The 72,089-nt window shown below is 34.5% G+C and overlaps 4 protein-coding genes and 2 long non-coding RNA genes across 7 annotated transcripts; 2 read left to right on the plus strand and 4 right to left on the minus strand.

Moving 5' to 3' along the window:
* Positions 1 to 12,478: 12,478 nt before the first annotated feature.
* On the minus strand, positions 12,479 to 12,958 carry LOC110898909 (agamous-like MADS-box protein AGL80). Its single transcript, XM_022145759.1, has one exon. The coding sequence runs from the start codon at positions 12,956 to 12,958 to the stop codon at positions 12,479 to 12,481; it is 480 nt and encodes a 159-aa protein (XP_022001451.1).
* A 4,628-nt stretch (positions 12,959 to 17,586) lies between these two features.
* Positions 17,587 to 18,257, minus strand: LOC110925235 (ethylene-responsive transcription factor ERF025). Its single transcript, XM_022169203.2, has one exon. The coding sequence runs from the start codon at positions 18,227 to 18,229 to the stop codon at positions 17,690 to 17,692; it is 540 nt and encodes a 179-aa protein (XP_022024895.1). The 5' UTR covers positions 18,230 to 18,257; the 3' UTR covers positions 17,587 to 17,689.
* A 7,798-nt stretch (positions 18,258 to 26,055) lies between these two features.
* On the minus strand, positions 26,056 to 26,721 carry LOC110925243 (ethylene-responsive transcription factor ERF026). The gene has a single exon (XM_022169212.2). The coding sequence runs from the start codon at positions 26,695 to 26,697 to the stop codon at positions 26,290 to 26,292; it is 408 nt and encodes a 135-aa protein (XP_022024904.1). The 5' UTR covers positions 26,698 to 26,721; the 3' UTR covers positions 26,056 to 26,289.
* Positions 26,722 to 32,314: 5,593 nt separating this feature from the next.
* LOC110925253 lies at positions 32,315 to 36,227 on the plus strand. 2 transcript variants are annotated; one of them, XR_004879912.1, is made up of 5 exons: positions 32,315 to 32,717; positions 33,969 to 34,200; positions 35,054 to 35,109; positions 35,715 to 36,033; positions 36,098 to 36,227. It is a non-coding gene; the product is annotated as an uncharacterized LOC110925253 (long non-coding RNA). The 2 variants fall into 2 exon arrangements; XR_002584463.2 differs by having other exon boundaries at positions 33,969 to 34,039.
* A 25-nt stretch (positions 36,228 to 36,252) lies between these two features.
* LOC118486794 lies at positions 36,253 to 38,384 on the plus strand. Its single transcript, XR_004879913.1, has 3 exons — positions 36,253 to 36,348; positions 37,693 to 37,736; positions 38,128 to 38,384. It is a non-coding gene; the product is annotated as an uncharacterized LOC118486794 (long non-coding RNA).
* Positions 38,385 to 38,403: 19 nt separating this feature from the next.
* LOC110906306 (ethylene-responsive transcription factor ERF025) lies at positions 38,404 to 39,190 on the minus strand. Its single transcript, XM_022151471.2, has one exon. It carries the CDS (start codon positions 39,150 to 39,152, stop codon positions 38,616 to 38,618), a length of 537 nt encoding a protein of 178 aa, XP_022007163.1. The 5' UTR covers positions 39,153 to 39,190; the 3' UTR covers positions 38,404 to 38,615.
* Between the last annotated feature and the right edge of the window lie 32,899 nt (positions 39,191 to 72,089).

The following is a 72,089-nucleotide window of genomic DNA, read 5'->3' on the forward strand; positions in this document are numbered from 1 at the left end:
CGTCAAGGGTTTTGATTGGCATATTTAGTAGTTGGCAAAATTTCTGGTCTACAAAGGACTTATCCGCGCCAGAATCGAATAGTACTCTTGCAAATATATTATTTACGAGAAAAGTACCTGTAAGCACATTGTCGTCCTTAACCGCTTCCTTTGCATCCAAGCGGAAAATTCTCGCATTCGACTTCTTAGTCTCTTCCGCCTTCTTGGCATACTTCGGGCAATTACTCTTTATATGCCCCTTTTCATTACAATTATAGCAGGTTGCATCCTTTATCTTTTTGCACTCCACTGTCTTATGATCCTTGGACTTGCATAGCCCACAGGATGGAGTCTTTTGTTGCGACTGTGAACCAGACGCAAACCTACACTTCCCGGAGTGAGGTTTCTTGCAGACCTTGCAGTGAGGTCTTCCATCAGCTTGCCCCTCCTTCTTTACCTCCGACCCTCTTTTGCTCTCACCGTTTCCACGGTGCTTTTTCCCAGACTTTCGTGAGGTATCATCCTCACGTTTTCGCTTTTCAGCCTCCTTGCTCCTTTGCGCCCTCAGACGGACAGCATCAAGTGTAAGAGACAAGGAGAGGTCAGTAACTGACCTGAAGGTCGTTGGCCTAGAGGCCTTTACGCTAGCCTTAATCGCCGGCTCTAAGCCCCCAATGAATCGGGCAATCCTTCTAGGTTCTGGTGTCACAAGATATGGCACCAGGCGTGACATAGTGTTAAAGCTTGTCAGATATGCTTGACAATCCAGGTTTGTCATCACTAGTGAGACAAAATCTGCCTCAATCTTCTCAACCTCGTGCTGAGGGCAGTAGTTTTCTTTTATGAGGGTAATAAACTCCCCCCATGACATTCTGTATAAGGCAGACTTACCTGAAGCCTGCACCAGAGCTCTCCACCACGCCAGGGCCTCGCCCTTGAATGACTGGGACACAAACTTAACCATGTCCCTCTCAGCGCACCCGCTGATGTCCACTATCGTGTCCATCTCGTCTAGCCAGGTGATACAGTCAACCGCACCTTTCTCCCCTGTAAATTCACGGGGCTTACATGATACAAAGTATTTGTAGGTGCAACCCTTAGCACTGGACGCATCGGTATATTCTCTATCGCGATGAACGCTGTGCTCAGTAGACGAATGTTTGTCGTCATCTTTCTTGGGTTCAGAGGGTGGTTTGGAGTGTGTCTTTGGTTTAGAGGGTGGTTTTGACACAGTTCTGCCTTGGGACTCAGTATGTTGACGATCAATAGCTGCCTGAACAACATTGTCAATCAGAGCCTTCAGTTGTGCGCCTGTCAAATGCACTGACGCATTGTCGTAGTCATCTTCATTTGTGTGGCTGTTCTCTCCATTGGGATCCGCCATTGTAACTTGAATCTGTTACAGAAGATAACAAAATTTTATTCAGGAGATTATTATATAATTGTCTTTTATTGACAATTTGTCAACCATGGTACAGAGACCATATTCGGTTAACTTATTAATTCATTACATATTAGGATTTGAATATATCCTATTTCAGCTATATAAATAATATTGGCGGCATAAAGCCTAATCATGATGATGTTTTATAATATTAGCCGAGATTCCAGAGAATCAAAGGTATAGAGACTTGAACCGTAGTTCTTTTATCTCTTTCTGACAGAGAGTCATAGACTACCACTGCCTTTGGTCGTTATAAGACAATTATTTCGGCCCATAGGCACTACACCTCTAATGGATGTTTTAGTATGGTTGGCCCGTAGGCACTACATCTCTAATGGATGTTTTAATAATATTGGCCCGTAGGCACTACATCTCAAATGGATGTGTTTAATAAGGTTGGCCCGTAGGCACTACATCACTAACGGATGTTTTAATAATATTGGCCCGTAGGCACTGCATCACTAATGGATGTCTTTATGATACTGGCCCGTAGGCACTACATCACTAATGGATGTTTTAATAATATTGGCCCGTAGGCACTGCATCACTAATGGATGTCTTTATAATACTGGCCCGTAGGCACTGCATCACTAATGGATGTCTTTATAATACTGGCCCGTAGGCACTGCATCACTAATGGATGTCTTTATAATACTGGCCCGTAGGCACTGCATCGCTAACGGATGTTTTAATAGTATTGATCACCTTTATTGGTGATTTAACCCACGATTTATAATCATTTAGTGGGGTTTGAAATCCTTAAAGGATTATTGTATAAGAATGACGTGCGTGATTTTAACGAATCACATCTGCCATGATTGTTAACATGCGTACAGAGGTTAACAGGGAATTTAGAGTCTTTTCAATTAGGTCGTACCATCTTGGCTGGATCTTAAAAGACACCAAGCTAGGTTTCACCTTTTAAGATTCTTTATTTAGGCAGATCAATATAAAAGGAATGGTTTTGATTTATTTTATATATATTAAAACAAAACTCATAACATACATTCCAAAATCTCAAATACAATTACATATTGCCCTAAACGGGTCTTTCAAATAGTACATACCTCCATAGAGGTTTTAAAATAAGTGACAAGTCCATGCAGGACTAATACAAGGTGGGTGTCCATGCAAGGACTAAAAATAAGTCCACGTAGGGACTGAAATACGATAAGTTGTCCACACAGTGACTTATTTTAAAGTAGAAATTACAGTAGTACAGCTATTAAGGGCTAATGGTCACGTTTCTTCTTTTTGCCCTTTAGTAGGTTCGCCAAGCCTTTGAGAAATCCTCGGTGGCTTTTCTTTTCTTCCTCGAACTCTCTCTCCACACGATCTAGTCGATGGAGTATTTCTTCCTGTTCAGGAGGAGAGAAACGTGGTTGTTGCGCTTGATGCGGAACTGGAGGTCTGGGAGGTATTGGATACCCATGAGCTGAGTAGTCCGGTGGTCCCATGTTTCCATGTGCTCCGTCAGGGTAGCGCGCATTATATCTAGCCGACACCACATATGGGTCGCGCTCATAGCCGTAGTTGTATTGTGCTTGTGATGGTTCAAACGGGTTGTAAGCCGTTGGACCTGTGTAAGCTGGTATGGGTTGGTCATACCCAAATGGTGGCGAATTTCGTGCAGCTGGTGCGGAGTTCGCCTCCTGTATAGGACTGGAAGGTCCTTCTTCTTGTAGCGGCGGATAGTGGCTACTACTAGAATGTCGAGGAGTGCTGAAGTGGATACCTCCTCCTCCTCGTGTAGACATACGAGCATTTGTCCTCCTACGCCTCGGCGGATCAGGTATTACTGGTTGTGCCGGTGGCGGAGGTGGTGGCGTAACTGCCTCAAAGCATGAATCCTCAGAGGGATCCTGTGGATGTCTCGGTTGTTGAGATGTCTGTTGAGGTGGTGTGTAGTACCACTCATGTCGATCAAACATCGCTTGGAAACTGTCAGGTCCTTGATAGGGCGTTCCATGGAAGGATGACCCATCAGAAACTTCTATCGGATGCGTGGGCGTACCACGAGCTGGTTCAGTTGGATCCTCATCCTCCTCCATGGGATCTTCAGAAAAGTGGTCTTGTGGACCAAGCGGAACAAATCCTGAAGGTTCCTGTATGTAGTCAGCCGGATTAAACTGACCTATGTAGTATGGAGTAGGGTCGTCGGAATTTCGGTGCGATACCGAACGTTGTAGAGGTATGAAGGAAGGTTGTGGGTTGTTGGGATTATTTTCTGAGTCTGGCCCAAAGGAGTGCCGGTCGGATGGCGTCGAGCTGTGCGAAGTGGAATGCCTCGCGGGTTCGTAAAGATCTCTTCGTCGTTGTGGCTCTTCGCTCCGTGTCATCGAAGGATGTCTTGTACCAGATGGTCCAGCTTCTTTATCGTGATGTGTCACGATTTCTCCTCGGCCTCTTCTTCCCCTTCCTCTTCCTCGGAATATAACAGGTGGCATTTTCCTGCTCCAAAACTTATTAAAAATCAAATCGAAAATAAAGACAAAAAGGAGTAACAATCCGAATTTGTCCTAAGTTATTGTCTAGACTCAAGTATGTGCAATTGTGTTATTGAGATTAAACACATTAGGATAGTGTTTAATTCACTCAATGTTGGCTCTGATACCAACCTGTCACACCCCGGTTTCCACGTGTCTCACCGGTGGGCCCGGTGGGGGATTACCGTGACGATGTTGGCAACAATATAGTCAAACCACACAATTATATAATGCACAGCGGAAGCATAAGATAAATATATAAATTTCAACCTCTGATCGTAATATCAAAATGTATTACAGGGGTTGAATATATCCACAGTGGATCGTAAATAAACATAAAGTATTGTTCCATCAGATACTGCAATCAAGCTTGCGAGACTTATCCCGACGCTAGGGAGCTAATACCAGCCAATTTACGTTTAGGTACCTGCACTTAATCTTTTTGGGGAAAATACGTCAGTTTACACTGGTAAATACATTCAACTGACACATTTGAAAATGTTTATTAAAATTGATTTGAATGCACAAGGCACAAACTCTTTTATAACTTGGGAAAATTCATAATGATCTTGTGAACGTTTTACATGTTCTTTTATGCGTTCAGTAGCCCGGGTCGTGCCGGGTTAAAGATTTATAGACACACCACGTTTGCGTAAAACCGTAGTATAAAAACCAACGGCTACGTCTTTTAATTTTAATGTCGACACTTTATACCGGGTGTACGCCTACACCGGGATGTCGATGGTCGTGGCCATTTCGTAAAATGATGCCAAGGATATCCGGGACAACGGTCATTAAACCCCCCAAAGGCTTATAAGCAACAAAACTGTTTAAATGAGCCGATCATATTTAATCAATTAACCACCTAAGCGATGGAATCATATAATGCTCAATCAAGCGGTATTAATATACCGTAACCCAAGCCTATATAGGGGAAATAAGTTAAAGTATTTACCTTTGCAAGTATAAATCCTTAATTTAGATCAAGTCACCGATAGCTTTTACTGGGGCTCCTAATCTGGAACGAAGGTTTTAATTAACCTCTTAGAATCCTAACGGGTCGTTATATGGCCGTAGCCTAGACCGGTTGGTTCCGATATATAGATATGGTTAATTCGCACGAAAAGGCGAAAACCGAGAATGGAGTATGATTTGGACCCAACAAGTTCAGAGACTTGTTTTATATGGGTTTATAGCTCATACTCTGGATTTTGGGGTTCAAATAATATAATTTGACCCATATCGGCTATTGCACGAAAACTAGTTCCATGAGCCGTACCGTGTGCGCAAATAGGCGAAACGGTTAACCATAAGTATCCTACGCTTATTTCCTAAGTCAATATGCCTTAAAAGTATTTTGGTATCAGTAGGATACCTTCCGTAATGCCCGTAATGAGTTTAAGTTGTTTATACACCCCGTAAGGGTTTTTCGGTCATTTTAAAGACTTTTAAAGAGCTTTTCGGGTTCTACAGGAAATCTGAGTTTCCCGAACAGTTTATAAAGTTTAAAATACTTTATTTATTATTTAAAATCAGTGGCAACTGGAATCGGGTCAAAAGACCTTGTAGAACTCCCGTTTTGGCCAAAAAGGGCATATTCGGTATTTACCGAACCGTAGCCATAACCGCAGGTTATGAGCAAGGTAAAAATTATTAAAAATCTTTAAAATTCCCAAAATATTATTTTACCACAGTGGGTAAAGGTTTTGGTGACGAAAACTTGAGTTAGATGGGCGTTATGCTAATTGCGCCGTTAATTACAAAACTTTCTTAAAAGTGCGCCTTTTAGCATAACTCTCATTCTAGACCTCGGATTGACGTGAAACTTTAAGGACATGCTTATAATTTAATGAGCAAGGTTTTGGTCCGTTCACGTGTCCGAAATACTCGTTTTAATTTTAAAAGGCCGTTACGGTCAACTTTTAGGCGAATGACGGAAATACGTAAAAGACTCGGATAACTCATGAACCGACCACAGAGGCTTATACCAACATGTGACCTGGTCCTAAGAGAGTCCTAAGGTATATTTATACCTCACTAAAACTGGTCAGAACTGAAGTCAAAGCAAAAGTCAAACTTTTGCGACTTTCGGCTCCGAACCGGTTCAATATAGCAAATGATCGATTCAAACGAGCGCAAACAAGTTTATATACTTATTATCATGATTTATGATTATCAAAACAGGTTCCATAACATATACATTACAGATTATGCATAAATCGCCAAAATAGCTTTCTGTTGACTTTTTAACCGCACGTTTGACTCGACTTTTGACATAGTTAGAGTGGTGATCAGGGGGAACCATTTTAGAGGTTTATTACCCACATAAATACCAACTCATAACCACTTTTGATTCGTCATAAGACTGAACCATTACTGATTTATTGTAAAGTCAAACCGTAGTTACGACGGTTTGGTTCTTAGCCATTTACTAAGGAAATGTGGAACCACAAAGGGTTAGATCACTTACAGAGGTTGTGTTCTTGCTTATGGAGCAGAGATGAGGACTTGAGAGCACTTAGAATGATCAAGGATGTGAGTTTGAGTTGTGTGAATTGTTATGAGCTTAAGGCATGCTATTTATAGCCAATGCCAAGCAAACATGATCATTACAACACTTACAATCAGACCAGAGGTGATGGTAGGTGTCCCCTAAGTGTTATGGGTTGAGCATAGGGTGCCCATGCCCCATTTGTTGGTTATTGATCGTTCAAGGCTCCAAAAGTCAAGAAAACATCAACATTCTGCATCTGGGCACTTTACGCGGCCCGCATGGGAGTTCCCATGCACTATAATGCGGGTCGCCTGAGTTTGATAAATCAGATGCGTAATTGAGGTGGCTCGCGGCCCGCCTCAACTTACCCCTAACCTTCACGCGGGTCGCGAGAGGTTATAATTTCAGAAACTTTAAATCTTTTGTTATGATTACAGAATCTGGCCATTAATAACGAAATCTTTCGTAATGATTTACCTGACCTTTCGGATTTGAAGGGGTAACTTTGCGGTTTGGCCCTCGGTTATTTACCGGTAGGGGCCTCGTGTTATTCACCCGCGCTATTAAGTCCCCGGTTTATTTATTAATTATATTGGAAAGCCTTAACTTTCACTGTTGACGCTTTTAACCCTTCTTCTACGAATTCGATCGTAACTTTCTCGTTTCATATCGAAACTTCGCGAAATTCATATATATTATTTTAGTGAGTGTCTAATACCGTTACAAAGTCTTTGGAACGTTAAAGGGTCACTCAGAGGTATTATTAAACATGTTGACACAGTTAACCCCTGTAGTTTGTAATCTCTCACTTTCTTTCGCGTTTTGTTTTTGTACGATCTATAATTTATTCGTTTGAAGGTTTAAGCATTATTTAGGGATACTATACAGTATATTTACCCTTGTTGACATTTTATAACCCTCGAATTTATATACTTTCAAGGTTTATCAAAATTAGTCCTTTATTTATTATAGATGCCACGTGTAAACAAATGACACGTGTTAACACATCATTGGACACAAAAATTCGAGGTGTTACAACTGCCCTTTTGTCTGATTCGACGATAAATATGGCCCGTAGGCATCGCATCACTAATGGATGTTTAATAAGTTTGGCCCGTAGGAACCACATCGCTAATGGATGTTTAATAAGTTTGGCCCGTAGGCACTACATCACTAATGGATGTTTAATAAGTTTGGCCCGGAGGCACTACATCACTAATGGATGTTTAATAATATTGGCCCGTAGGCACTACATCACTAATGGATGTTTTGATAATAATGGCCCGTAGGCATTACATCACTAGTGGATGTTTTAATATGGTTGGCCCGTAGGCACTACATCACTAATGGATGTTTTAATAATATTGGCCCGTAGGCACCACATCACTAATGGATGTTTTAATATGGTTGGTCCGTAGGCACTACATCTCTAATGGATGTTTTAATAATATTGGCCCGTAGGCACTACATCTCTAATGGATGTTTTAATAATATTGGCCCGTAGGCACTACATCTCTAATGGATGTTACATCACAAATGGATGCTTATAAATAATCATCTTCATTGATGATTTAACCCATGATTTATAAATCATTTAGTTGGGTTTTGAAATCCTTAAAGGATTATCGTATAAGAATGACGTGTGTGATTTTTAACGAATCACATCTGCCATGTTTGTTAACATGCGTACAGAGGTTAACAGGGAATCAGAATCTTTTTAATTAGGTCGTACCATCTTGACTGAATCTTAAAAGACACCAAGCTAGGTTTCACCTTTTAACATTCTTTATTTAGGCAGATCAATGTAAAAGGAATGGTTTTGATTGATTTCTTATATATTAAAAACAAAACTCATTAAAAATTTATAATGAAAAATAAAGACAAAAAGGAAGTATAAATCCGAATTTGTCCTAAGTTATAGTCTAGACTCAAGTATGTGCAATTGTGTCATTGAGATTAAACACGTTAGGATAGTGTTTAATTCACTCAACGTTGGCTCTGATACCAACCTGTCACACCCCGATTTCCACGTGTCTCACCGGTGGGCCCGGTGGGGGATTACCGTGACGATGTTGGCAACAATATAGTCAAACCACACAATTATATAATGCACAGCGGAAGCTTAAAGATAAATAAATATATTTCAACCTCTGATTGTAATATCAAATGTATTACAGAAGTCGAATGTATCCACAGCGGATCAAAATAAATATAAAGTATTGTTCCATCAGATACTGCAATCAAGCTTGCGAGACTTATCACGACGCTAGGGAGCTAATACCAGCCAATTTACGTTTAGGTACCTGCACTTAATCTTTTTGGGGAAAATACGTCAGTTTACACTGGTAAATACATTCAACTGACACATTTGAAAATGTTTATTAAAATTGATTTGAATGCACAAGGCACAAACTCTTTTATAACTTGGGAAAATTATAATAAAATCTTGTGAACGTTTTACATGTTCTTTTATGCGTTCAGTAGCCCGGGTCGTGCCGGGTTAAAGATTTATAGACACACCACGTTTGCGTAAAACCGTAGTATAAAAACCAACGGCTACGTCTTTTAATTTAATGTCGACACTTTATACCGGGTGTACGCCTACACCGGGATGTCGATGGTCGTGGCCATTTCGTAAAATGATGCCAAGGATATCCGGGACAACGGTCATTAAACCCCCCAAAGGCTTATAAGCAACAAAACTGTTTAAATGAGCCGATCATATTATTTAATTAACCACCTAAGCGATGGAAGAATATAATGCTCAATCAAGCGGTATTAATATACCGTAACCCAAGCCCATATAGGGGAAATAAGTTAAAGTATTTACCTTTGCAAGTATATTTCCTTAATTGGATTAAATCACCGATAGCTTTTACTGGGGCTCCTAATCTGGAACGAAGGTTTTAATTAACCTCTTAGAATCCTAACGAGTCGTTATAATGGCCGTAGCCTAGACCGGTTGGTTCCGATATATATATAGATATGGTTTAATCGCGCGGAAAGGCGAAAACCGAGAATGGAGTGTGATTCTGACCCAACAAGTTCAGAGACTTGTTTTATATGGGTTAATGATTCACACTCTGGATTTTGGGGTTCAAATAATATAATTTGACCCGTATCGGCTAATTTATGAAAACTAGTTTCATAAGCCGAACCGTGCGCGCAATAGGCGAAACGGTTAACTATGAGAGTCGTACGCTTATTTCCTAAGTCAACATGCCTTAATTGGGTTGTGGTATCAGTAGGATACCTTCCGTGACGCCCGTAACGAGTTTAAGTTAATATTATGCCCCGTAGGGGCTTTTCGGTCATTTTAAAGACTTTTAAAAATGCTTTTCGAGTTCTACAGGAAATCTGAGTTTCCCGAACAGTTTATAAAGCTTAAAATACTTTATTTATTATTTAAAACCAGTAGCAACTGGAATCGGGTCAAAAGACCTTGTAGAACTCATGTTTTGGCCGAAAAGGGCATATTCGGTATTAACCGAACCGTAGCCATAACCGCAGGTTATGAGCAAGGTAAAAATTATTAAAAATCTTTAAAATTCCCAAAATATTATTTTAATACAGTGGGTAAAAGTTTTGGTGACGAAATCTTGGTTTAGATAGGTGTTATGCTAATTGCGCCGTTTATTACAAAAGTTTATTTAAATCGCGCTAAATAGCATAACTCTCATTCTAGACCTCGGATTGACGTGAAACTTTAAGGACATGCTTATAATTTAATAAGCAAGGTTCTGGTCCGTTCACGTGTCCGAAATACTCGTTTTAATTTTAAAAGACCGTTACGGTCAACTTTTAGGCGAATGACGGAATTGCGCAAAAGACTCGGATAACTCATGAACCGACCACAGAGGTTTATACCAACATGTGACCTGGTCCTAAGAGAGTCCTAAGGTAAATCTATACCTCACTAAAACGGGTCAGAACTGAAGTCAAAGCAAAAGTCAAACTTTTGCGACATTCGGCTCCGAACCGGGTCAATATAGCAAATGATCGATTCAAACGAGCGCAAACAAGTTTATATACTTAATATCATGTTTTATAAGTGTCAAAACAGGTTTCATAACATATACATTACAGATTATGCATAAATCGCTAAAATAGCTTTTTGTTGACTTTTTAACCGCACGTTTGACTCGATATTTGACATAGTTAGAGTGGTGATCAGGGGGAACCTTTTTAGAGGTTTATTACCCACATAATTACCTTCTCAAAACTACTTTTGATTCGTCATAAGACTGAACCATTTGCAAGTTATGCTAATGACAACCGTTAGTTACGACGGTTGAGCTTCTAAGCTAAAACTATGGAAATGCAGGACCAAATGAGTATGAACGACTTACAGAAGTGTGTTCTTGCTTATAGAGCAGAGAAAGATGCTTGGAGCTTCTTTAGAATGACCAGAGAAGTTGATTTGTGTTGTGTGAATTGTTATGAGCCAATGTGGCTATTTATAGTGAAACTTAGGCTCCAAGATCATTACAACTCATGCTACACTGAGTGTGGATGATGGGCAGATGTCCCCTAAGTGTTATGGGTCGAGCATAGAGTGCCCATGCCCCATTAATTGGTTGTTGGTCGTTCAAAGGGTCCAAAGGTCAAGTAGTTACAATGTTTCTGCATCTGGGCGTCCCACGCGGCCCGCATGGGAGTTCCATGCCATTTTAATGCGGGTCGCCTAGGATTTGAATATCAGACGCGTAATACAGGAGGCTCGCGGCCCGCCTCAACTTAACCATAACCTTCACGCGGGTCGCGAGAGGTTAAGATTTCAGAAATTTTAAATCTTTTGTCATGATTGCGAAATCCTGGTAATTAATAACGAAATCTTTCGTAATGATTTACCTGACCTTTCGGGTTTGAAAGGGTAACTTTGCGGTTTGGCCCTCGGTTATTTACCGATAGGGGCCTCGTCTTATTTACCCGCGTTGTTAAGTCCCTGATTAGTTTATTAATTATTCAGAAAGTCTTAACTTTCATTATTGACGCTTTTAACCCTTCTCATACGAATTCGAGTATAACTCTTTCGTTTTAAAACGGAACTTTGCGGAATTTATACAGTATATTCTAGTGAGCGTATAATACTGTTACGAAGCTTTGGGAACATTAAAGGGTCACTCAGAGGTATAATTTAAACATGTTGACACAGTTAACCCCTGTAGCTCGTAATCTCTCACTTTCTTCCGCGTTTCGCTTCCGTATGATTTATGATTTATTCGTTTGAAGGTACAAGCATTTATTTAGGGTTACTATACAGTATATTTACCCTTGTTGACATTTATAACCCTCGAATTTATATACTTTCAAGGTTTGTCAAAATTAGTCATTTATTTATTATAGATGCCACGTGTAATCAAATGACACGTGTTAACACATTATTGGACAAAAATTCGAGGTGTTACAGAAAGATGTAACTTAATTCAATTATTAAAATAATGATTTAAATCTAATTTTTTATATAATTACAATCATACCCTTAACAACTAAAAAGGAAATCAATGGTCCAGATTAATTCACGCAGTTCACGCATGGGATTAGGTTCACGCTGGAACCCTACCCTATATATATAAGCTTTAGTATTATACAAAGTTTAGTATTCTCTTACCAAAATTAGTTTTAACAATATTTTAAAAGTAAAACATTTATTTAAAAAATTCAGTTGTAGATAATTATTTATGTAAGCTAACAAAAGTAAATTAATATAGAGAGGTTTTTAGGGTTCATCATATAGATGGTAGTTGTTTGTTTGTTTATTTGTTTGTTACTAATGAGGTGTTGGTTCATTGGCAAAGACAAAGTCTTTAAACACTTTGAGAGGAAGAAGTCTTGGGTTCAAGTTCCACACATAGCAGGGAATAAAAGAAATTTGATGTTCAAAAAAAGTTATTTATTTATATTTTTAACATTAATTTCTAAATTTTCTAGAAAAAATACATCAAATATGCATTCAAATGATTTGATAGTCCATATAATGTTATACCCCTCTTTCGACTAAGTCGATACATCTAAAGAATACAATATTATGACGAAAAAACTAAACCAATAAATAACATTGACATCTCTTGCATTTTAAGATGAACTTTCTTTTTCCTCAATCATCTTGATCAACTCTTCTATATAGAAATATGCTTGACTCAATTTCCCACTCTGTAGATCGATGGAAGTAGGAGCACTATGAAGTTTGTGCAAGATTTCTTCAATCTCCATTTGATCATTTTTCTTCTTTAATGCTTGTAGCTTGCTTTTCTCATTCACAAGCATATTCTCAAGGAACTTTTCATGAGTAACATTCTTCTTGTTTTGTTTTTGCTCGGGCACACTATTAAAATTTGCAACCATTGTTTTAACCTCTTTTCTAGATGGCCACACCATTACGTTGTCTGTGCTTTGATCGTTTAAACCATCACAAACGATCATACACGCTTTCACTTTACACAACACACATAGGGCTTGTAGACTCTTGATCAAAGCTAATCTCCTCTTCTTCAGGGTAGCCCTTCTCTTGCTTTCATTAAGAATCCTAGCAAGTTTCACCCTAGCCCTTGCCATCTTTTATATGTTCTTGAATTGATGGATGTTGCAAAGTGATTTTTTCGTATGTATAAGAGGATTATAAATGGGTCTTAAAACATGTGAGACAAGTGTTTGTTGGAATAAAAACCGGGCATTTAAGTGGTATAATGGTTTCTTAGTCAGGTATGAGATGTCATAGTTTGACTGAGAATGGCTAACTATTCACGTTTCTACTTTAATATTATCAACTATTAAAACTATTATGTAAATTAATTAAGTATGCATTTAATTATATTGATATCAAGTTTAATCAATTTGTGTTGAATAGTTTTATTAACTTTTTATGAATAGGCAACTTTTGATTTTATAAATATATATCAAGTTAATAGTAATTTTGTTTATTCAAATGATAGAGAGAATCCAAAATATGTTGTGTTATGTTTTGATATAAGTGAAACTGAATAAATACATGTGGGACATAAATAATTTTAATATATAACTGAGTCAGATTAAAAAAAAAAGTTGAATATTTATAAAATATTTTTTTATATAATATCCCTTAAATTTTTAAGTGAACTTTTTTTAACGGCTAATTTCTTTAATCCCCTGTTGTCTGTGGAACTTAACCCAAGACCTTCCCCTTCCCAACCTAGATGTTTTAAAGGCTTTGTTTTTGACAATGGACCACCACCCCATTTATATACAGCTTTCTAGCTTATAATGACACAAATGGTAGTTGCACATCCTAATGTCAGTTTATGGCATTGGTCTCAACTTTTTGGATATTAATGTATTTAGTCATTAGTGTTCATTCAAACATAACACATTTATCCTTTAATTATACCACTTATCATTAATTTTTCAGATAAAAAATATAAAATATTCAAAATACCCTTATTATTAAACACGAAAACAAGTGACTAAATTTATTAACACTAGCTAAACCCCCTCTTCAATCCTCTAAACCGCACACCGCCTCCTCCTCTTGTCACCATCTCTAGTCCTTCTTCGCCGGTCAGCCTTTCGTTGTCGCCAATAACTCTTAACCTGTCCCCATCTAGCTTGGTTTCAAAGCCCTCAAATGCGGACACATATTTTTATCCAAGCTAAAAATTAAATTAAGTTAACGTATATGTAATTACTACGATTTTAGACCCCTACAATTAATCACATAATTAATGATCGTTTTAATGTTCTTCCATGATAAATATAATGTTCTTCTAGCATAACATTAACGTGAATTTAATGTCGCTTTTCATGGTCGATACATATATTCATTGCAATGGATTTTGAAATTGTGTAGAAGGGAACACGGAATCAAATTATTAATTATAAAGATCTTCCAATATTCCAAATCTCCGGATTCATCCCATTCTTAGAATTGCCTTTGCAAAAGGGTGAATTTGTGATTTAGATGACGTAAAAAATGATTTAGTTGTTTTTTTACAGTGATTTAGGTTTTCTCGGCATTGATCAAAGACAAAAGAAGAACCCCAGGTTGTGATTAGGGGTATTCAGTATTCGAACCGACCTCGAAACTCGAAATTTGACTCATACTTGATTCAAATTCAGTAATTGAACTTCGCATTGAATACGGATTTGTAATTTTTAATTTGATTCAATTTGAAATTTGAATTCAAAATACGCATTTTATTTTTATTCAGGGCCAGCTTAATGGGCCGGGCAGACCGGGCGATTGTCCGAGGCCCAAACCTCCAGAGGGCTCGAAATTTAAAAATGATTTTTATCTATATATTTTATTTTTTATTATATATTTAGAGCCCTTTTAATACATTTTAAGCTTTATATATATATATATAGGAAAAGTATAAAATATAATATCCCTTAACGTTCATTATGTACGATATAGTGAAATCGCATGTTATAAAATAGCATGTATGAAATCGCATGTTGTTTTTTGTAACAGTTTCGCATGTGATAATTTTGATGAAATCGCATGTTAAAAAACCAAAATGCAATTTCAATGCGGGATGAAGATCTGACGGCTGAGATGATAGCGTACGTAATGTACGAAAAGGGCATTTGTACGTTAACCTAACCCTACATATATATATATATATATATATATATATAGGACAAAGATCCGTTAGGAGCCACCCTTTATTGCGAGAACCGCGAGAACCAATGTGAACACAACAAAAAATGCCTAAAAATAGCTAAAAAACACACAATTTTTTTTTTATAAAAATCGCTACTTTAAGTAACAAAAAAAAAATTTAATTTTTTTTGGCTACTAAAAGTAGCGATTTTAACATAAAAAATAAAAAAAAATTAGATTTTTTTAGATTTTTTTAGGTTTTTTGGGGGTTTAGTTTTTAGCATTTTAGCTGGGGGGTGGGGGGGTTTAGGGTTTTTTTTTTTTTGGGGGGGGGGGTGGGGGGGTTAGGTTTTTGGGGGGTGGGGATTAGGTTTTTTTAGGGTTTTTTTTAGCTATTTTAGGTTGTGTTCACATTGGTTCTCGCGGTTCTCGCAATAAAGGTGGTTCTCGCATGAACCTTACACTATATATATATATATATATATATATATATATATATATATATATATATATATATATATATATATATATATATATATATATATATATATATATATATATATATATAGGGTAGGGATCCTAAGAGAAGTCCACCCTATTTGAGAAACTTGTGAAGCAATCTGGACCACACATTTTCCGTAAGCAAAAAATGCAAAAAAAGGTGAAAAAAATGCAATTTTTTTTTTTTAGAAAAATCGCAGCTTTTTCTTTAAGGATTAAACTTTTATTTATTTTTTTTTTGAGATTTATACACATGTGTATATTGTTAATCTTTTAACTATACATATATGTATATTGCCCATTATACATATATGTATATACATGTTTAAAATTGAAAAAATATGTGTTATAAATCCTAAACCTTATACCATAAACACTAAAGCTAAACCTTAATGCTAAACCGTAAGCCCTAAACCCTAAAGCTAAACCCTAATTGTAAACCCTAATGCTAAACTCTAAAGCTAAACCCTAATTCTAAACCCTAAAGCTAAACCCTAATGCTAAACCCTAAAGCTAAAACTAAACCCTAAAGCTAAACCCTAATGCAAACCCTAAAGATAAAGCTAAACCCATAAGTTAAAGCTAAACCCTAATGCTAAACCCATAAGCTAAACCCTAATACTAAACCCTAAATACTATTACTAAACCCTAAACCATAAAGCTAAATCATAAACCCTAATGCTAAACCCTAAATGCTAATGTTAAACCTTAAATAACACTTATTTTTCAATTTTAAACATGTATATACATATATGTATAATTGACAATATACATATATGTATAGTTAAAAGATTAACAATATACACATGTGTATAAATCCCATTTTTTTTAAAATAAAAAATTAAAACCTTAAAGAAAAAGCTGCGATGTTTCCAAAAAAAATTTTGCATTTTTTTTACATTTTTTTTGCATTTTTTTGCTTAGGGAAAATGTGTGGTCCAGAATGCTTCTCAAGTTTCCCAAATAGCTACTACTTCTCACATGATCCTTATCCTATATATATATATATATATATATATATATATATATGTGTGTGTGTGTGTGTGTGTGTATTATTTAAAAATATATTTTTTAGGGACCGATTTTCACTACTCGTACGGAGTTCGAAGATTTTTTAGGAACCTCAGTGACGATCCTGTTTTATTTAGGGTTATTGGATTTTAATCCTAAGTTTCACATGTTAGCCGATAATAATCCAAACTTTAAAAATCCCTCCAACGACCCAACTTGTAAGAATTTGTCCCCCATTAATCCTTTTCTAACATAGGTGCACTTAAATCAATTAAGGAGTCTGGAGGTGCACTTGAACCTATTGAGGAGGCTAAATTCTTATATGTTTGAAAAGGATCAACGGGGGTCAAACTTTTACATGTTGGGATTGTTGGAAAGAATTTTTAAAGTTGGAATTACCATCGGCCAACAGGTGAAATTTAGAATTATTAAAATCCAATAACCCTCTTATTTAATATATACTTATATCATTATATGTACACAAAAAAACTACAAGAGCTTGTAAGACTTTAAGTTATAACATTTGGGTCTTCTAGCATTTAATCAATCCAATCAAGAGAGCTTCTAAGAATAAACAATTAAACTGACTTTAAGTGATTTTAGGTCAATTGTTTATTGGATTGATTTCAACAAGAAGCAAATCTTTTGACAATAGAGAATCACTCTATATGAGTGTATTAGAAAAACAATGTGTAAAACAACGTAACCTATTGTTCAACATTTTATCGATCAACGCTTAACATCTTCTTCTACGTAAACCCTTATGTAGTTAATATCAAACTCATTCATTAAAAGTAAAATTACTTTTAAATTTTAACCAAATAAGTGTTTCATATTTGTTTTAATAAAAGCTTATTCTTGTATGCACATAACCTTTGTGCATAAAATGTTACCAAATTAAATAACTTAATTTCAAAACCACAAACTAGGAATTAACAACTAGTAACTAAATATCGATCAACCGGTCTTTTAATTCATATATATATTACACATCAACCACATGCAGGATGTAGGATATGCAAACTTATTACACAAATCAGTACACTCATAAAACATACACTACAACATTCCTTTGATACAAAAAAAAAAAAAAAAAAAAAAAAAAAAAAAAAAAAAAAAAAAAAAACCACACTTGTAATAATACTTTTGCACAAATATTCAGAGCTTACCGGCTGATACAACTTTGTCTTCACTCTTCAATAGTCCCATAGATTCCCACCACCCAAGCTATCTCCGTCGTCCGGCGGCATAGAGTTGATTCTCGGTGGGCTTATCAGCATTCCCTCCGCCATGTCCGATAACATATTCGGCATTCCAAATACCGCCTCATCGTCCATATATTCTCCACGTTGACTGCTGCTTCCAACGCCAGTGTCCCTATCAGGATGTCGAGCAGCGGCAGCGCTTGCAGCTGCGGCGCGGATGTCATCAGCCGTGGGATGCTCAGGGAGAGTGCTAGGCAGAATCGAGTCGGAAAAGTTTAGTACCGCATATGCTCCTTTGAGAGCCAATGCAGCTACGTCGTAAGCCGCGGCAGCCATTTCTGGGGTCGGGTATGTCCCCAGCCAAATGCGGGTGGACTTGTTTGGTTCTCGAATCTCGGAAACCCATTTTCCAGACCTGCATCTGATACCGTGATAGATAGGGTGCGGGCCATTGGAGCTTCCAGCCGTAGGAACAGGAGGAGGGTTGTTAGTAGTGGAGGCGGAGGAGCTGCGACGTCGACGGTTAGCCATGCAAGATTTGGATGCATTTGTGGGTAGTTATAGACCAATAGATTTGATTTGATGGCCCAGAGGTGGTTGGGGTGCCATTGGTCTTTAACTGGAAACAACATTGTGGTGCGTGGCTATGTCGCGGATGATATTTTAATATTTTGCGCAATAGACAAAATTTCAAATAATTCAATCTTTGACCATCTATATCTATAGTAGTGCAGATAAACCCCTTTATTATGTAACCTCTGAAGTTTAATCCATTGTTTGGCATTGGTTTAATTCCGCTATGATAAAACTAGTGGGTTACACCCGTGCTCCGCAACGGGGCAACCCAATTTTTAATAAATTTTAAACGAAAATGTAGACGCAGTTGTAAGTTAGTGGTGAGAATCCAGTCGATATTGGTTTCTTTTATTACGGTATCGACATGGTACCAACACTCGATATAGCAACCTAAAGAGGAAACTTAAGAAATAAAGTCGACATAAGTTCAAAAGGATGTCGACACGTGTTTTAAATCGGTTAAAAACCATAGTAAACGAATACCAATAATGCTTCCAATAGTACCAATACCGGTACTAATGTTTTTTTGATGGGTACTGGCTCGATCATTTCTCAAAAGAAAATTAAATCGCGTATTTAGTTTAATTTTGTAAAAGAAACTAACGAACGAAAGTTATAAGAGAAAATAAAATTATTGGGTTAAAGACGTATATTATCAATAGTGCAAGAGGTGAATTTGAAATTTAAAAAGTAAAAAAAAGAAAGTGGACCAATAAGATTTGAACATATACACCAATCAAAATTATTTACTTTTAACAAAATTTGATAATTATTATATGGTAAACAATTATATTAAAGTAATTGTAGTGTATAGTACCACCATTTTTTCAAAACTCAATCCGAAATGCTTCAGTAGCATATTAATGGGGGAAATGTAAAGCTTTATGAAGTATGAGGAGCTAGATGAATTATTGGGCAATTTCAGTGACTCATTGGTAGTGTGCAATAAGTGTGACTAATATTTTTAAGCACACGTTGACAAACGATTACAGGGCAATTCCACCCGTTTCTCACTCGTTCCTTGAATAGTTAATACATTTATATCCTAAGTTTCACATGTCTTATTGATCAATTTTCTGTAATTTAAATTAAGAGATACAAAAAGATAGATTCTCTTTTTTTTTTTTTTTTTCTTTTTTCTTTGTGGACAGCAAAACTAAAGGACAATGTTATTTTATTCGTTTCGTCGTCTATTTTATTATCTACGGATACAACAATAACAACCATACCTAGGGGGTGTTTGTTTTTTCAGAAAAAAACTCTTCTGACCTCTTATGTTTGCGCCGTGCAGATCACGCGCAGACATTTAGCTCTGCAAACCGTTTTTTAGAAGACATTTCATTAAAAAATGTTTTCAAACAACCTCTGCGCGTTCTCTTCCCCACGCAGACATGATCCAATGTCTTCCAACCTCTTCCAACCTTCTCTCCACCCTATCCTCCTAATCTCAAAACGTGACACCTCCCCCACCTCCACGCCGCCGGTCACGACCTCCTCCTCCACCGGTTTCCGATGAACGTTATCAGCTCCGTCGAAATCAAACACTCCCCTCATAGCAAAACTTGATTGATCCATACAAAAAATTCAACACAAATCCTTTAATCACGGAACCAATGCAGAAATTAGTAATACAACAAATCATGACATCCAATCAACTAGTAGAAATTAGAAAGTTATCACGAATTACAAACACACTAGTATCCAATTTAAGATCTGAGAATACAAAAAGTAAACAATAGATCGAACAACAAATGCTCGAGTAACAAAACCTCTGGCCATGTTCGATTGTGTTGAAAAGTGGATCTGTTAGTTGTGAATTGATGAGATCGTGATGAATTTGGAGGTGTTGGTGTGAATTGGAAATTAGGGCAATGAGTTGAATTGAGGAGTAAGATAGAGAGATCAGCCCATCGAGGTCTGAGATGAGATCTCTGATGGATCAATCAAGTTTTCTTCAATAATGGTGGTTTGAGTGGGTGGTTTGCAGAATGTTCAAGAGAAAGAGGTTTGGGAGAAGAAAAGGGAAAAAAGTTTGCAGATGTGCGTGAAGAGGTGAGATAATCAAACACTCTTTTTATTACACTCCGCAGACATTTGGTCCACCTCTTCTCGTACAGACATTTGCAGATGTGGTTCGCAGATTGTAGACCTTTTGCATCTGAAAAAACAAACACCACCTTAGTGTCATTTATAGCCAAACTATTGATAGGACCTGAAGATGATAGTATGTAAGCAATAAAGCAACCCTTACCACTATTTCAATGGATAGAGAAATTGCTTTAAGAGAAAACCCCCAACTCTAAATCCATAAGAACATTCACATTGACTTCCCTATCCTCATTCTTATAATTACACTAAGATCGTTCACAATCGATTCTCCTTATTTATATGAGTATATTCTTTATATTTTATAGAGTGTTTGTGAGTGGAGGAGAGAGAAAATTGCTATTGTTTATTAGTGAATTTGGAGCGACACTTTTAACCCTCTATAATTCTTTAATATTTTTTTAAATTGGTTGTGAGTTGAAGAGAAAAAGAAACGATGATGACAAAAATATAAAAAAAACACTATTTAATTGAAGATGAAAAAGAAAAAGTAGTGAATTTTTTTTAATTATAAGAGTTAATTACACAAATGAGTCCTATGGTTTATACCTAATTTCGTCTTTGGGTACTAACTTTATTTTTTAACAAGTTTAGGTTCTATGGTTTCAATTTTGTAACACCTTTGGGTACTAACACCAAAATTAGTTAACTAATGACTAAAATACCCTTGCATTTTTTTATGTTTATTAATGTAACATATTTGGGTACTAACACCTAATTTTATTTAAGTTTAAATCAATTTTACAAAATCTATTTTTTTTATTTTCATCTTTTTATTATATCTCTTAATTAACATAAATTGTATTTATTTTTTTTATTTTTATTTTTTTATTAAATTTCTTATTTAACATAAAATCTATTTGTTACACCAGTATTTTTTTAAATAGATATTTTAAATAAAATCTACTAGCTATATAGTTTTATGTAAATTAAATTTCTTACTCATTTTAAATAATGTAAACCTTACTCGTTTTCAATTTTGGATTGAAATGATTGATAATAATAAATATCTTTCATGTAAAAAAATTTAAGCCTATTTTTAACTCGGTTTTTTTTTTTTCATTTGCATTTTACTATTTTAGAAAGATATTTAATTTACATACAACTATATAGCTAGGTATTTTAGATAAAACTATATAGCTAGGTATTTTAGATAAAACTAAAAAAATTTAAGCGTTTTTCAACTCGTTTTTTTGTAAAAAAAGATATTTAATTTACATAAAACTATATTGCTAGTAGATTTTACTGGTGGAACTAGTAGATTTTATGTAAATCAAATATCTTTCTAAAATAGTAAAATGTAAATGAACAAAAAAAACAAGTTAAAAATGGCTTAATTTTTTTTTACATGAAAGATATTTATTATTATTATTATTATTATTATTATTATTATTATTATTATCAATCATATATATCCAAAATTGAAAACGAGTAAGGTTTACATTATTTAAAACTAGTAAGAAATTTTATTTACATAAAACTATATAGCTAGTAGATTTTATTTAAAAAATCTATTTTAAAAAATACTGGTTTAACAAATAGATTTTATGTTAAATAAGAAATTTAATAAAAATATGAAAATAAAAAAATAAATAGACTTTATGTTAATTAAGAGATATAATAAAAAGATGAAAATAAAAAACATAAATAGATTTTGTAAAATTGATTTAAACTTAAATAAAATTAGGTGTTAGTACCCAAATGTGTTACATTGATAAACTTAAAAAAATGCAAGGGTATTTTAGTCATTAATTAATTAATTTTGGTGTTAGTACCCAAAGGTGTTACAAAATTGAAACCATAGAACCTAAATCTGTTAAAAAATAAAGTTAGTACCCAAAGGCGAAATTAGGTGTAAACCACAGGACCCATTTGTGTAATTAACTCTAATTATAAAGATAGAGTAGATAAACGATTGTGAATGCTCTAAAATCACTACTTTTTCCATCTTTTTCAATTAAATAATTTTTTATACATTTATCATTACATTTTCTTCCGGCTCTAATCACAACAGCTTTCAAAAAATATTAAAAAACTTAACAAGGGTGAACAGCGTTCCCATAGATTTACAGATTAACAGTAATACTTTCTTTTTTTTTCCTCTCGTAACCATTTCTTATGATATAAGTAACTCCGTTTTCTTGGTTTCACGCACTCGTTTGGTCCCGATTGCTTCCGGATGCTCCGCAAAGCTCCCGAATAGCTCCTTAAACTCCGTTAGACCTGCAAAACACAATTCCAATCTAAGTAGACTATTCGAAACTCAAATTCATGTAAAACATAAACTTTAAATATGATTAAACACCGGTTTTCAACCACGCATCACCACCCTAAGAATAAACTCGACATAATCACCACCCTAATAGACTTTTTTTGGTGGCCCACAGGTAGGTAGTTGGGGTGCCGTGGGTCTTTAACTAGAAACAACATTTTGATGCGTGGACTAACATACTCACAAACCCAAGTTTGAAAGCATTTTCATAAAGTTGGATTGTATATTGGATCAAAACCTTTCTAACTAAAGATGAGCTTTTATACATCAATCTTGGCCCATTTATAAATCAGATTTGAGTGGCAAGGTTATGTGAGTATGTCATTCACATAACCCTCCCCTATTTTTCATGTCAATAATAGCTTTATATAGAACATCACACGACTATATGTTTAATTTACATAGCCGTGCCCCTTTACTTCCAAAAAGCTTATGTTTTTCCTTGTAACGTTACACTATTATGTAGTTTGTTTCATATACTTGTGTACTTCCCAATTTTGCGGAAAATTTTTTTGGTGTGGAATCTAGAGTTTACTCACTATGTATTTGAATCAATATCATTGGTGTAGCAAGTTTGTTGGGTGTCTTACATATCACATTTTAAGCTACATTCTCTTTCTTTAAACCATTTTCATTAAAAAATATCACCAATTTACGACTACTAATAAGAGTTATTCATTAAAAAATATCACCAATTTATGACTACTAATAAGAGTTATAGATATGCTCAAGTGAGCTTACTCCATTCTATTTTCGGCCTCACAATGTAAGCCGTATGATCGGCTAGGTGGCGTCCTTGTTATGGATCAACACACATTATCCGACTTTATCATTGAGTGATAAAGATATTTAGTTAGTAACTTTATCATTGTGTGATAAAGATATTTAGTTCGTTTAAAAGGAGGAACGTAGATAAAGAGAAAAGAGATGGGCCCTTAAATTTTTTTTTTTTAGAATAGTTTGATCTTAAAAATTTATTGGTAGTCGTCGCTATCGAAGCCATGGCAGCAGTTGGTCCTCATAAAGCTCCACTCGTTGTCACTTACTTAGGCCTGTAAATGAACCGAACGGACACGGACGCGAACATAGGTATGTTCGTGTTTGTTCATTTAACTTTAACCAAATATGAACACGAACACAAACATATAATCAAACACATTTTTTTGTTCATATTTGTTCATTAAGAAAACAGGCTTGTTCGTGTTCGTTTATTTTCGTTCGTTTAAAGCCTAAACGAACAGTTCACGAACACAAACGAACATAAACAAACACACATTAACGTAATTTAACAAATATAAACAAACACAATGATGTAGCGCGTGATATGGAAACGAAGATCAAACACGTTGATTCAAAGAATACCCGTGTAGTCCTTCCTCAACCCCCAAGATTCCACCCAAAAGGCACGGAATTTGAAGTGAAAAATAAGTTATGTCAAAATTCAAATCTGATTCTTCACATTACTAGAGGAACATATAAATAGAAACCAAAATTCGAAATGGGCCTCAAAAAGACTACGGACCAAACACAAGCCCAAAAACAAAATGCCCAAAACATTTCAAAAAACATAAAAAAGCAAATAACTAATACAAATAAGCGTTTTTTTTTTTCCCGAACGATGACCCAAACCGCCTGGTCGCACGCCCAAAACGGACCCCCGTAGCCCAAGTTAGAGCCATTTTAGTGAAACCCCTTTTGTTACGCGGTCTTGGGCCTCCAAATACGAGATAGCCCGCTCCTCCACACTTGGGCCCGCATCACACAATTTAACTAATATCAGTGAACACAAACAAACAAGTCTAATATATTACAGTTTATTTGGAAACACATCTAAATTAGGATTCGTAGATGCTAAAATTAAGTAGGGTTTTATATAAATATTAAGTACGTGATTAGTTACGATCAAAGAAAAATTTTTAAATTTCATTTTTTACTAGAAAACTCAATTACTAGTAGTTATGTTTATATAAATAGTTAGAAAACCTAATATTCATATAAGTATAATTATTTATGTATTTACTAAAATTTAAACGAACATAAACGAACGTTCACGAACATAAATGAACGAACATAAATGAACGTTCACGAACATTAATGAACGAATATAAGGTGTGTTCATGTTCGTTCATTTAATTTAATTAAACGAACAAAATTTTTTGTTCGTGTTTGTTCGTTTATTAAATAAATGAATACAAACGAACTTCCCGCCGAACAAGTTCACGAACAGTTCATGAACGTTCAGTTCGTTTACAGGCCTGCACTTACTTCACCATCCAGTAGACGTCTATGTGGGATTTCACCACCGCCGCTGGTTCACATTGAAATTGGGGTAGCAATCGAAGATAGAAGACGAAGGGGATTGTCGTTGCCGACAAACGGTTGCGTTGCCGCCACCGGCCGAATGCTAAGGGAAAGTTGCATTGGCCATCTCTTTTTCTCTACCTCTCTAAGGAAACCCTAATTATGCAATTTGATGGGAATGGTTTTCATGTGAAGACGCATGACAAGAATGAAAATAGATGGCTATCAACGTGCACCACTAAAGCATTGTTCAATTCGCTAAGGGAATGAAAACAGATGGCTGATGGCTATCAACGTGCACCACTAAAGCATTGTTCAATTCGCTAAGGGAATGAAAACAGATGGCTGATGGCTATCAACGTGCACCACTAAAGCATTGTTTAATTCGCTAAGGGAAGGTTGCATTGTTCATCTCTTTTTCTCCGCCTCTCTATAGAAACCCCTGATTATGCAATTTGATGGGGATGGTTTTCGTATGAAGACGCATGGCAAGAATGAAAACACATGGCATCAACTGGACCACTAAACCAACTGTTCAATTTGTTGTTTTTTAAATATATAGTAATAATAATAATAATAATAATAATAATAATAATAATAGTAATAATAATATATAGTAATAGTAACAATTTGTTGGTTTTTAAATATATAGTAATAATTGTGGTTTTTAAAGGTTTGAATTTTGATAAGATTCATAAATGAGATTTGCTGCTCTATTTAGGGTGTTAATAATGATATGGTATGTTAACCGACATTGCAAACCACTCCCTCCTTATGTTAAGGGGTATTAAAAGGATTATATGTTAATATGTTAACATGATGTTAAGAGATTGTCTTAATTTGTTTTCCTTTTTTACACTCAAACCATTAAAAGTTTTTACACCCAAACCATTAAAAGAATAAAGTTAAGGGGATTAAACCATTTTCTTAATGTGAAGTAAAAAGTGAAACGGAGAAAAGTAAGTGATGTAGCACCTAGGTGGTGTTAAGAAGAGTTAAAGTATACCCCAGGCCTAACATGTTTTGATACGAACAATAAGTTAAATAAACAACTCGGCAAGGAAAATTCGGTAACATGTACAGCGAACAACTAACTAAAGACTCAACAATCAAATGACTTTCTTTTTACCAAACTACAAGGAGTAGGATGTATGTTACATCATAAAGGATACGTAGCACACTTAAACAATCTTTCAAATCTTCCATACAATTCGGTGAGTTATACATTCACCTAACAAAGCCACAACTTCACACTTGTTTTTTAAATAAACCGAAGCTTAACTTGGAGTAGACACAAGACATACATAGTTTACATACACTATTAAGCTTGTATTGTTCATTTGTCGACCGGATTCCCACCACCAGAACTACCTTCCCCATGGCTCATAACTTCATTAGCCCAAGCTCTAGCGGCAGCAGCCCCTGCGGCTGCCGCACGGATGTCATCAGAAGTGGGACTCTTAGGAAGCATACTAGAATAATTCGTCTCAGGAAAGTTGAGTATAGCATAGCTACCTTTGAGTGCCAATGCTGCCACATCATAAGCCGCAGCCGCCATTTCTGGTGTTCTATACGTGCCTAGCCATATGCGGCTTGACTTGCTTGGCTCGCGGATTTCAGAAACCCATTTTCCAGCCCGGTTTCTGATGCCATGGTAAACCGGGTGGCGAGTGGAGGAGCCACAGACAGGAGGCGGAGGAGGGTCGTTATTATTATCGCTGGTGCGGCGGCGACGGTTAGCCATGCAATGTGAATGGGTGGATTTGGGGGAGTTATAGACGAATAGATTTTGTCGGCTGTAACAGGAAACTTGATAGAGCGTGGGGAGTTCGCGTATAGGGTTTTGAACAAAGGACAAAACTTTCCGGATAAGGAAATTATGTGTCATGTGTCTACCGGACCATCTATTTGAGAAAAAAAAAAACACACTTGATTATGAAACACGTAAAATCATTAAAATGTCGAAAGCAAAATCATGGGTTTCACCAAAAGCTTTTGTTTGCTATTTAATGATTAGGGTTCAACCCTTTTTTTATATATTGAAAAGAATACATTAAAGTTTAAAATTCTCACACAAAAGAAAAGAGGCAAGGGCCAAGGGATTCCATTATATCAAAGACTAATTTTCTTTTCGTCTTTGTGGATCTCTCTACTTCAAAATCAAATCTCAGTTTCAATCATTGGAAGAACTCAAAAGATAAGTTTACTTAATCGTTTTCCACTTAGTTTCTGTGTTTGTTATTATTTTTTTTTTTTTTTGCTTTTGTGGGTTTTTGGATTGATGTATGGAACCGTTGACATTTATTAGTAACTATATAAAGTATAAAATTTAGAAATATATGACTAACTTGTTAAAGAATTGTAATTACTCAAACATGATACATAAAAAATTCTAAATCGAAAAATGCGACACAATATAAAGGTATAATCCATTCTATTTTTCACTTCAGTATATGTCGTACAACTATTTAGATGATTCTATAAATTAATATCGTTTTATACACGCACTGTTGCGCGTGCACACACATGACGGATCAAATACAAAACATACTATGTTTCAGAAACGCTAGTGATCTCTAGTTCAGGTGGTGGAGGGCTTGCATTTCTCTTGAGAGATGCAGGTTCAACTCCCATTTGGTGCAGAGTGATGTACTGGTGGGCAATGATGGGAGAGCCAGTGAAATATGGGTTGAATCCTTGAGCTAAACGGTTTTATTGGTAATTTCACTGTCGTTTGGCCGTTAAAAAAAATTATGCTTCAGAAACATAGAAAACAGTCTAGACATTTAACCTACCAAATTCAATGGTTAAAATTAACTTGTTGACTATAAGTTGGTAAGAGTCGTGAGGGGTAAAAGAGAGAATCTACTTCTTGTGTTCATGTTTACAACTTTTAAAATATATAAACAAATACTTTTAAAACATCTTGTTGACTTTTAAATTAATCCTAGTGGTCACGATTTTAAAACGACTATAACTTTTTCGTATGTTAAAATATATGGTACAACCTTTTACCGTTGTCTGAGTTCTCCGCCGCGTTACGCGGGCACCCATATGTCTCTACTAACAAATCCAAGATTTTAGATTAAAGTGGTAAAAGTGACCTAAACCCAGTAACCATTTTGACATTACTCTATATATTAACCGGATGTAACTTGTGATATGAGTATATGACACCATGAATATAGCGTCTTATGTGCGAGTCACCGACAATCCAAATTCATTTTTCTTTCCATGCTTCAATAAAAATTTCACATTGTTTGTTTCAGGGGCGGATATACTTTAGCAAGAGGGGTAGTCTCCGCTGCATCTTAACACTCCGGTGACAGTGTAAAAAAATTGACATTTTTTCGATTTCACTGCTCCTAAGAAAAAAAATTGAAACGTTGTCCCTATAATTATTTTATAGATTCACCACTGGTTCGGTTTATGATCTCGCATAGTTAAATTCAATATATCTATCATAATTGATAACCTATATACATCTAAGCTACAAATTAGTTGTCAAATCCTTAACCCAATCAAAAACCTTTTTTCTTATTGTAAAATCCGACTGATTCGTTCTAAGTTGGCTACAAGTTCCAACTTGAGCCACAATTGTTCACTAATTATTTAACTTTAACCTTTTAAAAATGGTTTAAACTTGGCTAGTAGTGAACAATTGTGGCTCAAGTTGGAACTTCGTGGCCAATTTAGAACGAATCAGTCACCGATTAATCACTAATCGAAGGTTCGCCGATTTATGTCCGATTAATCACTAGACGGTCAATGGCGGTCCTATTCTGGCTAGATCCTGGCCAAATTTCAACTTAACCTTATAAATTTTTGTCAGTTACTTAAAAAATGGGTCAATGATTGGGTTAAAACATGTATACTTTAAAAAAGTACAGATAAGAATGTGTGTGTGTATATAACTAAAAGTTACATATAAAAATCCCGTTCCGATTAATTTCTATTAATCCCTATTAACCCGATTAATCGTTAGTCGGTACCCCACCAACTGACTAGCACCTAGCGATTCTTACAACACTGTTTAAAAGATAAGGTATCATTGAAGCAAAAATAAGTGTGTTTAAGTGTGGTGAAAATCTGCATTGACAATTGACATAACGTATTCGTAGGCGTTTGAAAGAGGATGCATCGAAGTATCTGTTGTGTCAGCTAGTGTGACGTGTTTTTAGGCTTTTAAGAAAGGATGCGTCAAAGATGCTCCAATTATAATGACATTTTATTAACTTTATTCTTAGTATTCAGTTTTTAAACACACCCTAGAGGTTGAGAGTTTTGATCCTATTGTAAAGAAGAATTAGATAGCAGTAGTTTAGACATGGTGTATAAGTCATCGTTCAATAAATAAATATTAATATAGGAAAATAGGAAATTGACTTTTGTTTTACATAAAGATAATATATGTTTTTAAGAATTACTTAAAAGTAAATGAACATAAACAAAATGTTGATTTGGGGGAACAAACTTTATTTTAAAAATAAAATTAAGTTTATTGTGATGTTTTTATGAGGTATGTTATTAGTTAATTTTATCTAGAATTTCTTTTATGTATATTTAACTTTAACAAGCAAAATAAAAATATATAAATGCGGCTCAATTTAAATAACCGTTCAATTTGAGTGATTCATGACGGTTATTTAAATTGAGCCGCATTTATATATTTTACATTGCCGTAAACAAATTTTACAACGGGCGTAATTACTCACTTGATAATTTTTTTTTGTTTTTTTTTCTTATAGATGTTTTTATAACATTTTTATCTACGTTTGTGCAAAAATAGTGACCCAACTCGCATAGAATTATGAGTTCTTATAATTCTCATAACTCGTGATAGTTCTTAATTGAACCAAATTATATATACCTATATAGGGAAGAGTTATCTTGAGAACGCTAAATATTGCGAGAACCGTGAGAACGAGTGAAAAAACCAAACAAAACCAATTTTTTTAATACAAACCTCATTGTAATTAAGATACAAAATCAAAAAAAGAATTTACAACATCAAATAATTCATTTCTCCTTTCAAAATCACTCTTTTTTAGATTTTTTATACATGTGTAAATTTTCTTTATTTAAGAATTCACGTAAATTTAAACGTGTAAATTAAATTTCTAACATTGTATTCGAATAATAATGATAAGTGTAGAAAAAAGTTTTGAATTTGAATTGTTTTTGACAAAGTTCTCGCGGTTTTTTTATTTGTTCTCATGGTTCTCACAATATTTAGCGTTCTCATTTAAATCTTCCCCTATAAAATGTTTTAGTGTTTTTTTTAATGGCAACACTTACGTACAGATAAACTACACCAAATAAATCATAATCTATTTAGGATTTAACCCAAGACCTTCTACTAAAAGTTTCTATTAAATAGCTAGCCAAACATTGCCTTATAAAATGGTTTTGTGCTAGTGATGATTGTCTCACAGTAGTATTTCGATCTCTATAAATGCATGTTAATAACTAAGTGGTATTTATGAGTAAAATATTGTCGTTTAAAAAATATATTATAAATGTACAAATTTATTTGTTTATAAGAATTTGATGCTTTAAATCAATTTTATTTGAAACATAACCACGGATTGATTCTTTTAACAGCAATGTCATTAACTGACTAACATCTATCTTAGAATGTCATATCATATTTCAAACATCTCTTTTTTCACACAATATCAAACCTCCATAATCATTCACCTCACACCTACTTAATATTGTTGTGTGAGTGGGCCCCTCTCCTTGGTCCGCTTGAAGCCCGCAAACAATAACCATCAAGTCAGACGAAATCTCACAACCCAGGTACGTAGGGGTTAAGTTTGTACGATAAGACATTTTGTACGTGAACTTAACTCAAAGTGTTAGTGTGATACCAAGAACTATATAAACTAGTTTAATACCCGTCCGTTGGACGGCTTACGCTAACAGTGTAACAAACAAAGATAATGTATATTGAGGGTGTTCAGCAACGCTTTTCCTTTTCTTCTTTTCCATATCCTTTTTTGAAAAGGTTGCAACCATCTAACTTTTTCTTTTCTTCTTTGCAAACCACTAAACCTCGTTCTCAAAACACATTATCCAAAAACTATAAAAATGACCTATTAACTTTTAAGAGGTCAAAAACTTAAAAGGAGCTCAAAATAAGCAATCTCAAACACCCACATTAAGTGGACACAAATCTAAACAACATTATAAACAAAAGCACCATTTTTAACTTATAAAAGGAAAACGAACGTGAACAGTGTACAACCACACAACAATATAAAATAAAAATGACAGAGTGGCAAAACATGAAATGGTGTCATTTTAATAAGTTTAGTATATTCACTAATTACGATCTTGAAGTCACCAAAAACCAAGATGTGCCTTTCATGTTTTGGCCACTCTTTGTATTCGAAGTTTTCAATTTGGAAACGGCTTAATACAAACATGTTGCCAACCAAATTCATGTCATCGTAAAAGTGAATTAAAGATGCTGGGATGAATGTGGCTACTTTTTGTCTCTGAAAGATGAAGAGATTTTTAGTGATTTAAGTAAGAAATAAATTTTTATTTAAAAAGAAAGAAAAATGACACTTACGGCTTGATCGAGAAAGATAACCAATAATTTGTTTTCACCAGCGATAGACAAAACAAAGTCGACCCAAACGAATGTAACGGTATACCAAACTCCGTATTGTGTGAGAGATGAAAAATAGTCAACAATGGAATGCACATCCATTATCAATTAGACCTACAACTTTAATGTTATATGACAAAAAACAAAAATTGAATGTGTTGTTATAATTGTAGTAGTTGAAGATATTGATTTGAAAATTTATAACTTATACGAATTCAAAATAAGGTTAACATATTATTTTATTATAAAAACATAATTTAATCCCTTTAAGAATATTATATTTATTGTGCCTTTGGGATGCTATACATAATTCAAATTAAGGTCAATTTATTATTGGGTAAGTTGAAAGTCGGGAGTGGTACGGTAAAAATCATTGTTATTGGTCAATTGGTGAAAGTTAAGATTATTTAAATCCAATATCCCTATAATGTATATCAAAATTCTCAGTCAATGTCACATGTTTGTGTAATTTTATTTTATAAGTAGGCCTTCAAAATTATAGGATATTATTAATAGGTCTCTATAACCTTACTAAATTCTAATATATTTGATTTTACCCAACTCGTTTTGTTGGACTCGGTTTTACCCGACATGTACTTAACCCCGGTTTTACCCGACATGTACTTTACTAAATTCTAATATATTTGATTTTACCCAACTCGTTTTGTTGGCACATAAAAAATGGAAATAGAAATAATAATAATTGGGCTCATAATCTCTAACCTAAGAAAATGAGTTTGATTTACACTTGGCCCAACCCATTTATTCAACCTAAATATATAAGTGAGTGTGTTATAATAAAAACCCTAAAACCATAGAGACACATTCAGCAGCCGACATCATCTTTCAGCCCTCTGGTTTCTCTGTCCGATCATCGGCGACCGGTACCGGTTACGGCCGGCTACCGGCGTCCCGTGCTTGCTCGCATGTCGCCACACAACCCCAAGCTCCGTCTTCATCTTAACTCGCCGCACATACGCTGCCCTGTCCAGAGAGAGAGAGAGAGAGAGAGAGAGATCGGAGAACGGGAGAGATCGGAGATCGGAGCACATACGCGGCGACTTTAATTCCTTCCGACAAGTTCACCGGTAAAACATGGTGGTGTTCTTGATGAAATAATCCAATCATTGCAACATCAAGTTGAGGTAATTCTTGTTGTTAAGTTACTTGGAAGATCTTTTGTTTTCTCAATACCCTAATATCTAATCAAACGCCTATCACCATGCTAACCCTTGAAAGTTTTTGTTTGTTGATTTTTTGAGAATTTGTAATATATGTATGTGTATATATTCTGTCTGTGTATATATGCATCGTGAAATAGTATGATTTGGGACATGGTCTATAAACATGTATATTAAAATGATACTAATATGATATAAGTTTTGGGTTCATGTACTTCTTGATAATCTGTAGAGTTAGATGGTTAATTCTTATTCAAATTAATTGTTTATCTGTGCTGCTAAAAGTTATAAAGTCTTGTATTTTCTTGATTTAAAGGATATTGATCTCTGGTAATGTCAAAATGTGATGCATTTGACCTCAAAAGTCAAAGGGTATTTTGTTTTCTCAAAGGAAAGCAGGTTGCTTTTTGAGTTAAATTTAATTTTCACAATTTAAAGACTTTGTGTTGATGTTAAAAGTTTACTGATAATCTTGATCAGGGCCGTCTTCAAAAATCACGAAAGAATTTTTGGCCCTGTGCGTGATAAAAATTTTGGGACCTATTCATTAATCCATTATGTTTGTTTATTGATTTTGCCCAAGTCGTTAATCCATTACACACTAAAACAGTTGGTCTTTTGAATTTGATTGGTAAAAACAGTTGAGCTTTAACGTTTTCGGTTCATAAATATAGGCCCTTTAAGATTTTTCATTTAAAAACATACAAATTTTTTAAAATATGTACATAAAAAAAAACTTAAATTTTTTTTCGGGCCCTAGATCATGTTATTTATCTGTAAGGGCCTATTTTTTTTATAAATCAAACGATACCATCAAAAGATATAAACAAAAAACAAAAGATTGTTATTTTTTCTCATGTTTCCCTTACACTTCTCTCTACATGCAAATTAAGCTTGAACCAATGGTGAATACATGAATTTTGAATAAGGGGCAAGATATGGGTCGGTCAAAATAGGGTGAATATATGCGGACTCAAAGCGCTATTAAGCGTAAACCGAATGAAAAAAAAAGTATTGGGCCCCAAATTTTGGGGGCCCAGAGCGGTGGCACACTCTGCACACCCTCTGGGCCGGCCCTGATCTTGATGACCTCAAAAGTCAAAGGGTAGGTCTATTCGCTCAACATAACCTTGATTGCGTTGAGGGGTGTTCTCTCTACTTTACACCATGATTTAGCACTCTATTGTTTAATGAAGTTACTTTCGTGTTTGCCAGGTTTAATTTGGCCGGTCTGACATCAAAGGTCAAGGGTTTGAATGTTCATGTCTTCTCTCAACATAAACTTTGTGAGTATTCTTTTTCAGTTTTATATCATGTTTTGCACCTGTAGGTTTAGTGTAATTTCCCAATTGCCCTTTATATATTATCCTTACATGAATATAGGCAACAACACCTGAGTACAAGGCGTACCGAGAAAGTCATGAGTAATAGTGCCACATTTGTAGAGGTGCGATATAATTAAACCACATCTAATGTCTGGAAAACTTCGTGTCGATTTATTCAAATTTAAGAACCGTCATAAGAACACATCTTTATTTAGTTTATCAAGTTATTAAGCTATTCATTCAACAATATTCCGGTTTAGGATAAAAATATATTTTACTTATATACTTCATTTTCTCTATTAAAAATACTTGTATTTTTTTAAAGGATTAAAAATACTTATATACTTCATGTTCTTTATTAAAAATATATCATCCACCTGTAGTAAATGAGTTGGGGGAAAAAGGTTAAATCATCATAATTAAAATTAGCCTAAATAAATAAGTCAAACTCAATCAATCAAGAATAACAAAAGATCATCTAAAAAGTTATCTAGATTTAAATCTATTAGACCTGGAGTGGAGATCATGGGCTCTAAAAAGTAGGAGATCATGGGTACAAAATGTGGAGCAACCCATCAGGTCAGAAAACTGCAAAGGTTTAACCATTTATCATGTTATGTTGATATTATTAATTTGATGTTAAAACTATTAGTAATAAAAGTTTGATTTAATAGTTTACCTCTATATTAGATAATTTAATATAAATTAGCTTTGTGTACACTTAATATAAATTAGCTTTTATTTGTAATGTTGTTCAAAAGTGGCTGGCTATATTTCAGTTTTATGTTACCTAAAAAATGGCCATATTTCAGCAAATCAGTTTTTTTTTTTCAGTTAGATTAAATTTAAATTCAAAAGTGGCTGACTATATTTAAGAATGCTTTGAACTTGATAAGCAAATAAGAATGCTTTGTAGATGAAGAACATGCCATTTTTTGGGTAACATAAAATTGAAAAAAAACTGATTTGCTGTAGATGAAGACTCGAGATCTTTTGGACAATTTGGTCCTTTGAAGGGCAGTTACTCGCAGGTGAGTACCTCATAAATGTTGATGTCACTCCTTAATTGCATGATAATAAATAATAATAATAAATATTAATAATAATAATAAAAAAATGTAATAAAATAATAAATAATAATAATAATAATAAATTTTAATATTTTAATAATAATAATAAATAACAATACTAATAATAAAAAATAAAAATAATAATAATAAATAATAATAATAATAATTAAATAATAATAATAATACTACTACTACTAATAATAATAATAATAATAATAATAATAATAATAATAATAATAATAATATTATTATTATGATAGTTAGTGTTTTATGATAATAATATAAAACTAATAAGAATAATCATAAACATAAGAGTGAAAAAAAAACTGAATTGCTGAAAAATAGCTTCCACATATTTTGTGACTTTGAAAAACCATCCACATTTATGAGTTGTTTTCTTAAAAAAAAAAAATTTACATTCAAGCCTGATTAATAACAATTTTCTTTTAAAAATAAAGTATTTCCAATATTTACTTTTAAAATGTTATATGTAGGGTAAAAAATGAGTTAAGGTGTTTAAAACCGAACTTTTGTATTTTACTCACAAATAATTTGTCTTTACACAGAGAATAGCTACATAGTGCGAGAGGGAGATCCGGTAGATGAGATGCTGTTTATAATGCGCGGAGACTTGCTAACTGTGACTACAAATGGTGGAAGAAGGGGCTTCTTTAACTCTAGTAACCTCAAGGCAGGTGACTTTTGTGGAGATGAGCTACTCACATGGGCTTTGGATCCAAACCTGTCTTCGACTCTCCCCCTCTCAACGACAACTGTGAGAGTGATTACAGATGTCGAAGCGTTTTCACTTAAAGCTAATGACCTCAAGATTGTAGCCTACCAGTTCAGGAGACTACACAGCAAGCGCTTCCAGCATACGTTTCGGTAATCTTTCTTTACTTAACTTATCATATTTATATACAATCTAAGAGAATGTTAAACTTGTCAGGTACTACTCGCAACATTGGAGGACATGGGGAGCTTGTTTTATACAGGCTGCTTGGCGTAGACATCGTGGGAGGCAGAAGTCCAGGATGCAGTAGCACACACTGCCACCGGTACCTCCCCATGTCTTGGTGCAGCCATCTATGCCTCCAGGTTTACTGCCAATATATTACACAACTTGAGGAGGACCAACCATTCACTTACTCCTAAATTATTGCCACTGCCACTCAAGCCAGTGGATCCCGATTTTAGCAGGTAGTCTTTTTGAGTCTGTACATTCAGCAAGGCCGGTGCTTTTATATTTTGGGTCTGTCAATATAGAAGGACAATTATACGCTATCGATCTATTGGATTTTATTAGTCGTGGCAAAATAATAAAAATAATAATAATAATAATAATATATAATAAATATTAATAATAATAATAAATTTTAATAATAATAATAATAATAAAAATAATAATAATAAATAATAATAAAAAATAATAGTTAAATAATAATAATAATAATAATAATAATAATAATAATAATAACAATTTTTTTAATAATAACAATAAAAAAATAATAAAAATAATAATAATAAATAATAAAAAAAAGAATTAGTGGTGGCAAAATAATAATAATAATAATAATATATAATAAATAATAATAATAAATAATAATAATAATAATAATAATAATAATAATAATAATAATAATAATAATAAATTGTAATAATAATAAAAAATAATAATAAAAATAGTAATAATAATAAAAAATAATAATAAAAATAGTAATAATAAATAATAATAAAAAAATAGTTAAAAATAATAATGATAAATGATAATAATAATAATAATTTTTTTTAATAATAATAATAATAATAATAATAAAATAATAAAATAATAAAAATAATAATAGTAATAATAGGAATAATAATTATAATAAAAGGTATATTGTAATGACTGTTTTGTTAAAACACTTAATGAATGCCACCCTTAACGAATGCCACCCTCAATACGATTCTAAATTAATGAATGCCACCCTCAATACCATTCTAAATTGTAATAATAATAAAAAATAATAATAAAAATAGTAATAATAAATAATAATAAAAAAAATAGTTAAAAGTAATAATGATAAATAATAATAATAATAATAATAATAATAATAATAATAAATTTTTTTAATAATAATAATAATAATAATAAATTTTTTTAATAATAATAATAATAAAATAATAATAGTAATAATAGGAAAATAAGAAAGTCTTGGGGTTAAATTGAAAAGTTGGAAAACTTTAGGTTAAAACTAAAAATGTCAAAAGGTTTAAAATGAGAAACATAAAAACCTTTGGGTTAAAACTTAAAAAAAACAACTTTTTTTTTGAAAAACACTCAATACACATCTTACAACCATCAAAGCAACAAAAATTTGGAAATTTATAGTTTGGAAATAGATACCTCATCACAAGCTGCTCCATGTTTTTTTATTGTTTTCTGCTCATCATCCAAATTAGCAAGTCCCATTTCCTGAAATAAGAAATCAATGAAAATTGATGATCATGAACATATCAAGAGTTATAAGTTTATATTAACGGTATTAACCTGATTACATGCAGGTCCATTATGAAACAACGTTTTCTGCTGCTCATCATCCAGAATGGTAAGTTTCATTTCCTAAAATAAAAAATCAATCAAAATTGTTGATGATAGAAATATCTAAGTTTATATTAAGAGTATCAAATAAAAATAAAAACCTGATAACATTCTGGTCCACTTTTTTTGAACGGATTCTGATCCGCATCAGTCAAATTCTTGACGGTGATCTCCTAAAACAACAAAATCAATACAAAAGTTTAGTGTATGTATAGTGACAGTAGCAGGTTTGTAAACAAATGGTTTTACTAACCTTTGCTGTAGTGGCCGATAAAGATGGTAAGGGAGATTGATTTTCATTGGTAGAACACTTTTGGTCGCCTAGTTCGAGTTCAGTTATGCTTTGCTTCATTTTTTTTGCTGAAATGCTTGATCGAATATGTTTGAACTTGTTACAGGCAGGTGCATTATATAGCACAAGATCATGGGCCTAAATTTCTGGAGGAAACTTGCAAGAGGAGTGGAGATCATGGGCCTAAATTTCTGGAACAAAACCACCTGCAGAAAACTGCAAATAACCTCCATTAGAGTGGTTATTTTTGGGAGTTTAAAGGGCTGAGATTTAATCTCAGCATGATCCGACGGTCAAGATGGATTTCAAAGTTAACTCCCACTTAATGGGTTCCATATATATATATAATATGAAGAAAAAGAAATCAAAGATGATACGAAGACGGTTACATTTATTTAGAAGTGTAGATAATCACGTTAAAAGTAAACGGTCATAACACTCGTTGAGTTACATTCATGGTTCGTTTGAAAACTGAATATTGGAGATAATAAAAGGCACACGTGACACGACAAAACAACATAAACTAAAACCGCACAAACATCGACCAAGGGATTAATTATCATTCATGCATTCCACTTCACCCCAACCTTGTTCCTAGTAATCCCATAAATTCCCTCCACCGGAATAATAATACGACCCATCTTCCGGTGGTGGACTCGAATTCATCCTCGGCGGGCTAAGTAACATTCCCTGCGCCATCTCCGACAACAAATTCGGCATATCAAACAATGTATCATCGTCCACAAACCCTCGAGGACCATCTATATCGTTCACGCTCATGCTTCCGCCTCCAGTTTTATAAACAGGCGCTTTAGAGGCTGCGGCTCTAGCAGCCGCAGCACGGATATCATCAGCCGTGGGACACACGGGAAGTGTGTTGGAAATAACGGATTCGGGGAAATTTAAAGTCGCATATGTACCTTTGAGTGCCAATGCGGCCACATCATAGGCTGCAGCCGCCATCTCGGGTGTTGGATATGTACCAAGCCATATACGAGTAGACTTGTTTGGTTCGCGAATTTCGGAAACCCATTTTCCAGCTCGCAAACGGATGCCGTGGTATGTAGGATGGCGGCTGGATGAACCACCAGCTGCGCTGGGTTCGGAGCTGTGGCGGCGACGGTTAGACATGTACTGTTTTGACTGTTGTGATTTGGATAAGATAGAGGAAGCTAGGGGTGGTTAATATAGATGAAAAAGAGTTTGTTGGTGATCCTGCATTAACTGGAAACATTAGCGATAACATAATTAAACGCGGGAAATTCGTGGGAGTCAAGTGTGGTTGTATTTGGGGGGAATAGAAGGATTTGAAAAAGAGAGTTGCTTAAAAAACAATTGTGTCTGTCTTTCATTTTATTTTACATCATTCCAAAACAAGTATATTACGAAAATACTAATTTGGGTATGATGAACCTTTTTTAAAAGAGGTAACACACATGATATAGATATACCTTTAAATTATATCAATGTTTGTTATGAGTGTAGTACTTTCAACCAGATCGAAGAAAGCCTTTACCATACACCTAGTCCTCTATTATAATCTATATATAAAAACTTTTTTTATAAAGGAAAATTAGCTTCTAATAATTTCTAGTAAACGTCATTAACCATTGACAGTCTCATTTTTTTATTCTCACTGGCAGTCCTATTTTTCAACTATTTTTCCTTCACCGGTCCTCATTTAAAAAAAATAACGGAGTTAAGTTTTTTTCCGAATTACAAATTGATGTTTTAGGGTTTTTAATTAGAACGAGGATACGAGTCTATTGATGTAAAACTTACCTCGAAACGGTGCTCCAAACGACTTGATTTTTGTTAATTGAAAGTTTAAACACCAGAATTGAAGCACCATTTTCGTCGTTTAGAGCACCGTTTCGGGGTAAGTTTTACATTAATCGACTCGTATCCTCATTCTGATCAAAAACCTTAAGACAGCAGTTTTTAATTCAAAAAACTTAACTTCCAAAAACTTAACCTCGTTAAGTTTTTTTAGTTGAGGACCAATGGAGGAAAAATAGTTGAAATGTGGGACTGAAAGTGTGAATAAAAAAGTGGGACTCTCAATGACCGATGACGTGTGCTAGAGATTATTATAGGCCAATATCCGTATTACAAAACACTTTTTAGGTAAATATTATACCGCATGTGTATAAGGAGTTTTTTTTTAACATATAAATCACTTCTAAGTCCATATTCAAAGATGTTAACCTAGCCCTTTGTTATAGATGAATTATTACCATATATCAAATCAATACGAGAGGATTTGCATTAAAAACTATTTCACATATAATAATTTTCTTTGTCAATTATTTTTTAGGTAAATATCATACCGTGTGTGTATATAGAGTTATTTGTAATCATATAAATCACTTCTCTTCTATAACTTATTAAATCTATAAATCACTTTTCATGTGTCAAAGGTGTTGTATTTTATTATGTTATTTATCTTATTCTTTTATTACTTCTTCAATATATAAAGATTAGCATGAAACATAGTTCTAGTCATTGGGGTGTGAGCAAATATACTAATTATAAAACAGGTTTGATAATGAACTGAATAATCAATATCAATCTAATAATATTTATTCTATACATTTTACTTTTTGGTTTATAGTCTTCTGTTCTTCTAAAAGTATTGTAGAAATTAATTCTTTAAAAAAACAAAATTAATGTTATTAATCTGCTTGGAGTGTGGACTTGCGGATTATAGCTGTCGGGCCTACTGGGTTTGTAAAAGGGGACGCATCAATTGGAGTAATATTGTAATAATACCAGATTTACCCGTTTCTTACCCGTTTTCTGTGTTCGATTACAATTTAAGCATTTAACACAGTAAGTTACAAAATGGTCCTTCATCTATTTTTCAATTTGCACTTTTAGTTCACTGCAGCAGGTATCATTTATTTTAATTTTAGTTCTACCAAAAGTTACTTAGACCATGGTTTTAGGTCCATTTTAGTTGTAACTTTGTTTACAATTAGAGAAGCGCATCCCTACTTCCGTAATTGTTCTTAAACGTCGAGTAAAGAATAAATAAGAAAAGTAAATAAATAAGAGAAGTAACAAGTTATCATAGAGTAACAAGTGTCTAACAAAAAAATCAAGAGAAAAAAAATCAATATGCACATGTTTCTCACATGCTAAAACACATGCACATGCAAATTACATGTTATCCCCCCCACCCCCCATATTTTTAAACGATCGTAACTTTTTTATACGTCATTTGTTTTTTAATACATACCATAAAATTGAGCGTTGAGTACCTTATTGTTATACTTTTCAAAAAATTTGAAAACTCAGTTGCGTAAAATATAACAGACATAACGTAAAACACAATAATTATTAAAACAAAAAACACAATGGATAACAGACTAAAACACAATAAGCAACAAACTAAAACACAATTAACAACAAACTAAAACACAATGGACATAATACTAAAACACCATGGGCAACAGAACAAAAAACACAATGGATAACAAACTAAATCACAATGGATAGAAGACTAAACACAATGACCGTAACCAATAGCATAATGTATAGAAACCCAACCAGTTGAAAAACGCAATAATCAGAGCCACTAATACAATGTATAGAAAACTCAAATATAACACCACCTTGATTGTGTCATACATTGTGTCATAGGTTTTGATAAACATAACGGGCATAACCCAAAGTGAATTGTGTTATAGGTTCTGATAATAACATAATGTATAGAAACCCTTGTAAAAACGTAATGACCAAAATCTAGTTAAAAACACAATAACTAGAACTTTTAACACAATACATAGAAATCTGATAATAACATGATGTATAGAAACCCTTGTAAAAACGTAATGACCAAAATCTAGTTAAAAACACAATAACTAGAACTTTTAACACAATACATAGAAAACATATATTCATTGTGTCATACATTGTGTAATAAGTTCTAATAATAAAAAACAATGAACAAAAACCTAAAATAACATTGTGTTAGAGGTTTTGACACTAACAAAATGTATATAAACACTAGTAAAAAATGTAATGACCAAAATACAATTGTAAAACACAATAACTATAGCATTTAACACAATGCATAGAAAACCTAATAAAAATGTATTTTTTTATTTTAGTTTTATATGACAATATCATACTCATATTAAATATAGAAAACGTTCATTATTATGGTGATATGTTTATAACATCGTGTAAAAAATTTATGAACGTTTTAAAATGATGACGGAATTGTGTCTTACATTATTATGGTGATATTTTTATAACATCGTGTAAAAAAATTATGAACGTTTTAAAATGACGAGGAGAGAGAAAGTCAACAAATGTAGGATATTCGTTTTATGCCTTTCCACTAATTTTTTTCTCCAAGACTTATCTCAAACCTCTAAATCTAAGATAAATTAACCAAAATCCTTTTTATCCTTCTTATTTATTTAGCAATTTATTTTTTATCTTAACCCTTAGTGTAAGTTTATGAGAGTATTATTTTCAAACAACAACAATAAATAAATAACTAATAATATATAATAATAATAATAATAATAATAATAATAATAATAATAATAATAATAATAATAATAAATCATGTTATCTCATCTATGAGTTCTTGAAAATATTTTAAACTTTTATCAGGAAATAATAAAATTTGTATACAATACAATCTACCCTACTTTACCTATTAAATGAATACAAAGTTTGCCACATGTCATCATCATATTTAACTTTTTTCTCCGCTAAAATATCTCCGTTACAGTAAATCAATAATTTTTTATAAAGTAGGAAAGAGTAACTTAATCATATTTTTGTATTATTAATTTCTTTTTTTAATCAAACTGTGACACAAAAAAAAAATTCATCATTAATTATGAAAATATTTTATTTGTCATATATAAACCGTTTTATTACTTAAATCCGCATAATAAATACTAGTAAGAATAACAAATCTAATTTATGACAGACCAATAAGTATATTTTAATTTATTTTAAATAAAAAATGTATTTAAAAGTTACACAATAATAAAAATAATTTAGTTATATACATTATACTATGTAATGTAATACGTAATTTCAATCATATGAAAAAATACATATTTATTTATATATTATATATAACATATTTTTCAATACAAACCGTGTAATACACGAGGGATTATGGTATTTCAATGTTACGTATTAACGTAGGTTGTTTTTTTGTGATAAATTCAGATTATTGTGTGAACTGATAGTAATAAAAATACATCAGTTATTTGAATTTTTTACAGATTGTATAATTATATGGTTTCTATTTTTCTATTATACAACTCTATGGGATACATGTTGGGTGTCGAATCCAACATATATAAATAATAAAGAAACCTACTAGTATATGAGTGAAAGTAGGGTACGTGTCCTCGAAAAACGATTTCAATTGCAGATATGATTGTTTTAGAGGGGGTAGATAGTTAGAGATTAAAAATTAAAAAAAAACAAAATTAACAATTAAGACTATTAAATCGCCGGAAAATTCATATTAAAAACTAATTCAACACTAGGGCAATTTCTTGATTCGATTCGGCTTACGATCATTAACGATCACAGTGCAATGATCCTTCTAATTAATAGTTTGTAACAATACTAAACGTCACGCCAATCCGCCATCCACTCAATCTAGTGTCTAGCCAAACGCAATTCGTAGATTAGAGCCAACTCGCTACCTTAAGCTCACGTCGTTCCAATCTTAGTGGGTAGGTTGTGTGGTAGAAGTACCGATTATAATTAAAAACACACATCATTCTGTATATTTAAGCAGATTGTATGATTCTAGAATAAATCTAGATTTATAGACAAACTCAAAATATTATATGTTCCTTGTATCAAAACGTAAAAATCTGGTTAGGTTTTTAGATCTTGATTAACTTTATTAGAAAAATTGAGAAGTTGATCAACTTTAATAACAATCTAATATTTTTCAGACTAAATTTGTATTTAAACAAGAATCACACAAACTAATAACTAAAATAGTTGAATCGAATGTAACTGTTTCTCATAAGTTTATAAACCAAATAAAAAAAACCCTAATGTTGAAACTAAAAGGTTATAACTAGACATGACAGCTAAATAATCAAACTACTTAATAATCAAAATTAATTATCTTCATTTGCAAAGAAAACAAAGGCCTAGATACTCCAAGAAGTCGTCCCAAAAGATACTGAGACTTTCTTTTTTTCTTCTTATATCTTCTTTTTTCCCTTATCATTTTTTTCTTTTGCAGCCAAGTCCACCGGACCACCACAACAATCGGCCCAGTAGCAGCCCATTAAACCTTCTAATTCACACATAATTTTATGCTTTTTATGATGTTCACCCAATTTATTCAACTATGCACAACTGACTTTCTTGTGAACTTTGATCCAATTAACTCTCCCATATGAAAAATAGTTGATGCATCACGTAGACTATCTATTTTGTTGAACTCCCATGATATCATTTTAGGTTCTTGTCTCTATTTTGTTGAACTCCCATGATATCATTTTAGGTTATTGTCATGATTCATTTGATCATCACCAATCATATCTTTTGTCTTCTTTAAATACATCTTATTCTCTCCAACGCCAATTATCATTTGCAATTGCGTCACACCTATAAAAAAACATTAAAAACAATCCAAAGTAGACTTCGTTCCACCAAAATTTGTATTCTCTAAAAAAATTATGAATGTTATAAATGCATAAAATGCACTAAAAGTAGATATTAAAAAGTGATAAAATGCGTATAAATATGCAACTAAAATACACGAGTCTGTAACGCGGTAGATCAATAAAAATCATTACTCTAAAATTATGTAGAAAATGCTACTTAAAAAGTGCATAGAAAACAATTATATTTTAATATAGAAAACTTTTACCCATTGGTATATAACTATTAATACTTGTAATGTGGCTAAAGACACTTTTAACTATCACTTTTGTTGTCAACGACAATCTCACTCAAACAAATAATATATTCATATGCCCCTAATGAAAAATTGATTGACTTTTGTCCCAATCAGAATGTTGAAAACTGGTTTGCAACGATCTAAATGAAGTTGGCAACGGATGTAGTTAATTACTTTTTCGTAAGAGTGAGATTGCCCTTAGAGCATCTCCATTGCAAAGCTCTAGACTCAATCCGGATTCCAGGTTTCCCAACCGGACGAGAGGATATGTTGGAAGTGATAAGTTATTTGAGTTTGGTGCGTTTCAACAGACCTCAAACAGACAAACATGGTGAGCCACACACACGCATATATTTTTTTTTCTAATATATAAAAGTTGAGTGTTGGGTGGAGGTTTTGATTAGTTTTCGCGTTGTTGAAAAAACTATTTTTTATGTAATTTTATCACAATGTCCTTATCGAACAAAAAGATAAATTATTAAAAAGCTATATGAGTTTAGTAGCTCTCTGCTTTCTTTGATTTTAGATAATTTTTCCCCGCCATACCCTGTCATTATCTTCCTCAACCTCTCACCTCCATCTCCCCCACCCCCACTCTCTGGTTAATCGTTATTTATTAATTTTTTAGATCCATCACCTACGAAGAAGCCAATGGCCTCACCACCAACAAATTGAGGAAAGTCGAGACCGATCGGCCACAAGACCAGACATTGCAGCCGCAAAAGTGCACCCTCAATGTTGTAAATGAACGGTGTTGGTAAAGGGCAAAGCTAGAACTTAAACTTCACCGCACTTTCTAGGTGGGGTGAGGGAACGAGTGGATTAGTGTTTTTTTTTGTTGGGATGGTGTTACGATGCAACTAAGGATTGGCCAAAAATGGTGGGGATTAGAGCTGTTCAAATTGCTCGTCGCTCGACGCTCGTTCGATGCTTGCTCAGAAAATGCTCGAAATTTGCTCGTTCGACTCAGCTCAATTGAAAAAATCTCAGTTCAGATCGGTTAGGTTTGTAAATGAACCGAGCACGAGTAAAGGTCTGCTTAGTTCGGTTCGACTCGGCTGACTCGATTTATTCTTTAAAACATATCATTTTTAAGGAAATGACTAGAGTCCCACATTAACAATGTTTGGTCCAAAATCTAAATAGAGCTCATTTAAGTAATTAGAATTGAAGTCCAATATCAATAGTCTGTTGTATAATACTTAAATGTCCATTTGAATAATTGAGTCCAAATTCAAATACTGAAATGTGAAGCTGTCACACCCCAACCGATGGCGGAATCATCGGGGCATGGCACCGAGCGAAACAGATTTTCCAGAAGTTTCCATAACAATTATTATCACCATCCAGTTTAAATAACACGTCTCATACCGAGTCCTAAATAACAAACAAATTATTACAGATAACAACCAGTCAAGTATTCTGTTCCGACAACTCAGATTTAAATAAAACAAATAAATATTGTTCAAATGCTCCTAAAGACCCAGCCTGACAAGATCTACAGACAACTATGCTCTAGTTGCTCTTTCCTGACAGACAACTATTTGTTGTGGGCCTCTAGATTCTAGCCTCGCTTTCCTAGCAAGCAAACATCTTAAACACCTGTCACATACGTTAAAATAAAGTCAATACATATAATGTAAAGGTGAGCATACAAGTTTGATAATAGCATATAGAGTTCGAATAGTTTACGCATAACCAGCACGTACACAGAGGAAAATGAAGCATGTTAATTATCGACATGGATCTATCGATACCAATGACTGCGGGTTGACTGTCCGAGACAGTTCGCAATACATGATTACCACCGTAATCCATGCAAGTAATTGTCCTTAACAACCCCCGTGTGAACGGGTGCTGAGTCCAAACTATAGTACTACGTCGTTAAGGCAGGTAGACAGCATTCCACGTGTAAACACAATCAACAAGCATTCATTTAGTCACGTAATACATGCATATTGGTTAGCGTTCAAATGACTTGAGTAGTGTGATCATTTGTGTTTTTGATATAAGTAACGTATGTAACACCCAAAAGTGCTAAAAGCAAAAAGGGATCGAGTATACTCACAGCGATTGATTGATGGATTGAAGGGAGCGCTTGAGAGTTGGGTTAGCCTGAATAGTTCGATAGCATAACGATGAATACACATAAAAATGGAAGCAAGGGTAAGTGGATCGAACAGCCTGGTCGATCGAACAGCAGGTTCGATCGAACGGGTTGTTCGTTCGGTTGGAAGGTCCGTTCGGACAGTCTGTTCGATCGGCCGGTAGGCTCGATCGGCTGGACTGTTCGAGTGGATTGTCTCTTCCTTTGAGTAGGATGTGTTTGTGTATGATGGTTTGACCTTTTGAAGTTTTCGTTGTAGTATTTGAGAACACTGAAGTGTTCTTACCTTTCAGGTCGATCGATCGAACGGTCTGTTCGATTGGCCGGCTTAACCGATCGGTTAGGAACTTCAGTAGTAGTCCTCAGCAGGATGTCACTCGATCGAACAGTATACTCGATCGAACATCATGCTCGATCGGGTGGCATTCCAATACGTCGAACGAATTGAAAATCGAATAAGGGTTGAAGCATAGTATCTCATGGTCCGATGAGTAATGCTATCAAATAGCTCGTTCGATCGAACATCACCTCATTCAATACTATACTTCATAGAATTGTCAAAATGTGGGGCCTTATGCTAGCCGATCGGATGGCCGGGTCGATCGGCTGACATGTCCGATCGGTTGGGCTGTTCGTTCGAACAGCCTAACCGTTCAGTCAGCATCCTGACCTGGTCGGCCTGTTCGTCTAACACTTGGTTGTTCTGATTATTTGACGTTATATTGAGGTAGTTTGACAATGAGCTGAACCATGGAACCTTCGTTCTTACTTGTTTCCCCTACTCGGACAGGAATCACCCAAGTCCGGTCGGTAAACTGTTCAGAACGGTAGTTTGATATTTAACCCGAAATCGGTGATCCTCGTAGATAGAATCTGAATCTTGAACCACTCATCCACTAGAATGTTTGGTGAGTTGACTCAAGCTCCGTTTCTACCGGTTTGAAGGCATTGAGTGTAAAAGAGTTGAAAGAAACTTGGAAATCTTCCTTTCAATCCTTTACATCATGTAAATGTTTAGATTCGTGATAGATCTTAGCTTGTTTATGTGGAAATCGGTTAGATCCGAGCTATTCATGGTAGATTAAGGCCAAAACATGATGTTCTTGAAGAACACCATGATGACATCATCCTAGAATGCTTAGATCTTGATGATTTCACGGTTAGAAATCAAGATTTGAAAGATAGAAAGGTGTAGGAGCATGTTTTGATCAAGAAAGTACAAGATTTAGGATGAAAACTTACCGAAATTGGAAGAAATATGAGAAAAGAAGGGGAGCACGAGCTGGCCGGTCAGAGAGTTCCCAAAAGTGGAAAGATTGACAATGACAGCCCTATTTATAGGCTCCAAAAGAGGAAAGGGTTGGCCGATCGGCCAGGCATCCCGATCGGACAGTCCGTCCGATCGGCTGGGCTGTTCGATCGGCTGACAGCCTGATCGATCAACAGCCTGGTTCGAGTGCTCGGTGCGACGATTTTCGATATTTCGATTTCGATTGAAGACGATACGAGTACGATGGAGTTTCCTATTCAAATTACTTTCAGTCCCAATCACTATATCTAACATACAATCATCTACATTTCACCCTATCCTTACGTTACCATTCGTCATAATTCAATTGCATTTGATTTGAGTTTCGAGTTTCGATTGGTTCGATTGATCACCACACAAAACATAAAGTAAACACGCACAGGTAACACATAAGGCACACACACACGTATAATAACAACCAAAGTTCGCGTAATTCGAGATTCGAGTTCGATGATGGTTAGATCGGTTTGATTACTGATCAGTTAACTTTATCACATTGTTACTTCCTACTATTCACAGTCGTATATCGGTTCGCGTCGATTACACATTCGATTACTTCGATTCATTCTGATTAACAACACTTACTCCACATAATACAAGTAAAACACAGAATAGACTAATTACAGTCAAGAAGTCAAAGTTGACTTGGACTTTGACTTTGACATTCGAAAACACGGGGTGTTACAGAAGCGTCGATCAATACTCAAGTCTCAACCCGCCATTCAATTCAGAAGTACAAGATCCTACTCAACCCCCCCCCATTGGCCATCGTTATTTGATTTCTCCATCGCCACTCGCCAAGACGCCAACTCGATAGGGTTTTGCTTCAATCGGTTCATTCAAATTCAAACTTCTGATAGAACAAGGGTATGCTTCGATCGGTCGACGATTTTTCTTCCCGCTCAGTTAATCTTGATATAACCAGTTGAATGTTTTTATATTCCTTGTTATTTGTTAAATTTTTACTTGAGTTCTAATTAGACGAAACCTCAGGGATAGAAACTGCACTTTATTCTGATAACTAGCACCCACATCGTCGCATTTCCTTTTTTGTTTTGCGACGCTTGATACTCGTTCAACCTTCGTTCGAAAAATGCTCGGATCGAAAGACGCTCGCTCGACTTTGGATCGGTTGAAAAAAACGCTCGGTTCGGTTCGGTTTGTAAATGAAACGAGCACGAGCAAAGGTCTGATCGGTTCGGCTCGTGAACAACCCTAGTGGAGATGGGGTTATGGAATCGTCTGGGAAGAGACAGTGGCTTCATGATGGTGTAGAAATAGACAATTTTGAAGGTGACGGTTTCACGGTGGCGGATGTTTGTATAGCTTGTGGCGTGGTTTGGCTTACGATTGAGTGGATTAGGTGGAGATTAAAGTTTGGAGGGGTGGATTAAAGTTTGGAGGGGTGGATCAAAGGTTTAAGGAGTAGTGAGAGAACAATTTGAGTGACCGACGTCGAAGTGTCATTCAGAAATTGAATTTGAAAGTGTTTTTTATTTGCATTAGCAAGTAAGGTAAGTAGGGTGTCGAATCACAGGGGGTTAGTAAGAGGTGTTTGTCTTTAACTAGTTACTTAACATAGACATCAAAATTGAACTTAATTTTTGATTGATTGGTTTGAATGTTTGCAATAACGAAAACGAAAACTTAACTTAATTTAGAATAATAATTAAAGACAAAATGACAGTGCACGTCCTTTAGGTTTAACTAAAAGTACAGTGCATGTCCTTAACGTTTAAAAGTTGCACTGCAAATCCTTTAACTTTATTTTCGTTGCATTGCAAGTCCTTTATGACAAACGGTGTTAATTTTCACCATTAAATCCCCCACGTACCTCCCACGTGAGGGGTAGATCTGTCCTTGCCCTTCATTTTCCTCCTTTAAAACCCTAGTTACCAAAAACCTTCAACCTTTCACTACATCCCCTTCCTCTGTATTAACCCTAACACCAATATTCCCAGAATCGTTCCCCAAAAAACGCAATCATCTACGAGGGATCCCGATACTGTACCTGTAGTGGAGCCTGGTGGTGTATTTCATATACGAGGCGAAGATGAGGATTTCAACGATGATGTCCTAGGTATGATTTAAAGTTAAAATTTTGGTTATACATCGAGGATTTCTACTGATTGGGGTTTGTAATCATTTGCAGATTTGTATCCTGAACTCTTTTCTATAGTATTGAATCACGGGGGTTACTTCACAAACTATCCGGGTCGTGATTACATGAATGGAAAGCAAAGTAATATAGATCTTTTGAATGTTGAAAGGTTCGGTATTCACGAATTGCAGCTGACTAGGAGGGAGTTAGGTTACGAAGATGAAATTCCGACATTTTTCCATTTCAGAAAACCAGGTTCTATTGATTTAGATGATGGCATTGTCTCCTTAAATGATGATTTAGGGATACTAGAACTTCTTCACTTTGTTAAAAATAACATAAGGATTATTGATATGTACCTTGAGCATGGCAACACAAATATCCATCCTTTTCCTGGCACACAATCAAGTATGGTTATTGAAAGTGGGGGGGATGCTGAACACAGTGATCAAAGTGGGCAGGAAGATGAAGACAGTGATGGAGATGAGGACAGTGATCAAAGTGGGCAGGAAGATGAAGATGAAGACAGTGATTACATTGTAGATTTGGAGAATCAGATGGAAGAGAATGAGGTTGATATGAGAGATTTCGAGTTTCTTGTTGAGCAAGAGGATGATCCAGTGCAGATTGAGTCAAATCTGGATTTAGATGTGCTAGATAATGAAAACTTTGATAGTGCAAGTGATGATGACAATATTGGGAGTATTAGGAGCAGGACATTAAAATCACTAATAAAAGCTCATGGAAAAGCTTCTGGTTTCCATGTAGGTCAACAATTTGCAAACAAGCAGGAGGTAAAGGCATTTTTAAGAAAGTATACAGTGGAATCAAGAAGGCTATTGAAAACAGTTAAAGATGATAAGGAGAGGTTGAGGGTTGTATGTGATGGTGATGTGCCTGGTTTTCAAAAAATTAAGGTGGAGAAACCTAAAAGAATTAGGAAAAAGAAGTGTGAGGCTCATGTGGATGGTGGACCATCAAGTCAAAAAGGTAAACAGGTTGTTGCTGATGTGGAAGGTGTAAGAACCAGTCCAAAAGGCAAAAGGACTAAAGCTGAAGCAGCAAGATTACACATTTGCAAAGTTGAGGGTGCAAAAAAGAAAAACATTGGTGGGAGGGGCTACAAGACAAATCCAAAAGAATATGGTTGTCCTTTTGTTTTGTTGGTATCCAAAGACAAACACTTAGAAAGTTGGGTGGTAAAGACTTTAAATGCAGAACATAAGTGTCTAGAAAGTAGGACAATTTGGCAAGCAACTTCCACTTTCTTAGCTCAAGATCTAATGGAGCAGATCGAAGAGAATCCGCAAATACCAGTGAAGGCTATAAGAGACCAGTTCCAAAAGAAATACCAGATCTGTATATCAAAGGTGAAGGCTGTGAGAGCCAGATCTAAAGCACTGAAGCAGTTACATGGAGATTACAGGTTACAGTATGGCTTACTACGAGATTACATCCAAGAGTTGATGAGGACCAACCCAGGAACTACTGTACATGTGGAGGTTGAACCTGTTGCAGATGTTAATTCGTCCACTAGGCAATTCAAGAGGATATACATTCGCTTAGGGCCATTAAAGCAAGGTTTTAAGGCAATTGGAAGAGATTTAATTGGGCTAGATGGAGCTTTTATGAAAGGCCCTTTCCCTGGACAAATTCTAAGTGTTGTTGGAGTTGATCCAAACAACTGCATCTACCCTTTAGCATATGCGGTTGTAGAAGCTGAAAACATCGATTCTTGGACATGGTTCCTAAAGTGTCTTGGTGATGACTTGGGTCTTGCAAGCAACTCTAATTACACCTTCATGAGTGATAGATAAAAGGTTAGATTTTTATGTGATTTCACATTTTTAATATCATACATTGACTAACTATTGATCTAACTAACTTTCAGGGAATTCTACAAGCAATAACTAGCCTTTATCCAAGTGTTGAGCACAGATATTGTCTCAGACATATACATGAGAACATGAAAGCAACAGGTTTTAAAGGGAAAGAATATAAGGATATGCTCTGGAAGCTTGCAAGTGCCACTACTGTTGTACATTTTCAGAAAGAAATGGATGAGCTTAAAAATATGAACACTGAAGCACATCTCTGGTTGTCCAATATAGATCCAAAACACTGGTCAAGGTCTCACTTTTCAGGTAACACTTTTAGTATACTCTCTTTTAAAGTTGTTGGGTAAATTAGGAATTAATATTAATTTAGTATCTGTTAATTTGATTAAATAGGAAGGGCACACTCAGACATCTCCTAAAGAATATGTGTGAAGTTTTCAACTCTAAGATCATAGATGGTAGAGATAAGCCTATAATAACAGCACTTGAGTATATTAGAGAATATCAAATGAGGAGGATAGTTAATGTCTTGCAAGTGCTTAATAAAAGTAATGGCCTTTTGACACCATATGCAACTTTGCAATTTGATATCATCAAGCTTGAGGCTGCAAAATACAGTGTTAGTTGGAATGGAGGGGAAGAATATCAAGTTTCTCACAAGGGTGATCAGTGTGTTGTAAATGTTGTCCAAAAATGGTGTTCATGCAGAAAATGGGAAGTTAGTGGAATCCCTTGCAAACATGCCGTAGCAACCAACTGGAATATGGCTAATTTTGGGCAAAAGGTAAACAAATTGTAACAGTCTTTGACTTATATTTTGTACAACTTGTTTGTAATTTAAGGTTGAGATACCAGAGAATTGGGTGCACCAGGTTTACAAGTTAGACACTTGGAAGAATGTTTACGACCACAAGATTTTCCCAATCAATGGTAGATCTATGTGGGCAAAATCCGGGGTGGCAACCACTTTGACTCCACCTGTGCATCACAAGCAAGTGGGCAAACCAAAAAAAAAAAGAAATAGGTCAGCTGTTGAGTTAGAAGATGGGACTAAGCTTACTAAACTGTCAAAGAAGAATGTGACAGTTACATGTCTTAACTGTGGGGAGAGGGGTCATAACAGCAGAACTTGCAAAGGCCAAAAAGATGAAGCTGAAGTTGTTGGTGCACCTACTAGTGGGACTGGGGTGAAGAAGGGTAAAACTGGAAAGGCTAACAAGGGTGCTGCATGTAACAAGGCTGATGCTGCAAGTGGGAAGGGTAGGAAGGCTGTTGGAAAGAAGGCTGTTGCTGCAAGTGGGAAGGGTAGGAAGGCTGTTGCTCCAAAAAAATAATTTGTAGTTGTTTTTCTTTTGTTACACTTAAACAATGTGTATTTGGTTGTTGTTGCTACTTTTTAAACTTTTGGTATTTTGGCATCTGTTGACTTTTGGTATTGAACCATTACAATTCCATTAACACATTTTTAAACCAATACATTGAACCATTACGCAAACAACTTGGTATTGAACCATTACAATTTGTTAAACCATTACATTCCATTAAACATTTTTAAACCAATACATTGAACCATTACACAAACAACCTATTCATTGAACCACTGATACAGCAATGACCATTACCCAACTACCTATTCATTGAACCACTAATACAGCAATGACCAATACCCAACTACCTATTCATTAAACCACTAATACAGCAATGACCATTACCCTAACAACCTAGCCATGACAATCACAATAACAGCAACGACAATAACAGTCAAATACATCCTCAATTTCATATTTTTAGCTTCAGTTTCTTTCAGTTTTTCCTCAAGCAAACGGTTGGAAGTTAGCAGTTGTTTGTTAGAAGATTCAAGGAAGATTATAGCCCTCAACAATGTTGGCATTATATCTAACGGTCCATCAGTTACCCACTGAATGAATCCTCGACAAGCCTGCGAAAAGAAAAATTAATTATAACGAACATGCTACCTGCAGTTAGTCGACAACAAAAAATCACATACCTTTTGAGGGCATCCATAAAATCGACGTCCAGGATTGCGATTTGTGCTAGATGTCATAATTGTAGCTTCTCTCCCACAAGAAAATACACAACTGACATTGAATTGGATAAATAGGGTTTTTTTTATCTGAGTTAGGGTTCCAATTTTTGTTGAAGGGGAAATACGTATTGGGGTTAGGGTTACAGAGGAAAGGGATGAAGTGAAATGTTGAAGGTTTTTGGTAACTGGGGCTTTAAAGGAGGAAAATGAAGGGAAAGGACAGATCTACCCCTCACGTGGGAGGCACGTGGGGGATTTAATGGTTAAAATTAACACTGTTTGTCATAAAGGACTTGCAATGCAACAAAAATAAAGTTAAAGGATTTGCAGTGCAACTTCTAAACGTTAATGACGTGCACTGTACTTTTAGTTAAACCTAAAGGACGTGCACTGCCATTTTGTCTTAATTAAAAGAAGGATCAAACCCGAGTTTCAGGTATGTGAAATAGATTGAATAACCTAGTTTATCGATTGAAATATCACATAGACATGCCTTTGTTAAACTACATGACTTGATAAATAATCAAATGAAAAATTACTTGATTGCGATGATTAACAATCCTAGACCGAATAATGTCACAATAAAAGATCCATCAATAAATTACCAATTCAATTTCAAGAACACAACCAGTTCCCATTGTTATTTATGATAAAAAAAAAACCACTGACTGATATTCAAGTTTTGGTAAACCAAACCTTTAACCAAACAAATATTGTATACGATGATGCCAATATTTTGGGGGAATGGTCGGCTCATAACATTGCAAACCTGGTAAGGATCCTTCGGGTTTTTTACATGTGTTCGAGGCTGAAAATCAACCTTGAAAAATCTAACATTTATAGCATTGGAGTGGGCTTATCGGAGGCAAAAGAAAAGACTGGGGTAGTAGGTTGCAAGATCCCCCCCCCCCTCCCCAAGTATCTCGGGTTAATGGTGGGAGCAAACATGAATCGGATAAACAATTGTTAACCAGTATACGACATATTTGAAGCGAGACTATCGTCATGGAAGGCCAACATTCTCTCTATAGGAGGACGGATCACGCTTATTAAATTTGTGCTTTAAAGTCTCCCAAACTATGTTTTTCGCTTTACAAGGCTCCTTCTAAAGTGATAACGGATTTGGAAAAGCTCAATAGAAGATTCTTATGAAGGAGGTCGGGTGAAAAAAGTAAAATGCATTAGATGGTGTGGGATGGGTTCCTATTGCAAAAGAGGAAGGGGGTCTTCGATTGAGTAGATTGAAGAACATCAATTTTGCTTTCTTATCTAAGTGGAGATGGCGGTTTAAATTAGAAAGAAATAAACTTTGGAAGAAAGTGGCTGAAGCGCTCCATACTAGTAGAGGCAATTGGGACTTTCTCTCAGCGAGAAAGAACCTTAACGGGGTTTGAAATAATATTGTGAAAACGTTTGCGAGAACCATCATAGGTAGGACTCCCTTACGTGATTTCTTTAAAGGAGAGTTGGGGAACGGTCACAACATCTCTTTTTGGTTTGATCCTTGTTTAATAAACGAGTCGTTAAAAGAGGTTTATCCCAACATATTTAAACTTGAAGTTGAAAAAAGATGTTGTGTGGCAAATCGGGTCAAGAAAGTTAGTGGCAGCACCGATTTATCGCGGATATGGTCAAAAGGGCCAGCCTCTTTCATTGAAATCATGGAGATAAACTAGTTAATTAGATCGTTGGATTCGGTTACGGTGACAAATCAAATAGATCTAAGGAAATGGATAGGAGAAGTGGCGGAAGAGTACTCAGTTGGGGCCGTTAAACGACTTTCGTCTAAAGGAGTGGATCACAGCAATAATTATGTGATGACTTCGTGCAAACAAGTTCCATTAAAATGCAATGTATTCGCTTGGAGAGCCGAAATAGGAAGAATTCCCACAGCTGTGGCGTTAAAGAATCGCAACATCGACATTGAGGATGTATCGTGTTCTTTACGCAACTCAGGAGAAGATACTATAAACCATCTATTCTCGTTTTTCATTTTTGCGACTCGGGAGTGGCAGCATGTTGGCGTGTGGTGTAAGGTGGCGTCTTTCAACACAATGTCCTTGAGAGAGCTTATGGAACTTCATAACCAAGTTGGGCTTAAAGGAGCTGCCAAGGAAGCTTTCGAAGGGATCGTGAAGGTTGGATGTTGGGGTATATGGCGCGCAAGGAAAAGACTGAAGTTCGAAAACAAGCAAGTTCAAGTGAAAGATATAATTAGTGAAATGAAATCTATTGGGTTTTTATAGATTAGTAGTAGATTGAAAAATAGGTCATTGTCGTGATTGATGTTACTTTGTAATTATTTTGTAAGTTAGTTGTTGTCGGTCGTTCGATTTTGTCGGTTGGTTGGTTTTTAATGAAGTTTACGTTTAAAAAAAAAGAGGGACTGAAAACATAATTTACTCTTGTTATTATTAGGGAAATTGGATTCGAATAATCCCTAGTAGACGTCATTAGCCATTAGTAGTCCCACTTTTGCTTATTCTCACTGGCAGTCCCACCTTTCAAATATTTTGTCTCCACCGGTCCTCAGTTAAAAAAATTTAGCGGGGTTAGGTTTTTTTTTCCGAATTACAAACTGATGTTTTAGGGCTTTTGATCAGAACGAGGATACGAGTCGATCGATATAAAACTTACCTCGAAACGGTGCACCAAACAACTTGATTTGTGTTAATTGGAAGTTTAAACACTCGAATTGAAGCATCGATTTCGTCGTTTAGAGCACCGTTCAAGATAAGTTTTACATCAATCGACTCGTATTCTTGTTTTGATCAAAAGCCTTAAAACATCAGTTTGTAATTCGAAAAAAAACTTAAGAGAACCGGTGGAGACAAAATATTTGAAAGGTGGGGCTCCCATTGGAAATAAACAAATGTGGAACTGCCAATGGCTAATGACATCTACTATGGGTTGTTATAGGTCAATTTCTCTTATTGTTATCATCCAATCATTTTGGTACAAACGAGAGTGACAATCGCATTATAGTCGAGGTAACAATGATGCTGGTCGAGAATTCCTTTCGAATTAAATGCATAAAGTGATATGATGGTGATCTACCGTTGGTAGGAATCGAACCAGGTACGAACAACATGACCATGACAAGGAGCCCATTGACAGTTTTAAATTGATGGGACACAAAATCTTAGGCGGTGATACTAGTACGATTGTATGAACTGCTTCTATCATTATAAAACACGTGTCGAAGCAAAATCGTGCATCTTAAACTTGTTTTTTACTAACCAATGTGTATGGTCTAGAAACCAAAGCACATATGTACTTTAATGTTGTTTCTAACCTTAAAGACTGGACCACCAAACCACATTGCTATACACTCGTGTAATGTTATGATTCTACAAAGTACGAACACATGTGGAGGCATATATAGCTAGGGTTAATAAAGTGAAAATCTTGTTTACTCATTATCAGGTCGTGTACGGCATGGTATGCGGGATATATAAGCAAAGTTTGATTTGTATGTTTTCCTAAAAGACGTATATCCTAAGTTGAGCGTAAAAACCATCTCTTTACGTCCATCTAGCCATGTAACTTCTTGTACTGTCTAGTTGTTTGCTAGTTGGTGTTGTTTTGTTATATATTGAGTTGTTAAAAAAATAATAAACGGCAACAAATTGTTTTGATGATGATAGAGAAGTAGATGTTAAATATAAAACGTGAGATCCATGCTGTTCAAAAATAGGAATGATTAACCTTTGTTTAACTGTGTCTGTTACTGCTATATATTATTTTTTTAGAAAATCAAACCAGTAATTATTTTGTGACAAATGGAGTACTTATCTATTTAAACTTATATGCAAACAAGAAGATATGAATTTTCGATACAAGACATCAGTGTGGTATACGTCAAAAACTTTGAGATGGTGGCTTTTTTTTGTTATTGATAAGAGTATTAATCATCTAAGATATGATAGCGATTAATTATGGGATTTGTGATGTTTAGAAAAGACAAATCAATGTAATTTGGCTTTGTTGAAATGAAGAATTCACATGATAAAATGTGAGATATAAAGAAAGACTATATAATCATGAATCATGTGATGGAAATTCAAATATCTAAATAATAACACTTGTTGTAATGCTTTGAGTTCGCCTCTGAATCAGTGGTTATATTTCAACGAAAGTTATCGTTGAAACACTCGCTTTCAGTTCAGGCTATAAAAAAGACGATGAATTTAAAATATGTATATGTATATGCTTGTGTATTATGGGGCATCATATGACATGTAAAAATAGAATAAAAAAAGTGTCAAATTATCGAACTCAAATTATGAAACCCCAGTTTTTCACTTATGGATTTCTTTTGTTTTAATTCTTTCATTTTATAACAGCAAAACACTTATATAGTGAATGATATTTATTCATCCGTTTATTTAATTGTCCAATTATTCTTTATTTTTTAATTATAAAACTTTCTGTTGAGGTTTACTTTTCTCTTTAAGAGTTTGTTTAGGAATTAATCTTATATTTCATTAAAACCTTAAACGGATTGTATAGAAATTAAAAGAGAAGTAATCGTACAAGTTAAAGCTATGGAGCAGAGACCAAGAAAAACCGTCTTGACAATTGTAACCAACTTAAGCTATAAAGATACGATAACTAAATGTCTAGAGTTTCAATTTAGGAAGAAATTAAACGTCTATTTTGACTATATGATACGAGGATACAAATTATTCTATTATTCCATATATAACTTTGCAACTTTTTTGTGCTTTTACATTGTGTTATGGGTTGCATGGGAGAAGGTGGCGTCGCCGAAACGGTTTGGTGGGTTGGGTATTTGTAAACTAAGTTTCTTTAACTTAGCTTTATTGAGTAAATGGGGCTGGAGATATAAACGGGAAAAAGGGAAGCTTTGGGTTAATGTGATCGATGCTCTTCATGCTAACGGCTCGAAGTGGTCTTTCCTTCCTGCTAAGAAATCCTTGGGGGGTTTATGGAATATCATTGCTTCGGTCATTACCAAACCGATGTTGGGTGGTTTCCGTTTCCGGGACCTGTTTAAAGGGGTGGTCGGGAATGGCAAGGTGATTCTCTTTTGGCTCGATCCTTGGTTACGAGATGTCCCGCTTAGGGAAGCGTATCCTAATTTATTTGCTTTGGAGGTTCTGAAGTGTTGTTCGGTTAGTGACCGGGTGTACGGGGATTGGCTTTGGAAGCACGACCCGGACCAGCCGGATGAAGTTGCAGAGCTGAATGCTCTCCTTGCGGAGATTGCGGCGGTTGTGTTGTCCGATAGAACGGATTCGTGGAGGTGGCTAGGCGAAAACTCGGGCTGCTTCTCCGTTAGCTCGGCTCGCCGGCATTTGGAGAGAAGGATGGTGAATGAAAACAGTTTTGTGCTTGAGTGGTGCAAATGGATCCCAATAAAATGCGACGTTTTTTCGTGGAGAGCGGAAATGGGCAGAATTCCCACTGCGGATGCTTTACGAATGAGAGGGATTTCGGTTGGTGATGGCTTGTGCCCTCTTTGCCGGTCGGAAGAGGAGACTTCTGTCCATCTGTTCACTTCTTGTCTGGTTGCTTCGGTTCTATGGCAGAAGGTGAGTTCCTGGTGCCGTATTCCCCCTATTTTCGCTTTCTCGGTCCGTGACTTGCTGGATGTTCACAAAACTGGTTCTCACAAGGCTGAAGCAAAAAATATGATTCAGGGCATCATTCGGGTAGCTTGTTGGAGTATTTGGTTGGCGCGCAACAATGCTATTTTTTCGGGAAAAGAGGTTAAGGTAGAGGAGATATTTAGCGAAGTTAGATCTTTGGGGTTTTTATGGTATAAACATAGGATCAGGAACAACCCGATCTCGTGGTCGGATTGGTGTAATTTTGTAATTATTTAGTGTTGTTTTGGTTCCCGGCTCGGTCTTCGAGCTCGGGTGTTTTGTGAATGAAGTTAACCTTTCAAAAAAAAAAAACATTGTGTTATGGGTGTTTTTCAAAAAAAAAAAAAGTTTATTTTTTACTTTTAAACCAAAGGTTTTTACCTTTTACAATTTTAACCCTACATAATTTGTTTTTTTACTTTAACCCAAAACTTTTCATTATTTGCAATTTAATTTCATAACTTTTGTCACTTATACTTTTCATCTTTCGCAAATTTTCGTTTTATGTATAGTTCTAAATTTTTTGAGTTAATACGACGCAACGTGCATGTGTGGTTCAACGTTTTTACCTCTATTTTTCCATGTTTGACATCTTCGTCGCAACACGCATATCCTAGGTCGAGTCAGTGCTGGTGGTCGATGACGGTTGTGTGACATTAATACTATTTGACACTGTTTTACGCCCTGCCGCAACGCGGGGTGTGCTTTGAGGGTTTTCAAAGAAAAAATGGTTATGCATATGGTTGTCGTAACGTTGGCTTTGGGGGTTTTCCAAAAAAAATGATTTTTTTTACTTTTCACCCAAAAGTATTTCATAAATTACTTTTAACTCCAAACTATTTGTTTTTTTACTTTTAACCCAAAACTTTTTATCTTTTGCAATCTATCCTCATAGCTTTTTTTACTTTCAACTTTGGTCCTTTATAGTTTTCATTTTCCGTAAATTTTTCGCTATATGCTTGGTTCTAAATGTTGTGACTTAACACATCGCAATGTGCGTCTTTGGTTCAACGTTTTTACATTCCGTTCTAAATTTTTCGAGTTAACACGACGCAACGTGCGTGCGTGTGTGGGTGGACGTTTTTACATCGTCTATTTTTCCCAGTTTGACAAGTTTAACATAACATGCGAGTCATAGATTGACTTAGTTATAATTAAAGAATCCCCGCCGCATTGCGGCGGGTCGCAATCCTAGTTAAAACAATTTCTAAAATATCATTAGAGTTAAATGTCATTTTAGTCCGTGTAGTTTGAGCCACTTTGTCAGTTTAGTCCAAAGGTTTCATTTTTCGTCTGTGGGTCTAAAAAGTTTTCACCATTGCCATTTTAATCCACTAAGTTAACTTCATCCATTTTTTCTGTCAACGAGAAAGGCAATTCGGTTATTTTAAATGTAATTCTGCTAACTAAAAGACTAAAATGAGCGAATTGCCCTTCTCGTTAACAGAAAAATGGATAAAGTTAACCTAGTAGGTTAAAATGACAACAGTGAAACCTTTTTAGACATATAGATAGATGAAAAAAGAAACCTTTAGACTAAATCGGTAAAATGACTCGAAGCTCATAAACTAAAATCACATTTAACTCGTATCATTAATATAGTATTTATTCCACTTTTAACTCATTATATTATTTGCCTTTATTGCATTGTCTTTTGAGATATTTTTTACATTTTAATTTATGTATAACAAAAGGAAACTGAAAAAAAAAGAATATGTTTATATTTATATTACAAAACCTATATTTACTTTTGGTGTACGTTTGTGGTATGACATATGTCACTAATTGGTATACGTCCTTTTTGACCCATTCTATAAAAGGTGATATAGAAGAAAAACACTATTTTGGTTTCTACTATTTTTGTCGTGTAGATAGTTGAATAATTGTGAACAAAGATTTTGTTTTTGAGTTGAATACCAATACCGTTGCTTCATGTGGACCAAGGACTCTTTGGATTCACACCCAACAATTAAAATACGGGCCGGTGTGTCCCCATAATACAGTTAAATTCCCAAATCTAATAAGGGAGCATTCGTGTAAGATATATAGTGTTTGAAGTTACGTATAACGTTCATCTAGAAGTCATGTTTACATATTACATACTTTATATGTCGGGACGGCTCAATAGATAAAAATATAGCTAGCAACACTCTCTTCGTTTGTCTGTATAAGGACGATTATTAAGAGTTAGGATCAAATACAAAGTCTACTAAAAATAAGAAATCGTAAAAAATGTATCAAACGGACTCCGATTGACCTCATTCAAACGGCATTGAAACCGTCTTATCGAACTCTACGATGTGTGATTTTAGATTTTTGTTTTTAGATGTTTAGCTTATAGATTTTAGACTTTTTATTTACATCATTGTATCTTTTTACTTATCCATGTGTTTTTTTATATTTGCATCATTGTGTTTTTTTTTTTTGTGACTCGTGTATTTTTTCTTCGACATTGTGTTGTATTTTTTCGATATTATGTTGTATTTTGCTTGACGTTGTGTTATATTTTGTGATTTACTGTGTCTTTGTACACTTTTTGTTTTTAGGAAATTTTGTAGAATAACCTTATCTCCATTATTAGTGATAAATTAAAATGTTAAAAAGTTGACCAGATTGGAAGTTATATCTTAAATTATGTATGTAAGAGATTAAAAATCATATAACATAATATATTGTTAAACAATGTGAGGCCCTTAAGTTTAATAACAAAAAACCCTAGTAACCTTTTTTTTACTCAGTTGATTATATGTTATGAACTTTTCACATACTTTGAATCTTGAAAATGGCACAAGGTGAATACCATGCCTTGTGTCAATATATTTAACAGAAGGTAAATCTCATGCCATCTATCAGACAAATTTGCATATTTCATGCCATTATTTTTGTCATATACGAATCCATTTGTCATGAGTCATGACAACATCCTCATGTCAGTCATTATGCGATCTTATCTCAAAACTTATGTTAAGATTTATTCCAATTCCTAACAGTTTTCATATATTAAAATTCTCTATAGATGAAACTGATTTTCATTAGACAAATTACCATTCAAATTTTTGTCCTTTGCTAAGCCTGTTTTTTATTGGAGAAACGTGCCCTAATTAATTCAAATTAGCTAGTATATACACACACATACATATATACACACAAATATATACAAACATAATCAAGTGGTGATGTCATTTGAGACAAATATGTAATAAAATCTCAATTTTGTATTCTCATTTACACTTTTGACTAAGAAGTGGAACGATATTGCTTGCATTAAAATTAAGCTAAGAAATATATATATAGAAACCTAAGTACGTAGTAGCAATACTCGAGTTGATGTTTTCTCATAATGCAACGGTGGATCATATATGTTTTCTTTTCTATTTTAAAATGTGGTTTACATTACCATTACCTTTAACTTATATTTTTTTTATATGTTACGGAAAATTGCAAAAAAAAAATGTTGAGGATGTGATAAAAATTCAAATAGATAGGAATATACATTAATGCATCTTACCTTGTATGCATAGGCAAAGTGTATATTCCACTTATGGAATGTGCAACTTAGCCAACCCAACCCAGTCATTAGCAAACTGAATTGATACTTTTATTAGTCAATATAATTAATTTTATTATTAGTCAATATATTTAAAGTTCACACTTACGAATTCTTTCAATTTGCACTTTCTTTAAATATCCTTAAACGTCCATGCATTCAAACGTAGATGGCCAAATAGACTAATAGTAGGGAAAAGTAACATAGTAGTAACTTTCTGTTGATATGGTCATAAAGTTTTTTCTATCCTACTAAAATTATTAATATTTTAAACTATCCTACGAAAGTTATTAATATTTTAAATTAAATAGTATATAATTAGAACATAACAAACATGTCACTAAACTTTTATCAAAGGGTAACTTTTATACCCTCTCTCTCCTTCAACTCATCATCTATATCTATGACACAAATTCACCTTAAATACATTACATTACATTGTATTGGGTTTGGTCTTAATTTCACATACATTATTTTTATTTTTCTATTAGTTCTTTTCTTCTTTGCCCCTTTCTTCCTCCCCCTATATACATTTTACTAAAACAAAAATATATATATCTCGAAATAACAAATTATACAAATATGTTGCTAATTAATGCAAAAAGTTGTCACAAGGTCGTGTCTTATAAATCGGGTACGACTAAAAAACGTGCCTCTAAATATAAATTTATATATATAAATCACCAATAGGTCGATAATTGTTTAATTGGGTATTTTCTTTGTTGGCATTCTACTAGCCTTGAATGTTGATATTATTTAGTTGGATATTAAATCATTTGGGTATAATTTAGTGTTTAGTTAGGTCATGGCTTGTTATTGGTAATCTCAATTTGATTCACCACAATATTAGAATAAAACTAATTTAATTACCTAGTAACATTATTTGTGCATCGAAATTTGATTTACACAATACAGGGCTTAAAGTAAATCAAAATTTAATTCACTATTGGATAAGGTAATTCAATTATATGTTATTTATTTAAAACCATTTACATATAAAATATATAAGAAAAATTAGATTTAAATAATTCCAACCTTTTTAATTTGGCCGATAACAATCTTAACTCAGTTATTTGCCGATAATAATCCGAACTGGTCCATTTTTAGCTGATAATAGTCCGCCATTAAAATAGCTTAACGGAGTTAAGTTTTTTTTCCGAATTACAACCGATGTTTAGGGATTTTGATCAGAACGAGGATACGAGTCGATTTATGTAAAACTTACCTCAAAACGTTGCGCCAAACGACTTGATTTTTGTTAATTGGAAGTTTAAACACCCGAACTGAAGCACCGTATTAGTTGTTTGGGGCAGTATTTCGAGGTAAATTTTACATCAATTAACTCGTATCCCCGTTCTAATCAAAAGCCCTAAAAAAAGGTTTGTAATTCGGAAAAAAAAAACCACCGTTAAGCTATTTTTAACGTAGACTATTATCGGCCAAAAGTGGACCAGTTCGTATTATTATCGGCAAATAACTGAGTTGTAATTATTATCGGCCAAATTGAGAAAGTTGAAATTATTTAAATCTAATTTACCAAATTAAATTTTCAAGCCCCAAAAGAGTGGGCCATGAGCAGTCGCCCACTATGCCCCTTCCTATGGCGGCCATGCTACTTTCGTTGGTATAACTACACAAACAAGCTATTCTTTAAGACATGGGTTGATTTAGATAATTTTTCTTGTAAAATGAGTTGATTTCGATCACTAAAAGTACACAATTGGTCAAAATGGATAGTTTATAAACTTGCTAACTCAAACTGTGAGAGTATGGAAAACAAATTTTAGAAGTTTTACTTTCCGTATAGATTGAATTACTAAATTGATTTGTTTCATGTTTGCTTTTATGACTAAAACATGTGACATGATATATAAAAATCTAAAATTGATATGTATCACAAAATGAGTATTAAAATATATAATGCTTGACACGTATCAACCTCTCGATATGCCTGCCAATGCCATTGACTTATAACTTGCCATTAAGACCCCCAATATTTATGATTTGACTCTTTCAAACCCTTTGGCGAAAAAGTAAACCCCACTAACGATACGCGTCCAAAACAGTTAGTAGAAAGCTGGGGCAATTTAAAGTCGGCCATTATTTTTCCTCCCTTGTTGACTTGGAGTATCATGTGGAATTTGGACTTCGAGTTTCTTATGCGTGAATCCAAGATGCACGGTTACGTCGTCTATGATTTTTGACCCTTTCTTCCACTAGTTTTAACTAGTGAGAACCTAAAGAAACACCAAGCTAATCCAGTGATTAGTTTGTAGTTAGTGTCTTGTCAAACAAGATTAATCTTCATTCTATCTCGTCTAAACTGTTATGAAGATCCTGCAAAACAATTAACGCACCGTAAGCTCGTTACAAGGAAGAGAATAGAGGGTTCTCCTTGTACCACCCTCCGGAGTGAGAATAAGTAACTGTTTTGAGGATATTAGTGTGTGTTAAGTGAGAGAGCAAGAGAGCGATCCCTAAACCTGGAGGTGAAGTTCCCTATTTATAGTCGAGGTAGTTTGTGAAGTAGATGGGTTGATGGGCCTTGGGCCTTCAGACGACAACAAGGAATATCTCTTTTGTCCCCTCTGCCACGGCCGTTAGTGATTCCAGGAGAGAGGGTAGCTAGCGCATGCTGAATGGATCCACGTGTCCTGATGATTGTCCTTGTTGTCTGGTCTATCATCAGCAGCTAAGTGGAGATCGTGGAGCAGTGGTGAGTGCACGCTGATTGGTGCCACGTATGCGTCCTTGTGTACCTTTTTATCTCATGTACGATTGCCCATCGTGCAGCACGATCAGGTACAGCCTATTGGACGCTTATTGGCCCACTGCCCTGCCACTTGTATCTTTTATACTTGTCCGATGTTTACTTGCGCTTCTTACCTCCGCGCGACCCCGGATGTATCCTTTGCTGTCGACGCAAGGTCAAGGAAACGAGGTCTTTAATCTAAGGAGCTAAGTGTCAAAACTGATCTTGCTTTGGTCCTGACCTCACGCGCGACTTGAAACACATCTGTTTAGTCGGCGCAAGGTCGAGGAAGTTATCAATTTGATTTAACTGAAGAGTGGTCTCGCACGCGATCTGAGGTTGACTTGTATGGTCGGCACAGGATTTAGGACCATACCCCTTCAGAACCTGTCGACAATTTACAATGTTGTGCGCTTTTTTTTGTTTGTTTATCAATTGTTTCGATTTTTATTTATTTATGAATTACTTGGTTATCAATCGTTTTGATTTCTATTAGGTAATGAATTACTTAAAGCAATTAGCAATAACATAAGTAATAATGTATTTATTAAATAACAAACATCGGTGAAGTCGACTATTTACAACGTTGTGCACAGGGACGGAATTATATTGTTGTTAGAGGTTGCACGGGCTACGACTCAATCTCGTCTTTATAGTGTAATTTTTTTCGGTTTTATACAAATGATACCTCTGAATAAATACAAGAATACTTGAATTTATTAAAATACTTAATTTTTTAAGCCCGAACATTTTATAACCCTGAACTTGTATAATTTATTAGGCCAAATGATAAAGTTAGTCGAAATTAAGAAAATCTAATTGAAAAGAGACCCATTTGATAAACTTAACAAAAGCCCCAAAGTTCAAATCAATAAAATCTCTATTTTTTATTAAGGGCGGCAATTGGACGGTAAATTTTTTTTGGAATACCCCTAAATTAATGGGCTAGCTCCACCACTCGTGCATATTTTCCTTTTGTGTATCAATTGTTTCGAATTTTATTAAGTTCTGAATTACTTAAAACAATTAATAATAACATGAGTGATAATGTATTTATTAAGTAACAAATATCAGTGAAGTTGACAAATTACAGCGTTGTGCACATTTTCTGTTTGTTTATCAATTGTTTCAATTTTTGTTAGGTTTTGAATTACTTAAAACATATAGTAATAAAGTATTTATTAAATAACAAAATTATCTCCTAAATACATAAAGTGTCCCTAGCAGGTGTCTTAAAATTCAAGTGAAATACCAATTTTATCCTAAGGAGTTTTATTCGAAGGTAGAATACATATGTTCGATTTTAGTTTCTTCTTATTTTTTTATACTTAATCTCATTTATAGTTTAGAAGTTAAGCCCAATCACTTAATTTTTAATAGTGGACTTTAAATCATAAAGGCCCATGTTTGATTTTTAAGTTTTTTACCCAATAACTATTTAAGGCGCATGTCCAATTAATCAATTTACAATTGTTTAACCGAAATTAAAAACAAGGCCGTGTATCCCATCTATAGAGTATTCGATGGTATACTGAAGAGTCGCGATGGACTCTATGCGTCTATCAACAATGAAGTGTGAAGACCGATTCTAACCAAGCACAAATCATAAATGCACAAACGATGAATCGGTTCTGAACAACCAGTGTCACAGTCGTCAAACACAATCAATTCTGATCAAAGACCGAGCCAAGGATAATTAAACATGACTAAATGTTAGTTTTTTTCAATCTTTGAATTCAAATCAGACATGAATAGATGTTTAAAGTTGAAATTATGGTGTTTATGTCCCTTGAATACTTGGTTAAAGTTATGTGATTTTAGACTTCAATACTTGATTAAAGATTTAAAATTGAAATTAGTTAATTAAATGTGTAATTTGTTTATATGACTGTAGAATTGGTCACTTGGTCATAGATTACAACGATACCTGTTAGAGCATATGCAATAAGACATTTTTAGCACATGTTTTTTTTTCCTAGTTTTTCCACATCATGTTTTTTTTTTCTAGTTTTTCCACATCAGACGTATGTCCTTATTGTGAGTACATTTAGACATTCATATTTGGAGTATGTTCTTGGCTAAGAATGAGGGTTGGAGCCATGGTACTTTTTAACTATAAAATATTAATAACTAGTATTAAGCACACCCGCGTTGCGATAGGGGTGTAAAATCTTGCCAAATAGTATTAATGTCACATCACCGCGAGTTACCACTAACACTTAATTTTCAGCGTGTTAATACGGAGCAATTAGTCCGAAACGTAAAACATAGAAAATAATAACTAAGTCGATCTAGGATCCGCACGTTATGACGAACTTGTCAAACGGGAAAAAATAAACAACGTAAAAACGTTGAACCACACACGTACGTTGCGTCGTGTTAACTCGCAAAACTTAGAACGAAACGTAAAAATGTTGAACTACACACGCACTTTGCGCCGTGTTAACTAGCAAAATTTAGAACGAAGCGTAAAACGAAAATTTTGCGAAAGATGAAACGTATAGGGAACCAAAGTTGAAAGTAAAAACGTTGTAAGGTTAAATTGTAAAAGATGGAAAGTTTTGGGTTAGAAGTAAAAAATTCAAATAGTTTGCCCTAAAAGTAATTTATCAAATACTTTAGGACTAAAAATGAAAAAAATCAAAATATTTTTAAAAAACTCCCCAAGCATAAGGTACAACTCCTATATGCATTAGTATTGAAATGGATTTTAATAATCCTAACTATTAGCTGCTGGCCGGCAACGGTCCTAACTTTAAAAATAACCGATGGTGGTCTCATCTTTTCACATAATTGTAAATCAATGCACCTTTACTAGCAGAACATTAAATTCTTTCTCATTTTCTTTTTTATGTTATCAAAGGTCCATTGGTTTACAATATGTGAAAAGGTGGGACCACCAATGATTATTTTTGAAGTTGAGACCGTTGACGGCCAACAGCTAATAGTTTGGATTATTAAAATCCATTATTCCAAAAATAAAAGAGTGGTGATGATGTGGCAATATTTAGGAGTGTTTTTGGATTTTCTTATTGGATGTGTTTTATGTGTTTTTGAAAAATGAGTTTTTTCTGACCTGGCAGGTGACTAAGCATGTTTTTAGGCGTTTTTGTGTTTCCTTATTGTGGATGGTCTTATAGGTTATTCATTTAAAGTTGTACTTGTTATATTGAAAAAATGGAGTTATTTGCGAAAGTTGCAATTGAATACGTTATGAAATGTTTTCAAAACATGAAAATCCGTAGGGAGCAACTATAAAATGTGTTTTTATTACTTCGAATGACTTTATATTTTTATTATGTTTTTAAGGATATTGTATTTTATTATAATATTGGTTTTATAATGTGATTCAACACGACCTGATCTAGGGGTGTTTATCGAATCGAATAACGAATTTTTGAATTATTCGAATCGAATTTTTCGAATTTTTATTATTTTTACCCGAATTCGTATTCGATTCGATTCGATTAATATTTGAAACTCGAATACGAATCGAATTCGAACCGAATTCGAATAAATTCGATTTAATTCAAATTCACCCTAAACAATAAATTATTTTATTTTCATTTTTTAAAATACTACAAACTAATTATATTCAACATAAAATATAATATTCTGCAAAATTAATTAACTATCAATATATCAAAACACCAAAAATTAGAAGATAGGTTGGTTACTGGTAGCGATTTAAGTTAGGTAAAAATTTAGAAATAAGTAGCATGGACTATTTGTCAGTAGGTTTGGTAATGTTATGAATAATAAACTTATCACTTATGGAGGTAGTTCATATTTTGGCCATGTTTAGAAGTTATATGTGTGTATATATGTTTGTGTGTGTCTATACATATATCAAAAAATTTATATATAAATTGAATTCGAATTTCGAATCGAATCGAATTCAAAATCATAAATTCGTATTCGATTCTAATTCGATTACTGGATTCGAATACGAATCAACTCGAATTCGAACCTTTTTAATCGAATTCGAATCGAGTCGAATTTCGAATTTTTCGAATTCGAAACGAATTCTGAACACCCCCGACCTGATCAACCCGAAAGTTTTTTGTCCGGGTTGCTATAAATCCGAGTGTCGAAAAAAATGACACTATAGAAATATATTATTGGCTCCGCCATTGGGCTTGGTACAAAGAAATTGTGTTAAAAGAGAGAAGAATGAACTTTAAAAAAAGGTAAAAAGAATGTGTGTTTGAACATTTAATGATTCTGTTTTGTTGTTGAACTACATAGTTGGACTTGTAGTTAGGTGGAAAATTCTTGTTAAGCTGGAATATTTAAGATGGAAGTTTCTGTTAAGTAGATGACTTTTCATTGATAAAATTTTCTATGAATTGGGTTTTACCGTTTCTCATTCAGCCGAGGAAGTATTTTTCAAAATAAATCAAACATGATAATTGGTTATACTATCGTGATATTGACCGTTTATTTCATATGACATAAATCATGAACATCTTCTCATCTTTTAGAATAACAATAATGTCGATGATCCCAAACTAATGCTCCAATTCTAGATAGGGATATCCCAAATAGCACCATACATTACTATTCTAGTTGTAAACGTACACCTTGTGAAACTCTTAGTGTCTTTATAGTACTCATACCCATACCTTTTCAACTCAATTTGAGTCATCCCATGTGACATAAAACCAAATTTCTAGGAAATAATCCTACCACTTTTATTTTGGAACCGAGTTATATATGCAAAACAAGTCATTTTATTAGGGTGAGCGGGGCACTCCCCTAAGAGGGGAGTCCCCTCTCTTACGTACACCCAATCAGGTTATGCCACGTCAACTCCCCTCTTAAACTCCCCTCGCACCCCAATTTGATGGCGGCACTCCCCTCTTAGGGGAATTGTTTTTTTATTCAAAAAAAAAAAAAAAGAAAAGAAAAAAATGTTGATTGGTTGCTACAAGCATGGGCCCACCGTTCCACCTCCCCACACCCACTCCCCTCTTCGGTGTCTTCTCCCCGATTACTCTCTCCGCACCACCTTCCCGCACCGATGGCGGCGGTGTTCCCGAGCGGTGAATGGGGTCACTGATCCCCCTTCCCGCTGGTGCCCCGCTCACCCTTATAGGTTTTAAGGCCAAATTGGATTTAGTTTTTTTTTTTCAAAATAAAATAAAGTCCCAAGATTGTTGGAAATAGTGAAGATATGGAAAATTTAGGGCTGCAAGAAACTCTCAGATATATACGCTGTTTGGCAACTTCTGAATTCTTAAGTGTTGAACCAATAAAAGGTCTGAACCATTAAGAGCCAGTATAATGTTTAATCGTTCAGAGGCAAATATCTGATCAATTCAGATTAGAGGTCTTAACTATCCAGACTCAGTATAATGCTTAACCATTCAGACGCAAATGCCTGAATCATTCATATATCAGCTCGCGAAACAAACAATCTGAACCATTAAGTGCTGAACCAGTAAGATGTCTGAACCATTAAAAGGTAAACAAACAACCCCATAGATATGCACTGACTTTGGCCATAAATAATCATATGCAATTGTTATCAATATAACTATTATTTGTTGGCTTGCCTTCTCTATGTGAGGACATCAAAGTGAACCTAATAGTTTCTAAAAGAGAGCTAAGAAAAATGAGATATTAATACTCAAAGTTTTGAGTTTAAAATGCTCAACGTGAAGAAAAAAGAAACTTATTCTACATTAAAGATGTGTAGAAACATGAAATGGTATATAATTAAAAGGCTTCTTATAGTATTGTTTCCATGGGCATACGAAGAAAAGATGGACGTCCTAGAAGGTGTGACGCATACATTTCATGAATGAGTGATGAGTATAATATGTTGTTTAGATGTCAC

Source organism: Helianthus annuus, chromosome 14, assembly GCF_002127325.2.
Source record: "Helianthus annuus cultivar XRQ/B chromosome 14, HanXRQr2.0-SUNRISE, whole genome shotgun sequence".
Classification (NCBI taxonomy): Eukaryota; Viridiplantae; Streptophyta; class Magnoliopsida; order Asterales; family Asteraceae; genus Helianthus; species Helianthus annuus.

What these genes read in the sequence shown, in the direction of transcription:
- LOC110925235 (XM_022169203.2), bottom strand. Translation starts at nt 18,229, where the DNA reads ATGGCTAACCGTCGACGTCGCAGCTCCTCCGCCTCCACTACTAACAAC.
- LOC110906306 (XM_022151471.2), bottom strand. Translation starts at nt 39,152, where the DNA reads ATGTCTAACCGTCGCCGCCACAGCTCCGAACCCAGCGCAGCTGGTGGT.
- LOC110925243 (XM_022169212.2), bottom strand. Translation starts at nt 26,697, where the DNA reads ATGGCTAACCGTCGCCGCCGCACCAGCGATAATAATAACGACCCTCCT.
- LOC110898909 (XM_022145759.1), bottom strand. Translation starts at nt 12,958, where the DNA reads ATGGCAAGGGCTAGGGTGAAACTTGCTAGGATTCTTAATGAAAGCAAG.